The 72089-nt window shown below is 35.5% G+C and overlaps 3 protein-coding genes across 11 annotated transcripts in view; 2 read left to right on the top strand and 1 right to left on the bottom strand.

The window, feature by feature from the left end:
• The first annotated feature begins 20037 nt into the window (after window positions 1-20037).
• Window positions 20038-27819, top strand: LOC115975501 (110 kDa U5 small nuclear ribonucleoprotein component CLO-like). The gene is made up of 11 exons (XM_031096289.1): window positions 20038-20263; window positions 22014-22790; window positions 23448-23516; window positions 23623-24822; window positions 24946-25044; window positions 25141-25299; window positions 25553-25638; window positions 25722-25920; window positions 26289-26399; window positions 26569-26775; window positions 27341-27819. The coding sequence occupies exons 2-11, from the start codon at window positions 22050-22052 to the stop codon at window positions 27437-27439; spliced, it is 2970 nt and encodes a 989-aa protein (XP_030952149.1). The 5' UTR covers window positions 20038-20263; window positions 22014-22049; the 3' UTR covers window positions 27440-27819.
• A 15807-nt stretch (window positions 27820-43626) lies between these two features.
• LOC115975502 (30S ribosomal protein S1, chloroplastic) lies at window positions 43627-50608 on the bottom strand. Of its 2 annotated transcripts, XM_031096290.1 has the most exons (8): window positions 49573-50608; window positions 49209-49283; window positions 49050-49121; window positions 47406-47486; window positions 47173-47270; window positions 46039-46164; window positions 44371-44419; window positions 43627-44265 (listed from the first exon to the last, which is right to left on the bottom strand). In XM_031096290.1, exons 1-8 carry the CDS (start codon window positions 50491-50493, stop codon window positions 44089-44091), a joined length of 1599 nt encoding a protein of 532 aa, XP_030952150.1. In that variant the 5' UTR covers window positions 50494-50608; the 3' UTR covers window positions 43627-44088. The 2 variants fall into 2 exon arrangements, with proteins under 2 accessions (XP_030952150.1, XP_030952151.1); XM_031096291.1 differs by lacking the exon at window positions 44371-44419 and having other exon boundaries at window positions 44107-44265.
• Window positions 50609-58739: 8131 nt separating this feature from the next.
• Window positions 58740-72089, top strand: part of LOC115975503 (type IV inositol polyphosphate 5-phosphatase 3) — a 23776-nt gene continuing 10426 nt past the window's right edge. The window contains exons 1-7 of one of the 8 annotated variants that reach the window (XM_031096292.1): window positions 58740-58998; window positions 67633-67667; window positions 67790-67991; window positions 68267-68338; window positions 69389-69464; window positions 69578-69682; window positions 69999-70851. In XM_031096292.1, the coding sequence (XP_030952152.1) occupies window positions 67635-67667; window positions 67790-67991; window positions 68267-68338; window positions 69389-69464; window positions 69578-69682; window positions 69999-70851 (1341 nt within the window). In that variant the 5' untranslated portion in view covers window positions 58740-58998; window positions 67633-67634. Of the gene's footprint in view, window positions 58999-65906; window positions 65941-66628; window positions 66647-67505; window positions 67668-67789; window positions 67992-68266; window positions 68339-69388; window positions 69465-69577; window positions 69683-69998; window positions 70852-72089 lie in introns of those variants that run through there. The other 7 variants (XM_031096294.1, XM_031096295.1, XM_031096297.1 and 4 more) reach the window with 7 other exon arrangements.

Consider the following 72089-nt stretch of genomic DNA (forward strand, 5'->3'; position numbering starts at 1 on the left):
CTTTTGGTTGGTCTTCTAGTTATTGTACTATTGCTTTGCTTGGCTCCTTCAAGTCAAAATAGTTAATAATTGGACTCGGATATACATTAAAGGCCCAAGTGATTGTCGTGGGCTTCATTCATCACTCATTTAATGATAGCACAACTAGCCAACGGGGCTTGGCTAAGTGGGTAAGGTTCGGACGCTTTGTGCAACACACCTAGATTCGAGTCTTATTGCCTGCAGGAGTCCATTGGTGGTTCAAGTCCTGTTGCCCGCAGGAGTCCGTTGGTGGGCATCCTTGGTGGGGTTGACCCCCCACATGGTCTGGTGAGAACGGCTGGAGCTTATGTCAGACCGGCGCCCTGCCTAGAGGTGTAATATTACCATAAAGGCCCCCTTTTTTTTTTACCCAAAAAAAAAAAAAAAAAAAGATAGTACAACTTTTTTCCCAAAAAAAAAAATATTTAGGGGGGTTTTGCAAGGTAAGTTCAAACACACTTTTGAGCATTTTAAACAACATTTCACACTTTTTCACCCACATGTATATCAAAAATACTCAAACTCCTCTACCAAACACCCCCTTAATGAAAAATGTTATCACTAAAAACTATTTTACAATATTTTTATAAATGATTATTATGGCCAATTTTTAATGGTTCTCATTTGGGACTTTCAGTAATATCACTTTTTTACCTACCAATAACCATTCATCACATCAACAATTTGTTAAAAAAAAAAAAAAAAATTAAAGTTTGTAACTTTATCATTTTCCAATTTAATGTATAAAGCAATCCTACGTGCATAATAATTTCACAACAAATACTAGACAGTAAGCTGTTATTCGCTATAATATGTGTTCACTACTAATATCATTTTTTTACTCACTAATAACAAGTTGCTGCATAGAATTTGTTGTGAAAATTTTGTAAACATAACATTACTCTAAGATATATATATTTTTCTTCCTGGGATACGACTATGGGTCTTATAATAAATTGATGTATAACCAATTATAGAAATCATTCAAAGCTCGTAATAAAATTTGTAAACCATTTATTGAAGGGCACCAATTATATTCAATACTATATCAGTTTGAAGTTTTTTTTTTTTTTTTTTATAATAAAATTCGTAGTACTTTGGCCTTTTTTTTCTTTTTCTTTTTCTTTTTCTTCCCAAGACTATTATGAATAAATTACCAACTTTTATGAAACCTTTTGAAGAAATTCATCCATAATTTAATTTCTAGTACAAGTTTCTTTTCGGTGTACTCAACATTTGAATCCACATCTATTATTTGATAACAATAAATTTTATCAGTTAAACTAGTTAGAAGCAATAATTAGATTCTTTTGTGATCATATGAAAAAAAAAAAAAAATATATATATATATATATATATATATAAGAGAAGAAGAGAAGAAATTACCAATTAGTTTAGAAGTTCACATTTTACACACACTTTGTCACAACTAGCCTATGTGACAGATTGTGAGTAGTGGAGAAAAAATAACGGTCTATGTAATAGTGACATACAACTAATTACAATTTGTCACGCATGATAGTTGTGACAAAATGTGTAGTACTATCATTATAGATATCAGAAGATCCATCCTGTTTTTCCGAACACTCTAATGGACACTAAGTGCACGGTGCTTGTTCATGTTACAAGTGGCCACTTAAGCCTCCAAAGCTTCGGCCTTGGTGGGGCATCTTTTATGTTAAGTTATACGCAACATAGGTGATTTTTTATCATCACCTTTACTATAAAATTGTAAATCATAAATGTAGCCCAAACGTCATAAAATTTTCAATTCCAACTTCTCATCCAACAATGAAGTTATTGCAAATAAAAATCAGATGTACCTCTTAAGTATTTTCAATTAGCTGCTACATACAGGATCATATAAGAAATGTATTCAAAGAAGATTAATTCCTTAAGGTTGACGTATTTCATTAACTCATATATGCATTGATATCCAAAAATAAATCTTTCTTAGATGGGTGAAAGATAAATATATTCTTCGATGTTAACCAGCAATGTGCTTGGTAACGTAACCTGCTCGCATAATATCTTCAAGGATACCATACACAAATTGTTTTGGTAGTGTTATGAATTTGATAAATTTGGGTTAATTATATGGCATGACACAACCTATTTAAAATGAGCATTTTAAAACGGGTTCTAGTTAACTTAATTGACAAAATTTCCTATCCTCGAATAAATAATCTTATGTTCAAATTTTGTCTGTATTCAGTATGTGATAGTGGTTGAGAGTAGAGAGGCTGGCTAGTCCACTGTCAAAGGAGCAAACACTCGTATAAAAGGGGTCCAAAGTTGACGTTAATGCGCCACTCTACATGTCTGCTAACAGCGTGTATAAATAATTATCTGAATCTCAGTTTCAGTGGGTTTGAGGAGCTCACCTAGTCTTCAGGGGTCCAAATTTGTATATTGTATAATAAGAATGATCAATAAAATATTCAGATACTTTGCATGTCCTCATTATAGTCAGGCCATAAGATAAGATAGAGCTTAAGCTTAAGCCTACCAACATTGACATGGGTCTGCACTTTGCAGTGCAATAGGGAGCAAGAATTAATATTATTATTAGGCGCAAGCTTGTGTGAACAATCAAAGCCCACAACATGGAACATAAAGCGGCTCTAATACCTTGTTTATAGTTCACAATGATGATGACTGTTCTTTTGTTATTTGTAATAAGATTACACTTTCTGCGTTAGGTATTAAAAAAAAATACAAGAATCTCTCTAATCAAGACGATAAAAGTCTTCTTTTGTGGATTAATAAATTTTTTTAATTATCCGTAAGTTCAAAATACACTACACTAAAAATCAATTAATGTCTTAACTTGATGATAAAAAGTAATTATAATTAAGTGACCGAATACCATAAGTTAACACGGAGTGGATATATACCCTAGAAATTTATTTTTTTCCTAAAATTTCCCGTGGATCCTATGCCAGTTGAATGAAAAAGTAATTAAAAACATTAAATTATTGAAAAGAAATTTACCTCTTATGCAGCTATGCTACCAAGTAGAACCTAGCTATGTATTATCATTCCTTTGTGGTCAGTAAAATGGGGTTTTCCACCACATGGACTGACTTGAGGGTACCTTTCTTGGAATATTATTATGGCCTTTAGATTATGTTCATGGAGCCCCAAACCCTATTTTGTTACAACGTGCCAACTTGACTTGGATTCTCTATCATTCACAGCAATCTTAAACTAAAGAAAAAGACACTTTGAAGCAATAATATAAGGAAACATGAAGATGACAAAAGAGCGATGCCATTTGGCATTTGCCCTTTGGAGATGAGGTGCTTAATGACATTATTAAATCTCTGATAGCAGATGAGTGTGTACGTAGGATTATAGAACTCAATGAAATTTCTTTCAGGAGAGATACAGATTCCAAATTAGCAGACATCTTACTGGAATCCCGCTCTTCAGTCAAGAGGATAGAAGACTTTTTTGCAAGAGTTAGTATGACATTTTTTGTTGCATGACACAATTTTTTCTCTTTTTTTTTTTCCCACATTTTATTAATATCCATGATCGTAAACAATACACAAGTTTAGGTATCCATTTTCACAAGCTTGCTTTTATACCCTGGAGTGGATGTGGATGGTAACCAAAGCCCTAAGGCATCTTGTTTTTTTTTAATACATTATTCAACTAATCATTTATAACAGGTTGTCTAGAGAGGACAAAAATAAAAGATGCCTAGAAATAAGAGTTTTTATCCTGTTCATAAAAACCATGCCTGCAGTGCTAAGGTAGAGAATTCTTATAGAACTTCCTATGAACTTTTTTTTCTTGAGAAAGAGATCTTTCTATGAACTTGGTCGTATCCATTTATATTGCTTGTATTCTTCTTATATTCACAGAAAGAAAGAGAAAGATAAAACTCGAGGGTAGCAGTCTCTCCAAAGGGAATGGGCCGGGCTGGAATGTTGATTTTTTTGTTTGGAGGGGCCAAATTTTAGTGCTAATATATTAGTCAAAACTTAAGACAAACTATCACACATGCATGAACACACATACATATAAATCTTATGTTTTGATACTAGAGTATGTCATAATTTACAAATATATTGTATACAAAACTATCAACTATATATGACATAAGTATATTTGCTAGATAATTTTTTTGAGAATTTATCATCTTTTAAACTCCAATGAGTATACAAAAGTTATTTAGTTTGATATTAAATATGTACAAAAATTAAATTTGAGAAAACAAAATATAATCATTGGATTAACTTAAATACATACATCATCACTCTCAAAGTATGTGTCCTACACTCACAAGTCCCACACATTGATATATAATCCGCGCACATATATGATGCATGATAAAATTATTGTCTCCGAACTCCGAGGGAAAGACTGATAAAGGAAAACTAACTTTAGGAGAAATTGAATTTCTAGTGATTAGTGAAAATGAGATTTACAATATCTTGATTAACTAAAAAAGAATTTAGTCTTTGTTTTACATATACAAACACCACTGGAGTTTACTAACTGCAATTAGGTGCCAAACTCTAACAAACTATCTACTACTCTATTAGTCAATCTTGTGACATGTGTACAATGTTGTTACACAGTGCTAACAAATTCTGTTATGCGAAATGGTGTGTTTTGTATTAATCATCTCCAGAATTTTCTATTTGTTGTGAATGAGACATCATTTGATTAAGTGGCAATGACGCCATTTTGTGCTTGAGGTGAATATCTTTGGAAACAACATCATTTCTCCATTCTTCTTGACTTTTTGATGGATTACTCTATAGGTAGGGGCATGCACGGGTCGGGTTAAGGGGTTTTTTCAACCCAACCCACAATGGTAGGTTAAAAATATCTTAACCCAACCCAACTCACGTTGATCGGGTTGGACCCATGGATTGAACATGTTTTTTTTAATTACTATTATTAGTATTAAATTGAGAATTAGAACACCACTACAAATAAGAGAAAATTTATAACCAAATAATCCTAAGCATAACACCAAACCAACACAAACTATATGAGGAGAACTTAGGGTTTGGGTTTTATTAAGGAAGGAGGGTAAAAAAGTAAATAACAAAATTGTATAATATATTTTTTAAAATTTAAATATATATTAAATATAGGTGGGTCTGGTTGGATTAGACGGGTTTGTAAATCTAATTATGACCCGAACTCAACCCAACCCACTGTAAAAACAATTTTCATAACCCAACCCAATCCAACCTACCAACTCCTAAAAACCAACCCAACTTGGTGGGTTGGGTTGGATCGAGTCGGTTTTGGCAAGTTGGCGTGTTTGTTGCGCACTCCTATCTACAGGCTCTGTCTTTGCATCCCCCCTCAATCAAATGGGGGGTTTTAGCCATGTGTTTGGAAATCAAAATTTGAAATTGAGGAGATGGTAAGCCTTTTGTGAGAACATTAGCTAGTTGTTCTTTAGATAAAATGAATTTAACCAATGGATCCTTTTAAAGAACCCTCTCACGAATGAAATGATAATCAACTTCAATATGTTTGGTTCTAGCATGGAATACATGATTGGAAACAATAGCTAGAATTGATACATTGTCACACTAGAAAGTAGGAGTAGTGGGCAGGAAGACACTTGGGTCTTTGAGAAGCATTCTTATCCAACAAACCTCTATTGTAGTAGTGGTAAAGGCTCAATATTCAGCCTCAATACAGGAACAAGACAATGTAGCTTGCTTCTTAGAAGACTAGGTAATGGGGCAATTTCCAAAGTAAATCAGAAAGCTAATGATTTATTTTTAATCCAAGGGATCCGCAACCCAATCAGCATCTGTATAGGTTGAAAGAGTAATGGGATTAGGTGTGAAAGCAATGCTTTGATACAAAGCACTCTTAAGATATCTTAAAATCCTTTTAGCAACTTGTAGGTGATTATGAGTTGGAGAGCTCACTAACATGTTTGTTGTACAACAAATGACACATTAGGTCTAGTGAAGGTTAAGCATTGGAAGGCACCAACCATTCTTCTATAAGAAAGAGGGTCAAAAAGTAATGGGCTATGATAGGGGCTTTGTAAGGTTTGCAATCTAGCATCTTGAATTTGGTAGAAGATCCAATGCATACTTAGTTTGGTCACATAAAGACTAGTAGAAAATATGTCAATATGAACGCCAAGAAAATAATGAAAATAGTCTAAGGCTGTGTTTGGTTCAGTGTAAAATATTTTCCGGGTGTAAAATATTTTCAGGTGAAAATATTTTCGGGAAATGAAAATATTTTCAAGTGTTTGGTTGCATTTCAAAAAATGTTTTGAAAAATATTTTATGGTGTTTGGTTATATACTTGAAAATACTATAGCAAACACATTTTCTACTTGTTGTTCACATTTTCTCAGCTTCCAAACAAATATATAATATCATTTCTCAATAGATAAACGCAAGAAACAAAACCCAACCAAAAAAAATTCATCAAATCCGGTCAAATTGAGAGAGGAAGGAAGAGAGAGGGAGGTGATTGGGTTCATCATGGGTAGATCGGTGACTGGGTTCGACATGGGTAGAGAGAAAAAGGGTAGATCGGTGACTGGGTTACTCATGGGTAGATTGGATCGGTGACTGGCGATCGAGAACGAGAATGATGGCAAGAACGGCGGTGCCGATGAGCTTTGGTGGTGACAATCGGTTTTGGGTGGATCGGTCTTGGGTGGTGACGATCTCGGCAGTGCTAGGGTGCGACGATCTCACCGATGTTGGGGTGCGACGATCTCGCCGGTGGTGCGATCGACGCTTCAGCTTCTATTGCGTTGTATTCTTGCTGTTTCTCTCTACTCTCTCTTCTTTCTCTCTCTCTCTCTTTGCGTGTCTGAGTCCGGAAATGGTTTGAAGTGAAAATTGAAACATAAAATGATTTCCGGGTCAAAGCCTTTATTTTTACGGTCAAATGAAATGCATTTCTAGAAATTCTATTTTCCATGCGCAACCAAACACACGGTTTTACGGAAAATGATTTCCTAAAATGGTTTGAAGCCAAAACAAACGGACCCTAAGTCTTTAATATCAAAGAAAAAGATAAGCTATTGGATCATGTGAGTAATTAATGAAGGGAGAATCATTGCCCGTGATGATTATGTCATCAACATGAAAAAGGAAAATTTAACTTTTGGAGAAACTAAATTTCTATTGATTAGAGAAAATGAGATTTACAAATCTTGATTAAGTAAAAAAAAGAATTTACTTATTGTTTTACATGTATAGCACCATAGTTTACTAATTGTAATTAGGCACAAAACTCTAACAAACTAACAACTAATTGATTGGTTAAATAATCTTGTGACACGTGTACAATGTTGTTGCACAACGTTAACAAATTTTGTTATACAAAATGGTGCATTTTGTGTTAATGAAGAACGACATCCTCTATATCAACCATCTCCAAACTTTTTCTATTTGAGGTTAATGAGACATTGTTTGGTTAAGTGGAAACAACATTGTTTTTGTGCTTGAGGTGAATATCTCTAGAAATGACTTTGTTTCTCCTTTCTTCTTGACCATTGCTTTGTTGGATTGCTCTATAAGACCTAGCTTTACAAAGACCATCCCTAGGCCCCAGCCTTAACTAAGCAACATCTTTAATTTTTTTGGAACAAACTATTTAGGACTGACTCTGCCAATTTTAGAGTTTGGATACATATAATATTTTGGCATAAATGTACTTTTAATCCCTATATTTTGACTTTTGTCCATTTTGGTCCCTACATTTTAATTTTACCACTTTTAGTCCCTAAATTAATTAACGCGTGTTATTTTCATCTTTTCCATCAGTCAACCGACGGAAATAGCTAAGGTGGCTACCGGAGGAATTAAAATATTATAAAAAATGCCACATCAGCATCTAATTTTTATTTATTAATAATTTATCAATTTTAACTAAATAAAAAAAGAAAAAACAGAATTAAAAACAATAAAATACATAAATTTAGATCTAATTCATTTTGAACAAGAACACACAAAAACATAATCACAGATTTAAACATCAACACAAGAACATAAGAGCACAAATCCAGAACCAAACACAAACTCAAATTTAAAAACACAAAGAACACAATAACAAACATAAAGGAAATCAAAAAATTTCCATTAAGGAATTTCAGCAACAAATTAGTAAAGCCTTACCTCAGTAGTGATCTATACAAAGAAATTAGAACTTGAAAATGAAATCTCAAATCTAAAAAGACGGAGAAAAGCTTTAACACGGAGACCAGCTCAATGTAAACACTCATAGATAAATACTAATACACACATAGATCTCTACATCCATCATCAGCCCACAACCTAGAAAATCAATTACCGAAAAAATCAAACCCAGAACAAATACCCAAACCCAGAAAATAAAACCCGAAAATCAAATACCCAAACCCAAAAAATGAAACCAGAAAAAAAAAAAAAAAATCAAATCCAGGAAACAGTAAACTTTTCTTGAAATAGTAGAGGAAAGAAAGGTAGGGAGAACCCCTCAGCAGCAGCAGCAGAGGGCTTTGTCATCGACGATGACGACGATGATTACGGGGGTTTGTTGTTCATCTTCTTCTTCGTCGTTGTCTTCAACCTCCTCATCTTTGTCGAAGTTAGATTGTTCGGTGGTTCCGAGTTCGAACAAGCCAAGCATTAAAGATAACAACATCTCTCTCTCTTTGTCTCACAATGTTGAATATGTTGGAGTTGTGGGATTTATGATAGCTGATTTGAGTTTAGCTCTATTATGGATTGGTTGGGCTTGCTGTTGTTGTGAGCCGAATTGGCTGGGTTTTTTTTTGGGTTTGTGTGTTTGTTTGATTTAATGAGCCAAGTTGGCCAAGTTGGTTGATTTTGTTGTTGATTGATTGAAATAAACTGGGTTTTGTTTGAGTTTTTGGATTTTTGGGTTTTTGAGTGTTTGAGATTTCTGGGTTTTCTTTGATTTTATGATTTTGGCTATGAATCTTTGGGGAAGAATGAGAAAAATTGATGGGTTTTTAGCATGGGTCTTTGGGGAAGAAGGATTTTTAGCCATGGATCTTTGTTCCAACATTCATCTGATCACCGTTCGATCATTCCATCCAATCATTTCCACTATGATTCTCTCTAATTTTCTTCAAATTTCAATGAGTAATCTCTCAAAGAAGCTGGTTTGAGTTTCAATAGGTTTATCTTTTTAATAAAATCTCAACTGGTTTCAGTTTCAATGGGTTTGAAGGAAGTTGATTTGAGTGTAAATCTAAAGTTTCAAGTCATTTAGTTGATTCAATGGGTATATGTTGATTTTTTCCCTTTTGGATTGTGATTTTTTTGTGTTTGGATTTTTTTTTCTTTTATTGGTAATAGGTTTGAATTTAGTTTGAATGAATTTTGATTTGGTCTTTGTTCTCTTCTCAAATTTTATTGCATTATTGATTTGATTTTAAGTGGGAAAGGAAATTGATTCAATGGGTTTAATTTTGAATTCGTGTTCTTGGGTTTGATTTTCTAGGTTTGTGTTCTTGTGTTCTTTGTGTTTTTGTGTTGATGTTTAAATTTGTGATCATGTTCTTGTGTGTTCTTGTTCAAAATGAATTAGATCTAAATTGATGTATTTTATTGTTTTTAATTCTGTTTTTTCTTTTTTTATTTAGTTAAAATTGACAAATTATTTTTAAAAAAAAATTAGATGCTGATGTGGCATTTTTTAATAATATTTTAATTCCTCCGGCAACCACCTCAGCTATTTCCATCGGTTGACTGACAGAAAGGACGGAAATAACACACGTTAATTGGTTTAGGGACTAAAAGTGGTAAAATTAAAACGTAGGGACCAAAATGGAAATAAGTCAAAATATAGGGACTAAAAGTACATTTACGCCTAATATTTTTTATTAGAAATTTGACTCCATTCTAGGGTCACTCTAAATTGGTTAACATATTCTAGCATGGCTTGACACGTGAAGTACTTTCTATTTATCCAAATTGTTTAAACTCCATTGATACCAATGTACAAACAAAATACTAGCAAAACACCCACCCTTATTAAACAAATTCACATGATCCATAAGGAGGCGTGGCACCAAAGGTAGGGTGCATAGCCAACCTGCTATCTTACCAAAACCAATCCAACTTGATGGACTAGGTTAGGTTTTTGAGGCTTGGTGAGTTAAGTCAAATTGCTCATTTTATTTTATTTTTACATTTGGGTTGGGTTGGGTTTAGGTTAGCATGTTCACCAGCCCAACGTTGTTTCACAATTACAACTCACGCATATGCACAATTTGAATTCAAACCCAACTTCACAATACTTGAAATCAAAACCACTGTGACAAACCCAAACCCATACACTACTAAACAGACCTCTCTTCACCACTATGTCCACAACAGTCCACCTTGATCCACTAGCTTCACAACCTCCATGAGGACCTTCACACACTACTATTCTATGAATACCATGGTCTTTATTCATAGATGCTTTCTAGGTTCTAATTGAAAAGGGAGAGAGTGATAATTTGGGGTTTGGGTCTAGATAGAGAGAGAGAGATGTAGTTCAGAGAAAAGGAAAGGCTTAAGTTTCAAAGCCATCACCGATGGTGGTTGAACCTAAGAAAATCAGCGATGGCATTCCGTTTTAGGGTTTGGCTAGAGAAAAAATTGGTAAGAGAGATAGCGAGCTAGAGAGGGTGAGATAAGAAAAGAAGGGGGAGTGAAGGCGGAGTCATTGTCGATGATGATCTAAGGCAGAGTTCAAAGCTTTGGCCATGGTCGTTTGTAGGGAGATAGAGATCGTTAGAGGGAGAGTGTGTTAGAACACTATAAACACATAATTGCTCAAGTTTGAAAATCAAACAATTGAAAGTGTTTCAAAAATGTAAATTTGTAGTAATTGAATAGTGAATACAATTCTATGTTTTTGACTCGAACATAAAATTTGTAGTAATCCTCTAATTATATCTTCTTTGTAATCTTGACTCGAACACGAAATTTTCTTCATTTTGGTCGAAAGATGAATTGAACGATCTTCACAATGAATTTCTAGCTTTGAGCTTGTTAGAGATTTGTTGTTCTTCAAGTTCATTGAATGTTCTTTGAAGATTCTTTGAATTTGAAGGATTTTGGGTTGAATTTCTTCGGGGCTTTAGAGACTTAATCCGTTGAACTTCAATGATTTACGGCTTTTTGAAGTTTATGGAGACTGTACGTACAAGTTAGATTATCAATACAATGTAAGAGAATGAATGAAAAATCTAACTGTAAATTTAGGTGAAAAAGCTTAACAATAAAAATGGAAACTTTAAAACTTTAATGTCTAGAGAAATGCAAATATGAAACAAAGAAAGTAAGAAAGGCACGGGAAAATACGTGAAAAACCCTTTGAGAGGGATAAAAAATCACGGGTGAGTAAAGGGGAGAATGTCCTGCACCCTTAGAGCTCTTTACCATGTGAAAGTAAAGGTTTTCATACAATGGTAACGTTCTTTCCAAAGAAAGCTTTTGTTTCTACCTCACTTTCCTACCCAAGCTTCTGTCTCTTTCTCTCTATCTTCCTAGGTTCTTGCCCTAATTGTTCAGCAACATGTTCCTCTTATAGTACGAGGAATGTTGTTAGGTACCTAAGGACAGGTGTCAAACCATGATTCCTCCATTTGAATCCTAATACAGCTATTGTACTATGTTAAGGCTGGAAAAGAGAGAAAACATGTCAATGTCAGGGTAGTGGGATGAGAGGCGGCTCTGCTACGACGTGGGGAGCAAGTCATGGACAAGGAAAGGGACATTAGGGTGGCCAGGAGTGATGCACATGTCCTCGGCAGTGGTCCAGCACAAGCTTAACCAATAAAGGGTGTTCTATAGCATCTAACCATAGGGGGTCGCTATCTCCCTTTTACGCTAGTGTTGGGTGTCCAGGTCAGATGCAAATCTCACTATTCCCCAAAATGATCACACCGTTGGCACGGGCCAAAGATCCTATTTTCAGCCAACGTTCCCCTTCCTTTCCTCACAGCTAGCCCACGTGTAGGGTCTGGATCCAGTCACGTCAGCATTCACACATGCCTTGGATGGTGTTATGTACATAGACTTTTGAGCTTGATTCCAATAAAACTTCAAGTATTGGAAGAAAGATTTAAAAGATTTTCTTTAAATGTTCTTTGTGCGTTCTAGGGGCATAATTTCTCCAAAGTTTTGACATCTTGAAAAGTTGGTGGAGAATGAGAATGAGATGTCCACTATTTATAATGGTTTTAGAGGATAAGTCCCACTTCGAATTGATCTCCTTGAAGATAAGTAGTAGACTCCAGTTGGCCTAAATTGTGCTTATAGTTAATTATCTCTATTTATCTATTTTGATAAAGATAATAATCAACAAAGAGTCCTACAATAATTTGTTACATGTAGTTGTAGATAATTATCTCTATTTTATTTACTTATTTTAATAAAGATGATTTTCCATTAATTATAATTAGGAAATTTATCTTTATTTTGTGAGTCAAATGACATGTGGCAAATTTTAATTTGCTAATGTGATATCATCTTGGATGACACATGTTATCATTTGATTTAATTAATTTAATGACACATAAATTTGGAATTTGCCACTAAATTTTGACATGGCATATTATAATTAGCTTAACTAATTTTTTGCCTCCTACACACCTGCATCCGGCCTAGTAGCATTTTTTTGTCAAATTTTGTGCAAAAATGCTATTTAACTAACTCATTTGTATATACTCTTACAGCAAACTCAATATTATATTTTTAAAATATTAGTTTTCCATTATTTATTGTTTTCTCTCTCTCACTTATTTTTTTCTCCCTCTCATAGACGCCTTCCTCCCTCTCTCTCTCTCTCTCTCTCAAACTAGAATCACCCAACCCACAAATCATCACAAACCAACCAAGTCGTCAATCTAACGATCACCACAAACCACCACAACAAATCACCTAGATTAAAGAACCACTATTAGCTTCACCATTTCGCATGAACCAGATCAAAGCTCCACCACCTCCATAAACCAAATCACTAATTAGAGCTTTACCACCTACACTCTCCAGATCAAAGTACCTCACACCAACACTAGACCACCATGCAATTTGATCAATTCTTTTGTGAGAGAGAGAGAGAGAGAGATGTGAATGAAGAAAAACAACTTTTTTAATAGTTTAGGGATGAAAAACAAACTTTTGGTAAAGTTTAAGAACATAAACAAACATTTTCAATAGTTTAGAGATAAAAAATTAACTTTTTAAAGTTTAGGGATAAAAAAAAACTTTTAATAAAGTTTAGGGATCAAAATTGTATTTTACTTTTATATATATATATATATATATATATTAACATTGGCGATCAATAATACCACACCACAAGTAGTGTAGTATTGTTCATTGTTAAAATTTTGGGGTAGTTTGAATCTGATGCATATGGTTTTTTAGGGTCTTTAGTTATATTTTTAGCATTAGGCTAATGTTTCACAATTTTAGATAGTAAAAAAATAAAAATCTTAGGTTATGTTTGGTAATAGTTTTTATTTTCTATTTTTAAAAACTTTTTTTTAGGAATATAAAGAAAAAAACAATTTTCTTGTATTTTTGAAATCAAAAACACGTTTGGTTAGTTAAAATTAAAAAATATTTTTTTTTGAAGAAAAAAATAAAAATAAAACTAAAATATATTGTTATTAGGATTTTAATTCTAATGCTAACTCATTAAATGAGACGGATTCATTAAATCAAATGCGTGTTTTCTTTGACTTTTGAAAACTAGACAATGAAAACACAGTCTTTTGCATGTTTTCAATTTTCTTCACAAATTGAGTTTTGAGAACAGTTTTTGCTTTCTGTTCATTTTGAATTGCCAAACAAATTTTTTAGTTTTAAAAATAAAAAATTGTTTTTAAAAACAGAAAATAAAGAGAAAAACCACTAAAACGACACCGTTTTGGTGTGTTTAAACAAAACAACGCTAACCGAAACAACTGGAAGACATTGAAATTGAATATTTGAATGAATAGTTTGCATTTTTGCCTAAATAGTAAATATAGATAGTTGAAGTAATAGTTTTACACTTTTGCCCTTACCCTAAAGCGTCCTCTCTCATTTCTCTTACTACTCACTCCTCACTGCCTACGGTCACTCCCAGAAACCCTAAAGCCTCGCCGGTGTCCACGCTTCGACGGTGGCTTTTGTTTCCGTCCAATCTCAGGTTTCTCTCTCTCTCTCTCTCATATTAGATGGGTTGTTTTCTTTAGTTCTGAAGATAGTTCTAATTTGACACTACTACCATTTATGACTTATATTGTCTAGCTTCTCAGTTTTGACATTGTGTGGATTTTAGTATTTTTTGAATTCATGGGTCTTGGGATTTTTTATTGAAGAATTTGTTTGAACCATAGCCAGGGGCGGCCCTAGACATTTTGGGGCCTAAGGCGAGAATTAGAAATATATGTGTATGTGTATGTGTATTTATGTATATGTATGTGTATGAGTGTGTATGTGTATGTGTATGTGTATGTTTATGTGTATGTATGTGTATGTTTATGTTTATGTTTATGTGTATGTATGTTTATGTTTATGTTCATTTATATTTATGTATGTTTATATATGTGTGTATGTTTATGTATGTGTATGTGTATGAGTGTGTATGTGTGTGTGTATGAACGTGTGTATGTTTATGTATGTGTTTATGTTTATATATATTTATATTTATAAACATAAATATAAACATAAACACATATTTACATAAACATATATGAACACAAACACAAACACAAACAAACATACATAAAAACAAACAAACATAAACACATATACACATAAACACGCATAAACAAACATAAACAAAAACAAACAAATATAAACACACATACACATAAACACACACACATAAACATAAACATACATAGACATAAACCCTAAAGCCTAAACATACTTTAGTGTCCTCTCTCATTTCTCTTACTACTCACTCCTCACTGCCTACGGTCACTCCCAGAAACCCTAAAGCCTCGCCGGTGTCCACGCTTCGACGGTGGCTTTTGTTTCCGTCCAATCTCAGGTTTCTCTCTCTCTCTCTCTCTCATATTAGATGGGTTGTTTTCTTTAGTTCTGAAGATAGTTCTAATTTGACACTACTACCATTTATGACTTATATTGTCTAGCTTCTCAGTTTTGACATTGTGTGGATTTTAGTATTTTTTGAATTCATGGGTCTTGGGATTTTTTATTGAAGAATTTGTTTGAACCATAGCCAGGGGCGGCCCTAGACATTTTGGGGCCTAAGGCGAGAATTAGAAATATATGTGTATGTGTATGTGTATTTATGTATATGTATGTGTATGAGTGTGTATGTGTATGTGTATGTGTATGTTTATGTGTATGTATGTGTACGTTTATGTTTATGTTTATGTGTATGTATGTTTATGTTTATGTTCATTTATATTTATGTATGTTTATATATGTGTGTATGTTTATGTATGTGTATGTGTATGAGTGTGTGTATGAACGTGTGTATGTTTATGTATGTGTTTATGTTTATATATATTTATATTTATAAACATAAATATAAACATAAACACATATTTACATAAACATATATGAACACAAACACAAACACAAACAAACATACATAAAAACAAACAAACATAAACACATATACACATAAACACGCATAAACAAACATAAACAAAAACAAACAAATATAAACACACATACACATAAACACACACACATAAACATAAACATACATAGACATAAACCCTAAAGCCTAAACATACTTTAGTGTCCTCTCTCATTTCTCTTACTACTCACTCCTCACTGCCTACGGTCACTCCCAGAAACCCTAAAGCCTCGCCGGTGTCCACGCTTCGACGGTGGCTTTTGTTTCCGTCCAATCTCAGGTTTCTCTCTCTCTCTCTCTCTCATATTAGATGGGTTGTTTTCTTTAGTTCTGAAGATAGTTCTAATTTGACACTACTACCATTTATGACTTATATTGTCTAGCTTCTCAGTTTTGACATTGTGTGGATTTTAGTATTTTTTGAATTCATGGGTCTTGGGATTTTTTATTGAAGAATTTGTTTGAACCATAGCCAGGGGCGGCCCTAGACATTTTGGGGCCTAAGGCGAGAATTAGAAATATATGTGTATGTGTATGTGTATTTATGTATATGTATGTGTATGAGTGTGTATGTGTATGTGTATGTGTATGTTTATGTGTATGTATGTGTACGTTTATGTTTATGTTTATGTGTATGTATGTTTATGTTTATGTTCATTTATATTTATGTATGTTTATATATGTGTGTATGTTTATGTATGTGTATGTGTATGAGTGTGTGTATGAACGTGTGTATGTTTATGTATGTGTTTATGTTTATATATATTTATATTTATAAACATAAATATAAACATAAACACATATTTACATAAACATATATGAACACAAACACAAACACAAACAAACATACATAAAAACAAACAAACATAAACACATATACACATAAACACGCATAAACAAACATAAACAAAAACAAACAAATATAAACACACATACACATAAACACACACACATAAACATAAACATACATAGACATAAACCCTAAAGCCTAAACATACTTTAGTGTCCTCTCTCATTTCTCTTACTACTCACTCCTCACTGCCTACGGTCACTCCCAGAAACCCTAAAGCCTCGCCGGTGTCCACGCTTCGACGGTGGCTTTTGTTTCCGTCCAATCTCAGGTTTCTCTCTCTCTCTCTCTCATATTAGATGGGTTGTTTTCTTTAGTTCTGAAGATAGTTCTAATTTGACACTACTACCATTTATGACTTATATTGTCTAGCTTCTCAGTTTTGACATTGTGTGGATTTTAGTATTTTTTGAATTCATGGGTCTTGGGATTTTTTATTGAAGAATTTGTTTGAACCATAGTCAGGGGCGGCCCTAGACATTTTGGGGCCTAAGGCGAGAATTAGAAATATATGTGTATGTGTATGTGTATTTATGTATATGTATGTGTATGAGTGTGTATGTGTATGTGTATGTGTATGTGTATGTGTATGTTTATGTTTATGTTTATGTGTATGTGTGTTTATGTTTATGTTCATTTATATTTATGTATGTTTATATGTGTGTGTATGTTTATGTATGTGTATGTGTATGAGTGTGTATGTGTGTGTGTATGAACGTGTGTATGTTTATGTATGTGTTTATGTTTATATATATTTATATTTATAAACATAAATATAAACATAAACACATATTTACATAAACATATATGAACACAAATACAAACACAAACAAACATACATAAAAACAAACAAACATAAACACATATACACATAAACACGCATAAACAAACATAAACAAAAACAAACAAATATAAACACACATACACATAAACACACACACATAAACATAAACATACATAGACATAAACACACATACAGACTGAAAAAAATTAAACATTCATATAGACTAGAAAAAATTGCAAATTAACACCAATCCTCAAACAATTTTGTTAGTTACTTTAGTGTGCTAAATTGAGCCTTTATGTGTGTTTATGTTTATATATAAGTTTATATGTGTGTATGTTTACGTTTATTTGAGTTTATACGTGTTTTTGTGTATGTGTGTTTATGTTTATGTATATGTATATTTATGTGTATGTGTGTATATGTTTATGTGTATTTGTATGTGTATATATATATGTGTATGTGTATGTTTATGTATGTGTGTGTATGTGTATGTGTTTATGCGTACTTATATTTATGTATGTTTATGTGTATGTGTATGTGTTTATGCGTGCTTATGTATATGAATGTGTATGTGTATATGTATTTGTAGATTTTTTTATCTTTTTCAGATTCAGGTGCAATACCCTGATACAATTATAATTAATGGCTAAGATTAAAAGTTGAAAAAACAACTTTCAATCTCAACCATTAAATAAAATATATTAAAGAAGAGTTAAAAAGTTTTTTTTAAAAAAAAGTAAAAAATGTATAAAAAAATACCTGCGACAGTGCACCTGATCTCAGTTCGTCTTTCTTCTCTCACTATTTTTCTTTTCTTCTTTTTTATGCGGTGCTTTGAGTTTATACGTGTTTTTGTGTATGTGTGTTTATGTTTATGTATATGTATATTTATGTGTATGTGTGTATATGTTTATGTGTATTTGTATGTGTATATATATGTGTATGTGTATGTTTATGTATGTGTGTGTATGTGTGCTTATGTATGTGTATGCGTATGTGTTTATACGTGCTTATATTTATGTATGTTTATGTGTATGTGTATGTGTTTATGCGTGCTTATGTATGTGTATGTGTATGTGTATATATATTTGTAGATTTTTTTATCTTTTTCAGATTCAGGTGCAATACCCTGATGCAATTATAATTAATGGCTAAGATTAAAAGTTGAAAAAACAACTTTCAATCTCAACCATTAAATAAAATATATTAAAGAAGAGTTAAAAAGTTTTTAAAAAAAAAGAGTAAAAAATGTATAAAAAAATACCTGCGACAGTGCACCTGATCTCAGTTCGTCTTTCTTCTCTCACTATTTTTCTTTTCTTCTTTTTTATGCGGTGCTTTGTTATTCTTCCTTTTATTTTTCTTTACACGTCGCCTAGGCTGACAGGAGAGGAGCGAGCGAAAGCCACGTCAAGAAAGGAAATCGAAGATTGTGCTGTCGAGCCAAAAACTATGAAAATCTCTTCTTCTCAACTCAGACGATCCATTTAGGTGAAATTGTGGCTCAGGAGACTTCACCAGATTATGGTGTGTGATTTTTGTTTATTTATTTATTTGTTTGATTAATTTGGATTTAAAATTAGTTCAATAAGATGATTTTTCTTCTAAAATATAATAACAAAACCAATATATGTTTTTTTAATGGTAGGTTCACTTTCAGTGTTTTCATTTTGTGATTTTGGTTGTTTTGTGGATTTTGTGTTTTGATTTCGGTGGGTGTGATTTGATTTGTGATTTGGTAGGCTTCTGGGTTTTTGTTGCAATTTGATTTTGGCTGGGTTTTGGCCGTGGTGGTGGTCATGATTTGATTTTGGCTGGGTTTCAGTAGTGATGCATGATTAGAGGTGATGAGCTTAAAAAACTCCGGCCATGGAGGTTTAGAAGGAGAGCTTAGTGATCAGCCATGGAGCACGGTGTGACGTGGGTTGAGGCAGAGAGAGGATGAGAGGGAAATAGGGGTGGCCCTAGACATTTTGGGTCCTAAGGTGAGAACTAAAAATTGGGCCTTTTTTTATACTTATATGTTAATTAAATTAATGTTTATTTAATATTTTTATATTATATTTTTCATAATTATTTTCATTTTCTTCTAAATTATTTTGAAGTTCATTATCAAGATTTGTTGTATTGCAAAATTGAACATCATCTTCTTCTAAATTATTTTGGTGAATTTTTTGCTCATTTGTGATATTTTCATCTAAATTTTGTGTTATATTTTGTTTATTATTAATAACAAATTTATCCATTGATCCTTTTTGAGACTCAATTAATTTTTCTTCTTTTTTTAAGTTTTTCATATCCAAATATATATTTTCTAGTAAACATTTCTAATCAAACAATATATTTATAAAGACTAAAATAAAAAAAAAAATAACTTTCAAGTGTAGAGCAAATGAGAAATAGAACTTGATTTATATAAAAAGTATTGTTGTAGTTTCACTGAACAATAACAAGTTTTTAGCAATCTCAACCTATATAAATTGAAAAAAAAAAAATTAAGCACAAGCATAACAAAAATTTAAGCACAGCCATAACACTGACACAAGACTTTTTAATAAGGCCCACCCACTAAAAAAAAAATAATAATAAAAAAAAAAAAAAAAAACAAACAAACAAAAAACAATCCTATCTATAACTAAAAAAAAAAAATGCAGACTTTAAAAAAAAAAAAAAAAAAAAAAAAAAAAAAAAAAAAAAAAAAAAAAAAAAAAAACCTTGAAGGCCCAAACTTAACGCCCAGTGCAGGGAGGGTCCAGGCAGCCACAATGATAAACTGATAAGTGATAAACAAAGTTACAAAACCAGCCAGGGAGGGCCCAAACAAACAAAGTTATCTTAAGTTCTTAACAAATAAAATGGCCCAAATATTTATAATTTTATACCTGATTCCTGAACCTCAGAACCTGATACGGTGAGGTGAGGTGAGCAGTTGAGACTTGAGAGAGGCGGAGAGCAGAGAATCAGAGAGAGGCTGAGGCGGTTCAGCTGGAGACTGGAGACTAGAGAGAGGCGGAGAGCAGAGACTAGAGAGAAAGGTAAAATTTTTAGGGTTTTGAGTGGATTTATTTGTTTTGATTTGTGATTGTTTTGTGGTTAATCTCTTAGATCGGATTTGTAGTTTATCTGGTTGATTTTTGGTCAATGATTTTGTTTAGAACCAATGTTTAATAGGATTTACCAAATTTTTTGTTTTTTTTTGGTTAAAAGGATGTGCCAGATTATTTTTGTAATTCATTTGGAACTAAATATATATATATATATTTTTTATTTTTTTTTTTCCTCTACTACCCGGTTGGTTCTTTTCTAAAATTTTGGGGCCCCCTTCCACTTGGGGGCCTTAGGCAATTGCCTAACTCGCCTAAGGGAAGGGCCGGCCCTGACCATAGCTGCAGTGTTTTTATGCACTTACTTAGTGACCCAGGTATTGGATTTTTTTTTTTTTTTTTTTTTTTTTTTTGTTGGGTTTCAGTGCTCAATTGGTCCATTATTACTAGATGATGAACACCCTAATTTACAACAAAAAAAAAAAAAAAATTGTGTTGTTTTTCATTAATCATAGCCTTTCATGGGTATCTTAAGTTGCATCATTAATTAAAACTCTACAAATAGTGACACAATGTTAAGTTATAATTTAATCAAAACCTTTAATTTTCAAGTTTTCTATGTATTCCCATTTACAATCTAAACTCTAGGTTTCTTTTATCAGAATCTACCCTTAATTTTGGCCAAGTAATATGATAATTGTTTCATGGGTTATCTACTTTACTTCCTTAATGTTTTATGTTTTTGTCATATAAGTAAATGTTGTTCTATGACACCTAATAATTTATTTTTGTTTTAGAGATTTATTTTTTTCTCTCTAGGTGGTTAGACTACAATTCTGAATAAATATAGGGAAAATGGTCAGTAGATTACTTTCATGACATGGAGGAAAAATATCTTAGTCATTATCAATTTTTGGGTGTCTTTTACATATTATATTTCCAGTGCCGCTGCATTAGTTTGCTTACTTGTTTAGTTTTGATATTTTTATTGAAAAATAACTTATAATTGTTTTATATTTTTTTGAAATACTGTGGCTTATCAATTTGTGCTAGTAGAGATACATCGATAGACTCTCATTTGAAAATGCAAATTATAGACCCTATATTTGGCTTGTAGCATTAGTTTGATAAAATACTCTTTAATGTAATTCTGTTACTAATAAATTTTTTTTTCATCATTCTAAATGATAAAGTCAAAGTTAAATTTTAATCAAAGCAGAAAGGTGATAGAATCACAGTGTTCGTTTGCATAGAATATTTTTTTTATGGTGTTTTTTTACGTGCCTTGCACTTACCTCAAAACTAGTAATGTTAAAAAATGCATTCTATACTTTTTCAAATCAAAAGAAATTCATTCAGCATAGTTACATTTCTGTAGAAGTTTCAAACTTCATACCAAACACAATTTTCTAGAGAAATGCATTCTACCAAACTACATTCTGCTGAAATGCATTCTACTAGAATGCATTCTCCCAGAAGTTGTTCCAAACACTACCTTACATCTATTCCACCCATCAACCATTTAGTTGAATTGGTGATTACATTCCCTGATCCGAGATTTTGTGTGGATTAAAATGAAAATAAATGAATAAATATCTGAGTGCAAGATTTTGTAGATAAAAACCCACTTTATGTTTCTACCAATTTGAGTAAACTAATAGCGAAGGTCAGTGATAATTGAATTTCAGTATACTGAACTTTGTTGTTTGAAAGGAGCTCTAATTGCTAATGCTATATTCAGATTTGAAAAAAAAAAGGGAAGAATAAAAAGAAAAACATGGATGATAGCTTATATGACGAGTTTGGGAACTATATTGGACCTGAAATCGAGTCCGACAGAGAGAGTGACAGAGAGGATGAAGACGAAGATCTTACAGAAAGGCCTATTGAAGAGGAGGCATCGGATGGTGAGGATGCAGCTGCTGCTTCAAATGGTTGGATGACAGCCTCCAATGATATTGATATGGATAACCAGATTGTCCTTGCTGAGGACAAAAAGTACTACCCAACTGCCGAAGAGGTTTATGGCGAAGATGTTGAAACGTTGGTGATGGATGAAGATGAGCAACCATTGGAGCAACCAATAGTCAAACCTGTTAGGAATATCAAGTTTGAGGTTGGTGTGAAGGATTCTTCAATGTATGTCCCAACACAATTTCTTGTTGGTCTCATGTCGAATCCCACTCTGGTTCGAAATGTTGCCCTTGTTGGGCACCTTCAGCATGGCAAAACTGTCTTCATGGATATGTTGATTGAGCAAACCCACCATATGTCCACATTCGATGCAAACAGTGAGAAGCATTTGAGGTACACAGATACGAGGATTGATGAACAAGAGAGAAGGATATCAATTAAGGCAGTTCCAATGTCCCTTGTTCTTGAAGATAGCAATTCAAAATCGTATGTGTGTAACATCATGGACACCCCTGGGCATGTTAATTTTTCTGATGAAATGACTGCTGCTCTCAGACTTGCCGATGGTGCTGTATTGATTGTGGATGCTGCTGAAGGAGTAATGGTAAGTAATTTTCTTCTTCTATCTGAAAGGTCCATCGTTTTTAGTTTTCTTCTACTAACCGTTCTAGGCTTTGGTATAGTCTGTACCTTCATGGATCAATTTATGAATTTTTTTTTTTGGCTTTGAAACAAAATTTTAAGAATCAACTTGATATCCGTCAAAGACTGAAGATAAGTATAAGCATGAAGTTTGAAACCTTAGATGTTGGGTCACCTTCATGGGCATCTGCCTAGACAGGAGATTAGGAAAGTTGGTTTTGTAAGCTGTGGCTTATTGGAGGGACAACCCAAAATGCTGTGTTTAGTTCGACCATCTTTTGATCCATTTATATCTGTTGGCTTTTGGTATTGATTTGTTGAAATGATATAGCCACTCTTAATTTCTGTCTCGTCTGTAGTATAACATGTGTGAACATGATATGACTGTTTATATTGATATTTATAATAGGGTTATGTTAACGGATGCCCTTAGGGCAATTGTTAATAAACCATATTAGAAAAGTTTTGATACTACTGTCATGTGAAATATAAAAAGTTGAAAACAAAAAAATTAATTGCTTTATCATTTTCCCATAAAATGTTTCTAAAAATAGTTTCTAAACCAATGCCCTTAAGGCATTCACTAACATTTCCCTTTATAATATTATATGATATACAGGTAAATACAGAGAGGGCTATACGCCATGCAGTCCAAGATCGCCTACCTATTGTAGTTGTAATTAATAAGGTAACTCTCACTCTGAGTGCATATCTTTGGTCTATTAATTATTTTATAATTGAGCAGTGAACTTCTATTACTCCCTTGAATTCTTATATAAAATTTTTTGTTTTAGGTTGACAGGCTGATAACAGAACTTAAGCTGCCCCCAAAGGATGCGTACCATAAGCTAAGGCATACTCTGGAAGTCATTAATAGCAACATAGTTGCTGCCACTAATAACACTGGCAATGTCCCAGTTATAGATCCAGCTGCTGGAAATGTTTGTTTTGCAAGTGGTACAGCAGGATGGTCCTTCACTTTGCAATCATTTGCAAAACTGTATGTCAAACTCCATGGGATCCCATTTGATGCTGATAAGTTTGCGTCTCGACTTTGGGGAGATATGTATTATCATCCAGATGCCAGGGTTTTTAGAAAGAAACCCCCTGCCAGTGGAGGGGAAAGATCGTTTGTCCAGTTTGTGCTCGAACCCCTTTACAAAATATACAGCCAAGTGATTGGTGAACATAAAAAGAGTGTGGAAGCTACCCTTATAGAACTTGGTGTGACTCTTCCTAATGTGGCTTATAAACTGAATGTCAGGCCTTTGCTGAGGCTGGCTTGTAGCTCAGTTTTTGGTAATTCCTCAGGCTTTACTGATATGCTGGTTCAGCATATTCCTTCCCCCAAAGCTTCTGCAACAAGGAAGGTTGATCATATTTATACTGGACCAAAAGATTCCATGATCTATAAGGCCATGAAGAATTGTGATCCTGAAGGCCCCTTAATGGTTAATGTGACCAAGCTGTATCCCAAGTCGGACTGTAGTGTCTTTGATGCATTTGGTAGGGTTTATAGTGGAAGGATTAGGACAGGGCAGACTGTACGAGTATTGGGAGAAGGATATTCCCCAGATGATGAGGAGGACATGACCGTAAAAGAAGTGACAAAATTATGGGTTTATCAAGCTCGAGATAGGACACCCATAGCTGAGGCTCCTGCTGGTTCTTGGGTTCTCATTGAAGGTGTGGATGCTTCCATTATGAAAACTGCCACGCTTTGTGATGAGGATGTTGCACGCTATGATGACATCTACATATTCCGGCCTCTCCAGTTCAACACTCTTCCAGTGGTGAAAACAGCTACTGAGCCTTTGAATCCAAGTGAGTTGCCTAAAATGGTTGAGGGTCTTAGGAAGATCAGCAAGAGCTATCCTCTAGCCATTACCAAAGTTGAGGAGTCTGGAGAGCACACTATTTTAGGTACAGGAGAGTTGTACTTGGATTCAATCATGAAGGACCTTAGAGAGCTCTATTCTGAAGTAGAAGTCAAGGTAGTTATTTTCTCACGCTTCTTTCTTTAGCTTCTATACCATCAATTCTTCTGTTCTGATGTTTTGAGTGTAGTTTCTGCTGATAGGCAAATCTTTGCTTCTTGTGCTTAACATGAAATCTAGGTAGCAGATCCTGTTGTTTCATTCTGTGAAACTGTGGTGGAGTCTTCATCAATGAAATGTTTTGCTGAAACACCAAACAAAAAGAACAAAATAACCATGGTAGGAAATCCATTTTGGTTGATTTTGTTGCTATTGAGAATCATATGTTATTCTGTTCATGCAATATGATCACTTATACCTCTTCTCATTTTCTAGATCGCAGAGCCTTTGGAGAGAGGACTACCAGAGGACATTGAGAATGGTGCTGTAAGCATTGATTGGAATCGGAAGACAATTGGTGAATTCTTTGAGAAGAGTTATGGGTGGGATGTGCTTGCGTCACGGTCCATATGGGCATTTGGCCCTGATAAGCAGGTATAGTGTGCATGAGGATGTGTGCATTTGCCTGCTCTTTATGTAATTAAGAAGAAAGTATATACAATTTTGTTGCTCTCTTATTAGTCTTGGCTTCCATTTTGATGCTCCTTTTTATATCTTAAACTCGGCAATGTTCACAATATTTTTATTTTTTTTAGTTTATGATTATTTTTATAAGATATTCAAGACTTGTATTTCATGCCATACTTGACTTTCTATGCTCTTGTTTGGCAAAATGCCACATATGCAGGGGCCTAACATTCTACTAGATGACACGCTCTCAGGTGAAGTTGACAAAAACTTGCTGAATGCTGTCAAGGATTCCATTGTTCAGGGGTAAATTAAATGATGTCTTCTTTTTTTTTTTTTTTCGTGGTCTCCTTTACCTCAACATTAATGATTTTATGTATTTTGGACAGATTTCAATGGGGTGCTCGAGAAGGACCCCTCTGTGATGAACCCATCAGGAATGTTAAGTTCAAAATAGTTGATGCCAGGATTGCACCTGAGCCGCTGCATCGGGGATCTGGTCAAATCATTCCTACCGCTCGGCGTGTGGCCTATTCAGCTTTCCTTATGGCAACCCCAAGGCTTATGGAACCAATGTATTATGTGGAGGTAAATGCTTGCTACTAATATCACATCAAGATGAGATTGCATTTTTTAGGAAGATATCCAATTGGTTGTTTCTTTGCATGCAACCAAGGAACAAAAATTGTGATTAATGTGATGAGTGTGCAAATGAAAGTTGAGCAGAATTATCTTCTTTCAGTTCCCATCTATAGAGCTTAATGAAAAATTTTCAATGATACTAAACTAAAACATGTGTAAACTTTTCAAGTATATGTATAAGTTTAAGCAAATGCTTTTCGTTCATGAAGTTGTATTATGATGGAGATTTCGAGAAACAACTATAATTTGAGTTATGACTTATGTCAAGACATGAACTTTGAGCTACAACTAAATTTTTGATGCTTTTTTTTCAGATACAAACACCAATCGATTGTGTCTCTGCAATCTATACGGTCTTATCTCGCAGGCGTGGACATGTAACAGCTGATGTTCCTCAACCAGGGACCCCAGCTTATATTGTTAAGGTTTTGTGACTAAACTTTGTCCACATAAAGATCCTCTAGGAAATACTTGTATGACCAATGGAATTTTTTTGGGACCGTTGGTTTGTGTGGTGCATTGTTGATTTCAATTTGAATACACATGTATGCTTGAACTTTTATGTTCCTAATTTTAGCCCTATTGGATTTTCAGGCATTTTTACCCGTCATAGAATCATTCGGTTTTGAGACAGACTTGAGATACCATACTCAAGGACAAGCATTTTGCCTCTCAGTGTTTGATCATTGGGCTATTGTTCCTGGGGACCCTCTTGACAAGAGTATTGTTCTGCGGCCACTTGAACCGGCTCCAATTCAGCATCTTGCTCGTGAATTTATGGTGAAGACAAGGCGTAGAAAGGTAAGCTGTTCTCCCTCCCACCCTCTCTCTCTCTCTCATTCAGACACATACAACAAAGAGCAGAGCCGAAGTCTCTCTCTCACTCTCTCAGTCACTGACTCCTTTAAACTCTTTAAAAACTCAGTAGTGCTTTGAAGTGAATTGTGCTTGCTTTAATATGTTCTAGAGTGACTATTTGAAAACTGCTCTAAAAAATCTTTTCCTTCTATAATTTTACTTTCTAGATTCATGGGTGTGCTTTGAAGTTGTGGCTTCAAGACCCCGTGACTGTAACTTACCAAGCCATATGTATAGACACACACACAAAAAGGCTTGGCTGTAATATTGTTTTTAAGTAGTGCAGCAGTGATTGATATGCAGTGTGTGCTGTCATTTATCATTTATCTTTCCACCCATGATTTTTCTCCATTTACAACACAATCTGAGAAAGATTTCAAGGTGGATGCTGCAAAGTCATGCAAATTTATCTGTGGATATTTTATCAATCATGCAGTTTCAACAGTATTGTAGAACTAGAAAATTGCATCTAAGCTGTAATAATGTTTGAGTTTGTCTTGAATTTCAGGGAATGAGTGAGGATGTGAGCATTAACAAGTTCTTTGATGAGGCCATGATGGTTGAGCTGGCTCAGCAATCAGCTGATCTTCATCAGCAAATGATGTGATAAGAGTCAGTAAAAGACTTTAGTGCTTGTGTGCCCACAGCTGGGAGGCGGTTCTAGCATCTTTAATATTGCTATTCTTACAGAGATATCGAGCTACCATTGATTGTACGAATTATGTTATTAGGTAGTTCCTTTTTTGAATGAATACTAGGTAGTTGCTTGTTGCTAGAGTTTTGGACTACTAGCAGCAGTTAGCTAGTTGTATCCTTTTAGTACTGTAAGTACATGGACATTCACTGTAGGTGTTCCTCTGAGATATGTCAAAAGTGTACCAGTATGGTGAGTAAATATGCAGATACCTATTTTAATAGAAAAGTGGGAAAATGTTTTCATTTTTTATCTGAGAGAAAAAGAAAGAAAGAAAAGAAGGTGCACTTTGTGAAGGACAGTTTTATTGACAATGCAAATAAACCACTTATTTCAAGTGGACTTGATATTACAAAAAATGGTGAAGACAGCTGATAGGACTTGGTTTTGCCAAAATGTTGAATTGAAAAAAAATGCAATGGATATGAAAATGTGTCACTCTCGTATGGTATCAGTAACTTATTAGGATCAGACTTCCTCTTTTATGTGCCATAGGATAAACCAATGATAGGGAAAGAAATTAATGCTCGTGAGTCATGCAGCCATTTGAAATGTGGCATGCTCCTGCATAAAGTATGAACGTAGTTTGTGTTTCTATAATTGCTTTTAGATGGCGTGGGCGTCGTGATTAGATTTTATTAAGGCGATAAATAGTTACAAATGCTCTAGTAATGGCTTGGAAATTTTGGTTGCAAACAAACTCGCCCGAGGGGCGGAGGTGGTAATGTGGTATGTTGTGTAACTGTTGCATCTATGATCTAACAGTCCTCCCTTACATTGGGAGAGTAGCAATGTTTTAAATTCTGTTTCGCTCCGGTGCTTATTCTGGTGCATTTACCCCCCTTTCTGTTTTGTTCTAAATTCCAGTTTGTTTCGGATTATTTCGGTGTTCCGGAAAAATTTTGGTTGTTCCGGTCTCTCAATTCCTGCCTATTCCGGACTATGTTGAATGTTTTTTAAACATTGAAGCCCAAATTTATCATTTGGTTCATTTTATTCTCATATCATATTTTAAATTTTGTGTTGGTTAATTAGATATAACTAGTCGCAAACCCACGCTACGTGTGGGAATATACAACTATTTTGTAATGTGGTATAATATATGATTTATTCTCTAAAACATACTGGCGATATTATTTCTAAAATTATTTTTCATCTCTCTATCTCTACATATATCATTCTATTATTTTGAGTTTTTTCTTTTTCTTTTTGAAAAAAACTTAGGTGCATTTGATTGATATTATTCCAATATATATATATATATATATATATATTGAGATAAAAGATAGAAAAACTATTCTTTTTTCAAGTGATGTATATTATTCAAACTTTTGTATAGTGTGTTATGGTTTTTTTTTCTATGACTAAAATTTTTAAGTTCAAAATTAATTATTTGAATTTCTCATTCTCTTAAGAATATTATCATGATAACCAAATCTCATCACAAATTTACAATTGATATTACTCAAATAATTTATAGAGACATTCAAATACATAATCACTTCACTTCTAAAATATCTAAAAAGTAACTAAACAAAAACTATAAGAGGGATAGAGAGTGCATGTGATAAATAACTCAAAAAACACACCACCAAAGAATTAATAATAGAGAGAGAGAGAGAGAGAGAGAGAGAGAGAGAGAGAGAGAATTATCCAAATAACAAAATTATATAAAAGAAGAAGAGTAAAAGAATATTCAAAAGAAAATATATAGTTGTAAACACCAAATTATCCAAGTCATGCTATGTAATAGAATATTATTCTATATATATATATATATATATAGATGAAATATGAAGTTATAAATATATAAATTTTATATATATATATATATATGTGTGTGTGTGTGTGTGTGTATCTAGTGCGTAATCTCGAAACGGTGCATCGAAACACACCAGTACCAAAATATTCCGTTCCAATTGTCAATCCAGAACGCTCTTCGAAACGGAATTCAAAACCTTGCTTAAGAGGCATTTAGTTTGCGTAATATTTTATTACAGTATAATGTTAGATTCTTGTAATTTTAGATCAATGGAATCACATTACAACAATATAACATTACTATGCTTGGTTTATTAGTTACATTTCCATCTTTGTTTGATTGGTTCCTAATATCCCAAAAATAATAAAGAATTTTTTTCAATGAATTTTAAAAAATATCTGTGGGGCCCGGCCCAAAATAATGGGCTAGTTAAACTACGGGTCCGTCCGAGAAGCATCCTGTCCGAGGAGAAGTCACAGCCAAAACCTTATTCAAGCCCAATTGCGATAAAAGAAACCTGTCCGAGGAGTAACTCCTCCTCGGACATTACGTAGTCCGGACGAAGAGCTCGCCCCAATCATTGCAGTTCATCCTCCAAGCATATAAAAAAGAATAAAACCCAAAATATCTCATGGAAAGCTGCCACCACCACATTAAATGTGTCACAACCACCCTCTTGGCCGCATTAATGAGGAAAAGACCCCTGAACAGTACTACCTTGGCCACTGCAACTCACAAGGGAGTGATAAGGGTATCTGATAGGACAGGTGCTCAAGTGGGGGCTTAGATGATCAACAAGTGTAAGGTTCAGATAAGAATAAGAGAGCTATATAATGTAGTGGAGTCCCTCAAAGAAGGGGACGGAAAAATGTATTCGGCACTCAGGAAATAGAATCTTCTGTTAGATATCCATTCTTGTGTTTTTGTTCCTGCAATAATATTGTCCATGCATCAGACCGACTAAGCTCACTGAGGCTAAGTTCTTTGACCCATCCTCTACAAATATTTATTGTGTGTTGCGCCTTGGGCTAAGGCCTGATCAATAGGGTTTGGACCAAGAAAATCGTGTAACTACAATTGGCGCCGTCTGTGAGAAGAACTAGGGCATCAGCTAGCACAACGGTCGAGCATGGCAGAACTAGGTCCACACCAGGAGAATCCTCACCAGGCTAACTCCCAACAGACACAACCCGCCGAGTCCTAGAGGCAAAATAACCCTGCCAACCCAGGCGGCAGGGGGAATCGTGAGGGGAGTGTGCATACTATCCGGACGAGCCAGAGTCACACTCAGATAGGTAGTCACGTGTCCCAGAGGCAAAATAGTCATCAGGCCATGCAGCGAGAGATAGATGACCTGAAAAGGAAGTTACGACGTGTGCAGCAAAAACGATCTCCCTCTGACTCAGACAAGTCTTCTAATGCGGAGGACGCGAGTTACCGACGGAGGTCAAGGACCCCCCCAAGTGAAACCTTTTCCTACGAAAGGGAACCACGCCCTGTACGGAAGTATGAGAGCCCATCCAGCAAGGGTTCGGGGAACGATGCTATGAAGAAGGTGCTGGACTAGGTTTCAAGGTCACCCTTCACGTATAGAATTGAAGGGGCTAAGCTGCCTCGACGCTTCAACCAACTGGCGTTCGCCATCTATAACGGCCGAGCAGACCCGGTAAAGCATGTGAGTCAGTTTAACCAAAAAATGGCAATCTACTCACAAAATGAAGCCCTAATGTGCAAAATCTTCCCATCCAGCTTGGGATCAATGGCGATGAGGTGGTTCAACAGCCTGAAGACAAACTCCATAGGCTCCTACAAGCAGCTCACTCAGGCTTTCTGCTCCTGTTTTATCATAAACACCAGAGTCCCTCGACCCCTCAGTTCGCTATTGTCCTTATCCATGCACGAAGGAGAAACCCTGAAAGCATACTTGGATAGATATTGGGAGGTGTATAACGACTTAAATGACAACCGTGATGATGTTGCTATCAGCACGTTCAAAAGCGGTCTCCCCACTGAGCATGGCTTAAGAAAATCCCTCACTGGTAAACCAGTTACCGACGTTCATCAGTTGATGGATAGGATCGACAAGTACAAAAGGGTGAAGGAAGATCAGCTGCAAGGAAGGGGAAAGGAGAAGGTCATCCCCCCCAAAGTAAATGATTTTAGGTCGGAACGGTATAACCCTAACCAGCCGAGGAGAGATTTTTCGTGACAGGCTGGACAGAGCAACCCGCAGACAGTGAACGCCGTATTCAAGGAGCCAGTACAACAGGTGCTGGAGAAAGTAAGGAACGAGCCCTATTTTAGATGGCCAGGAAAGATGGCTGGAGACCCTTCCAAGCGTAACCAGAACCTGTATTGCCACTATCATCAGGACCATGGGCATACCACCAAGGATTGCAGGAATCTATGGAATCACCTAGATCAGTTGGTCCGAGAAGGGAAGTTACGTCACCTTCTGCACCCCTCGAGCGGCCATCCCGGTCAAGCAATAGAAGAGTCTCGAAAGGATGTGTCCTTAAGACCCACCGCCGGAACGATACATGTCATCCTCGCCGCACCAGGAAGAACTGGGCCACCCATCCCCAGGGTACTGGCTGTTGATCGGCTCCCTTCCGAGGACAGGCAAAGGGAACCAAAAAGGTCAAAAAAGCGAAGCTCTTTGATACTGGGATTCTCGGACGAGGATAAGAGAGGAACTATTCAACCTCACGACGATGCCTTGGTGGTTACGTTAAGAATTGGAGGCTTTGATGTGAAAAGGGTGTTAGTAGACTCGGGAAGTGCGGTAGAGATAATGTACCCCGATCTACACAAGGGGCTGAACCTGAAACCGGAAGATTTGACAGCCTATGACTCCCCCCTTCTCAGCTTCGAAGGGAGGATTGTTACGCCAAAATGGCAGATCCGACTACCCATACAGACTGGGTCGGAGGTAGTGGAGGTAAATTTTATCGTGGTCGACGTTTAGTCACCCTACACCGCAATAATTGCCAGGCCATGGATCCACGCCCTAGAAGCCGTATCCTCCACACTTCACCAAAAAGTAAAATACCCATCCAGAGGACAAGTAGAAGAGATCCGAGGAGATCAGGCCGTGGCCAGGCAGTGTATGGTGGCCGCCATCTCACATCGGCCCCGTGCCGAGTCCTCGGCCCCTGAGAGCTTATAGCAACCAGCCACCTCGGCAAAGCAAGGCGATGGGCTAGCCGAGGAGATAAGGTGCGAAAGTTTAGATAAGATCACTGTCAACAACGACCCGGAGAAGTTTTTTCAGGTCGGCTCTGAGTTGCCTTTTCAAGAAAAAGAGGAACTGGTCAGATTTCTCAGAGGGAATGTCGATGTGTTTGCATGAGATGCCTACGACGCCCCGGGAGTTGATCCTAGCCTTATTTGTCACCACCTGAACGTCAACCCCTCTTCCACTCCGAAGAAGCAGCCACCCCGACGCCCTTCAAAGGAACATGCTAGTGCCGTAAGAGACGAAGTGGCAAAATTGAAAAAAGCAGGGGCTATTAAAGAGGTCTTTTACCCCGAATGGTTGGCAAACACGGTGGTGGTAAGGAAGAAGACAGGGAAGTGGAGAGTCTGCGTGGACTTCACGGACCTGAACAAGGCGTGCCCAAAGGACCCATTCCCCCTTCCCCGAATCGACAGATTGGTGGATGCAACCGTGGGTCACCCTCGAATGAGCTTCCTGGACGCCTTCCAGGGCTATCATCAGATCCCCCTTGCGCTAGAAGACCAAGAGAAGACGGCTTTCATGACGCCCATCGGAAATTATCACTATAAGGTGATGCCGTTTGGGCTGAAGAACGCAGGCTCAACCTACCAAAGGATGATGACCCGGATGTTCGAGCCACAGCTGGGCAAGATCATTGAGGTTTACATAGACGATATGGTTGTGAAGAGTAAAAGGGTGTCCGAGCACGTGAAAGACCTTGAAAAAATCTTCGCTATCTTAAGGGAACACCAGTTGCGGCTGAATGCTTCCAAATGTTCATTCGGGGTCGGGTCTGGGAAATTTTTAGGGTACATGGTAACCCACAGGGGAATAGAAGTAAGCCCCGATCAAATCAAAGCAATTAACAGCCTACAGGCTCCGGAATCCGAAGGAAGTGCAGAAGCTCACTGGTGTGATTGCAGCATTAAACCGGTTCATATCGCGATCAGTGGATCGATGTCGACCTTTTTACCTCCTGATAAACAAGTGGAAAGGGTTTGAATGGTCGGAGGATTGTGTTAGGGCTTTCCAGCAGCTTAAGGAATACCTGTCTCGACCACCCATCATGTCCAGCCCTGAGGCAGACGAGGTGCTGTTTGCGTACGTCACTGTAGCTCCCCATGCTGTAAGCCTGGTACTGATACGGGATGATAATGGGGTGCAGCGACCGGTTTACTACGTGAGCAAATCATTACATGAGGCCGAGGTGCGATACCTACCTTTGGAAAAGGCAATTCTGGCGATAGTACATGCCACCCGGAAGCTCCCTCATTACTTTCAGGCGCATATAGTCATCGTTCTAACTCAGCTCCCCCTTCGAGCAGTGCTTCGAAGCGTTGACTACACAGGAAGGATCGCCATGTGGAGTGCGCTTTTGGGGGCCTTCGATATTAAATATATGCCCAGATCCTCTATCAAAGGTCAGGTCCTTGTAGACTTGGTAGCGGAGTTTGCTGAACCCTCCGTAGAAACAATAACCGAGCAAAAAGACATGGATGGAAAGTCGGTTGGCACAATTTCAGCAGGAGGAACCTTGCATTGGAAGGTCTATGTGGATGGCGCAGCCAACCAGAGAGGATCCGGAGTCGGAATAGTTTTAGTATCGCTAGACGGTGCTGCCATTGAAAAATCACTGAGGCTCGGGTTCTCGGCTACGAACAATGAAGCTGAATACGAAGCCTTACTTCAAGGGATGACGATGGTTCAAAGATTGGGCGGAAGAGTAATAGAAGCATTCTCGGACTCCAAGTTGGTCGTCAGACAAGTGATGGGTGAGCTGGAAGCCAGAGATGCTAGGATGCAAGAGTATCTAGGACAAGTCAAACGCCTACAGACGAGTTTTGAGTCCTTCAATCTGACGCACATTTCCAGGAGTGTAAACACCCATGTAGACTCACTGGCCACTCTCGCCACGTCCTCGGCGCATAATCTGCCGTGAATGATCCTTGTTGAAGATCTAGTCCAAGCAAGTCCCATTAGAAGAAATCCGGCCCAAGTCCATCAGATCAGAAAGAGTCCCAGCTGGATGGACCCCATAAAGAACTTCCTCCAAAACGACATCTTACCGGAGGAAAAACTAGAGGCCGAGAAGATACGTAGAAATGCCCCTCGGTTCTGGCTATCAGAGGACCACAAACTATATCGGCGCTCCTACTCTGGACCGTACCTACTCTGCGTACATCCAGAAGAATCCGAGTCTTTACTTGAAGAATTACACGAGGGAATTTATGGAAGTCACACCGGAGGAAGGTCGCTGGCGCACAGGGCACTCACCCAAGGATACTGGTGGCCGAACATGCAAAGAGAGGCCCAGGAATACGCTAAGAAGTGTGATCAGTGCCAAAGATTTGCCCCAAATATCCACCAACCCGGAGGGGTTCTCAACCCCCTCTCTAGCCCATGGCCGTTCGCGCAATGGGGTCTTGATATTGTCGGACCTTTCCCCAAAGCTGCGGGGAACAAGCGATACATAATAGTCGGAACCGATTACTTCACTAAATGGGTGGAGGCTGAACCTTTGGCCAACATTAGGGACGTGGATGCCCAAAAATTCATCTGGAAGAACATTATCACCCGCTTCGGAACTCCACGTACACTCATTTCCGACAATGGTCTTCAATTCGACAGTAAGAGCTTTAGGGAGTATTGCAGCGAGTTTGGGATCATTAACCGATATTCCACCCCCGCCTACCCCCAAGGAAATGGGCAAGTCGAGGTCGTGAACAAGGTCATAGTGAACGGACTGAAGAAAAGGCTGGATGAGGCAAAGGGGAGATGGGTAGAAGAGCTCCCGCACGTCTTATGGACCTATCGGACAACGCCGCGACGCTCAACCGATGAGACCCCCTTTTCGATGACTTATGGGGCTGAGGCCGTGCTCCCAATCGAGAACAACTTTCCGACACTGAGGTCTAACTCGTTTACCCCAAACGGTAACGACGAGTTATTGGGAAGAAGTCTAGACCTAGCCGAGGAAAGAAGGGAAAAAGCAACGATCCATATGGCCTATTATCACCAGAAGCTGAGACAAGGGTATGATGCCAATGTTAAACTGCGACCTCTAGGTCCGGGTGATCTCGTGATGAGGAAGATTCTAGGCAGCGCAAAAAACCCCTCTTGGGGCAAGCTGGGGCCCAGTTGGGAAGGACCATACCGTGTCACATCCGTGACCGGGATAGGCGCCTACTATCTAGAAGATTTGGATGAAAAAACTGTACCTCGACTATGGAATGTAAATAACCTCAGAAGATATTATTATTAATGAAAATGGCTTAGCCCATGTTTTGTTTCGTGATTATCCTCTGCCTACTGGTCTATTTACGACTATTCATAGTTTTAAACAGAACCTAAGTTCTGCATGGTTCCTCGGAACACAGACTTAGGGGAAATTATTACTCATGACAATTTATACAAGTTTTAAACAGAATCTAAGTCCTGAATGGCTCCTCGAACCACAGACTTAGGGGAAATTATTACTTATGGCAACTATTCATAGTTTTAAACAGAACCTAAGTCCTGCATGGCTCCTCGGACCACAGACTTAGGGGAAATTATTACTCATGACAATTTATACAAGTTTTAAACAGAACCTAAGTCCTGAATGGCTCCTCGGACCACAGACTTAGGGGAAATTATTACTCATGACAATTTATACAAGTTTTAAACAGAACCTAAATCCTGCATGGCTCCTCGGATCACAGACTTAGGGGAAATTATTACTCATGACAATTTATACAAGTTTTAAACAGAACCTAAGTCCTGCATGGCTCCTCGGACCACAGACTTAGGGGAAATTATTACTCATGACAATTTATATAAGTTTTAAACAGAACCTAAGTCCTGAATGGCTCCTCGGACCGTAGACTTAGGGGAAATTATTACTTATGGCAATTATTCATAGTTTTAAACAGAACCTAAGTCCTGCATGGCTCCTCGAACCACAGACTTAGGGGAAATTATTACTTATGACAGATTGAGAAATTATTACTCGAGGGAAATCATTTTAAGGCGTGCGCGCAGTCTAGCACCATTGCAACCCTCATTCAACTTCGCTGCCCAGCATCCTTTTTATCTCGACCGTTTACATTTATTTATGTCGTTGCAAACGTTAAAAAAAAAGGGAGCGGTACTAGCATACATCCATAGAAAGCAAAGCAAACATTCTATATTAATATTCCGAGGCCAATACAAAGAGAGGTTCTTACAAAAGAGCGCAAAAACAGGACGACTCTCAAAAAAAAAAAAAAAAAAAAAAAAAAAAAAAAGGAAGGGAATACAAAAATTAAAAGCCTAAAAGCTAAGCCTTAGCAGGAGGATCTTCTTTTTGCTCGGGCTGAGGAGGAGGAACCTCGATGGCAAGGTCCGTGGCAGGATCCTTCGCCTTATCAGGCACAGGGACGGCATCAGGCACCGCCAGATCCTGCTCAGAAGCCGCTTGGGCGCCATCAGGATTCTCTCGAATCTCCTGAGGATAGAAAATGTTCTCGGACAGTCTCAGCGCCGAATCCGCAGGAATTCCTGCAGCATCAAGGGCATGAGCCCATGAGATGCTGCAGTAGTCCCTGCACACCTCAGGGATCTCCTCGGATAGCCTGGCCTCCGTTTCTTGGATCCCGAGCTGGCGAGAAGCACTCTTTTCAGCCTCTGCAGCCTCTCGGATCAGTTGAGCCTCCTCTTTGACCCGCCGCAGCTCATCCTCGACTTTTTGCAGGGCAATCTTGAGATCCAGCACTGCCTGCTTCTCGGTGGCAAGGTTGATCTGGGTCGAGTACAGCTCTTTGCGCTGATCCTCCGCCTGGGTCTCAGCACTTTTCAAACCGGCCTCTACACTCTTGCGTCGTTTCTCCGACTCCTTGAACTTCTCCGTGAGTTCAAGGTGATCGTGCTTGAGGGACCCCAAGGCTTTCTCCATCTCTGTCCGAGACTGGGTCTCAGCTTCAGCCCGACTGCGATTATCACGACAAAACTCCTCCGCCACAAATACCTGCTAAGTAATCTGCGAACGAAACAAGATTGGTTTAAAATTTGATGGGGTTAAATAAATTAATAAGACAGTAAAAGGGTCACTTACCATCGCGAGATCCCTTTTAAGGGATAGGAAAATCTCGGGCTGAGAAAACCGCCTGTACGCCTCCATATCCCGAGGAAGGAGTAGGGGTTGCTCTAAGGCATCAGCTACGTACCCTGCTCGGCCCCGGTTATACTCTCGGATTGACGCATTGTAGGGAATGGCAACCCCATCTAGCTCCAACTTGGGGCTCCATGTACGCGGAGTGGTGCGCACATCAGCACGGTTCTCCTCATCCCGGCTTTCCGCGAAGTCACCCCTTCTGCTCCTTGGCGCCCGGGTGGTCTTTTGCTGCTTGGTCGGCTGGGCAACCACCTCACCCTCCTCAGGAGTGTCAACCGGCCTTTTCTTCTTCAGGTCCGGATTAACCTTAAGGCCTAGGTCCGGATTAACCTTAAAGCCTAGGTCCGAGGGAATCTAAGAGACCACAGGGGGAAGGGTCTGGGCCTGTGATTGAGTTGGTCCTTTTGATGATTGACCTTTTGATGATTGACCTTTCCCTCGGGAGGCCATCAACTCCCGTAAAGTTTTTCCCTTCCTGGCCATGGGTTCTATCTATTCGTCCGAGGGGTCGTCCGAGCAGGTTATGATTATAGGAGCACCAACTGCAGAGTGTTGGTCCTACTCTCCTTCAGGATCAAAAAGCTCAACCAAGGGGGCTTGCTGAACCTCCTCCTCGAAATAAAACTCGTTTTTCTCTTCTTCAAGGGAAAAACGAGATGATTCGGCTTCCCCTTCAACCGGAACAGCAACGCCAGGCTCGTCTGGCGGAGGTAGTTGCTCTGCTAGATAGGGATCTCGAACGCCGGGTAGTACGACTAGTGGAAGATCACGTTGAGCTAGGAACCCGGTCTTAGACACGTCAATCCTAGCCAACCTCGGACTGCCAGCCCTTATGGCGTGACCGATAGCTTGGAAAGAGCGGCTTAGAGGTTGATAGCCCAGAACCAGATGAGCCGCACGTAACTGTCCGTCCTCAGTAACGTAAATTTCCGACCTTAGAAGGTAGTTCAACGCCGGCACATTCACGAGGTTTAACCGAGGAGCGACATGAACTTTTTCTGCAAACGTCCAAGAAAAGTGGGATTAGTTCATGAAATTTTCCAATTGTAAAGAAAGCGAGAAAAATAACCCCCCAATACTAAACCCTTTCCCGAAAAGGATTGGCCCTAAAAACGCCGCACCTGGGATTCTTGCCCGAGTTAGAAAATGAATACCATCGAACCACTCCCCCGAAGCAATAAGGAAATCGTTCTTCACGGTCTTATTGGATATTGGGAGACAAGAGATCAACCTAACGACCTCGGATCGGGATTTAAGATAATACCCTCCGTTCTCGATGTGGTGACACTCGTACAGATAAACCACATCGTGCCAGGTAAGGCCTAAATTCATCCGCTCGTCTAGGACATCTACACAGCCTAGTATCTTAAATATGTTTGGGGCACACTGATGCGGCGTCAACCTATGGTTGAACAGGTATTCCCTTGTAATCCTACGCATGGGAAGTGTCATCCCTCCCTCTATGAAAGCAATCATGGGGATAACAACTTCTCCCTCGCCTCTATCTGTCAATACTCCTTCAAGAGGACAGTACTGCAGCCCCACCCCCGGGGGAATGCGGTATTTTGCCCTAAAGGCCTCCATAGCGGCCGGAATTTTTACTAGTTTTTCAAATCTACCCATCTGAGCTGAACTGGAGGAATGAAAATAAAGACCGAGGAGAAAAGTAAAGTCCGAGGAGGGAATCGAAACGGCGAAATGAACGAAATTTACTGATACCTTCACAAAACGCTCAATGGGATGCCTGGAAATCTCTCTTGGAGGAGACGTTTCACGAAAAACGGCTATGGAAGCTTAGCGGACGCAAGTATTTGTAGATCTCTGGAGTTCAATGGAGGTCTCTGGAATCCTCTGGGGTTTATGAGATGCAGATAAAAAGAAAACTGAACCCCTCTGACATCTTATATAGCCGGGAGGAGAGAGAAAAGATCGCTCCTGCCTAAAAATTCGAGAAAAAATGATAGCCGTTCGATCCACGCCTCACCGTTGGATGAAGGGGACAGAAAGCCTCCGGAAGTAAATGGCCGCGCCTCGTAAATTGTAGCGCGTCCAAAGTAACTGCCGCGCGCCCCAAGCCCTCCTTACTTCCATCCTCTCATTAACATCAAAACCCCGCTTTTCTCCTCGGAAGGAGATAAAAACCGGAGTTTTGAGGGGCTATTGTGGGGCCCGACCCAAAATAATGGGCTAGTTAAACTACAGGTCCGTCCGAGAAGCATCCTATCCGAGGAGAAGTCACAGCCAAAACCTTATTCAAGCCCAATTGCGGTAAAAGAAACCTGTCCGAGGAGTAACTCCTCCTCGGACATTACGTAGTCCGAACGAAGAGCTCGCCCCAATCATTACAGTTCATCCTCCAAGCATATAAAAAAGAATAAAACCCAAAATATCTCATGGAAAGCTGCCACCACCACATTAAATGTGTCACAACCACCCTCTTGGCCGCATTAATGAGGAAAAGACCCCTGAACAGTACTACCTTGGCCACTGCAACTCACAAGGGAGTGATAAGGGTGTCTGATAGGACAGGTGCTCAAGTGGGGGCTTAGATGATCAACAAATGTAAGGTTCAGATAAGAATGAGAGAGCTATATAATGTAGTGGAGTCCCTCAAAGAGGGGGACGGAAAAATGTATTCGGCACTCAGGAAATAAAATCTTCTGTTAGATATCCATTCTTGTGTTTTTGTTCCTGCAATAATATTGTCCTTGTATCAGACCGACTAAGCTCACTGAGGCTAAGTTCTTTGACCCATCCTCTACAAATATTTATTGTGTGTTGCGCCTTGGGCCAAGGCCTGATCAATAGGGTTTGGACCAAGAAAATCGTGTAACTACAATATCCATTTGAGATAACTAAATAAAATTTTACTTTGGAACTTTAAAAAAAGCCATAAAATAATTGAGCACAATTTTCTTTCGCTTTCCTCTACTTTCTCACCAATCAAACAACACAAAACCAATATTAAAAAAAATAATAATAATAATAATTATTATTATTTTTCACACCTTCTCACCAACCAAACAACTACAGTCGATAACCACAAAATAATTAAACAAAATTATATTTTACTTTCCCAAACTTTCTCAACTATTAAACAACTTATCCACCAAAACAATTTCTAAATTTGAACGATTTGTGATCTATGACTTCCCCCATATCTGATGATATCCTCTCCAAATGATATCCTCTCCAACGGCAAGCTTGTTCCACTTCAACTCGACTAGTTTTGGTTCAAGATTCGAAGGATCAACCTCTAATGGTGGTTCTATTGATTGCCAATGATGAAGAAGAAGAACAACTTGAACTCGTATAGTGACAAGAGAGAAAAGTAGATAGAGGGGCTTGCTGCCAAGGAATGGTGGCAATGATGATGGCATATAGCGGCTATGGATTTAGAGAGAGAGAAAGGTTAGGGTATGAACTTTGAATTTGATGAGAGATAGGGGCTAGGGTTTGAAAATATATTAGGACAATTTTGTAAATAAAGTTTTTTACCATGGACAATTTTGTCAATTGAATAAATTACTATATACCCACCAATAAGTGATTTAAGATTTTCCCTATTTAATAAGGTAATGTGAAATATTTTGTAATCTTAGATAATCGTAATCCTAAGCACAACAAAATCAACCAAACACTGTAATGTTCACATTACAATAATGTGACCGTAAGTCCATAATTAATTCACATCATAGTGAACGAAACCCCCCCCCCCTTAGATTTATCCCATGTGAGAGAGATTATATGCAATATAGTTACATAATCCCCGCGCGCGCGCGCGCGGGGGGTGGGGGGGGGGAACTAATCATACATGCATACGTATGTGGATCACACATGTTAGTTTTTTACTAATTGTTAAAATAGTTTAATCTATGCCAAACTTTATTATTAAAGTTTTAAAATTGGGGAAAAAAAAATTAGGGACAATTAATTGTGTAATACTTTAAGTTCTTCAATTAAATTCAATCATGTACTTGTAGCATGCTCTGTATTTTGGCTTCATATCAATAAAGTCCATATAGACACACAAATGGGAAAGATATTATTATTTGCAATATATTGGTTAATGTAACCATCAATTCTCACTCTCAATTATAAGTGAATTTATGAAAACTGTTATAAACTCTCATTTTCATTTATCTCCTAAGTAAAAATAAAATTAGTTAAAACTTAAAAACAGAAAAACAAAAAATCTTTAACAACTCATATATCTTTGACATAAAAGACTAAAAGGTAGCTCCACCCCCAAAAATGAAAATAAAAATAAAAATAGTTTTCCTCAAATTAGTTTGGAAGAAAATTCCTTTAACCCATTACATAACACTTCACATGACCTAATTAATGAGTCATGTGACTTATTTAATAATTGCACGAAGTGTTCTTTTCTTTTTTTCGGTAGAACAAAAGCATAGGAGGGTGACAACCCTCCAACCCATTATTATGGTGGTGCATAAAATGATCCACGTATATTAAATTGCATAAATCATTAAATAAGAAAACATGAAGATGACAAGAGCGGTGCCATTTGGCATTTTCCCTGTGGAGATGAGGTGCTTAATGATATTATTAAATGTCTGATAGCAGATTAGGATGAGTGTGTCGGATTATAGGGTTGGTAAAGAACTCAATGAAATTTCTCTAAGGAGATACAGATTCCAACCTAGCAGACATCTTACTGGAATCCTGCTAATAGTGTGACAATTTTTTGTTGCATGACATAATTTTCTCTCATTGTTCCACGGATTACAATCCAGTGGTAAACAATACACAAGTTTAGGTCATCCATTTTCAAAACCATGTTTCTATACCCCCGGATGGTAACCAAAGTCATGTATCTATTTTAATTTTTTTCCTCGGAACGCTAGAGGAGAGACAAAAACTATGCCTAGAAGTGAGAATTGCTGTATCCTGTTCATAAAAGCCATGCCTGCAGTGCCAAGGTAGAGAATTCTGTAAAGATCTTCCTATGAACTTTGGTTGCATCTATTTATATTGCTCACTTCTATTCATAGAGAAAGAGAGAAGTAAAAGTTTATGGCAGCTGTCCCTCCAGAGGAAAATGTACCTCATGCATTTGATACATCATCACTCTCATAGTACATTTGTCTCATATGCTTGTGGACCCGACACACTATGAGAGGAATGATACATATATCCGACACATGATATAATTATTGCCTCTGGAGGGTAAGACCAACCCCAGCCAAGCTACGTCTTTTAATTTTTTTGGAGCAAACTGTATAGGACTAACTGACAGTTTTAGAAAATGGATGGATGTAATATTTCTGACTACAAAACAGTTACTCTATAACCCTTTTTTTTTTTCTTTTTTTTTTTCCCTGTTAGTATCAGTAAGGAGTTCTTCTAGGATCACAATTTTTGTCACAATTTTGACGTGACAGATTATGAGTGGTTGTTTATCACTTTCACATGGACTTACTGTTTTTTCTCCACCACTCATAGTTAGCCACATCAGGGCTGTGACAAAAGTTGTCCATAGATTTTCTCTATCAGTAATTTGAGAGAAGTGTCAATTGAGGTATAACTCAATGGCAACAATTCCCTTATAACTTAACAGTGCAACCAGATTTCTAACCAAATAAAACAAAACAAATCACTTTTGGCTTTAATTGAGAATAACACTGATGTCAGAAATCATATTCATACCCCTAGTACTGCTCTGAGTTGAAGGTGGAGCCTATTGCTACAGAAGAGAGGCTACACTTTGCCAACTATGGGCTTATTGCTTAGAAGATAATGCAAAAGATGACACTAAACTACTGTCTTTGCCAACTCCATTGTGTTGAATGACAAAGAAACCGTTGTTTCGATATGCTAAAAATATATGGCAATGGACTTGACTAAAATTTCTATTGAACAGCAAATAATACCAAATAAAAAATTCAATTCATCATAGACTCAACCCAATTAGTTAAGGTCAAAATGAAATTTTTTTATATGACAAACAGTAAGTAGCAGCCTAGTTCCAGTCAAACAATGGCCTTGAAATAAATCATACATTGTTTTGGTACACAACAGAGAACAATGCTTTCTATATACAGCAACAAACTGAATCAGAAGAAAATTAATCTAATCATTTCCATAGGAAAACAAAAACAACAACAAGGACAAGGTTTGCAACTACAACTGAGAATATTTTGACTCATCATATTACACATTTGTATGGAATAATAAAGTGGAAAACTATGTCAACAGCGAGAACAACATATGCTCATGTCTCCATAGATTTTCAATGGCTTGTGATCTAATTGCAATACATGCTGAATAACTTGATTTTTGTGAATTCGAGAGTATAATGGCCTTGTTGAGACTTGAGAGTTATTTACTTTTTTTCATCATGGGGTGTGTGTGGGTTAGGGGAGGATAGCAAGGTCTGAGCCCTCCCTTTTTTCTAATTTGATGGTGTCACAGGGCAACCTTAAGGGTCACGCTGGTTCATATTCTCTTTCAAATTTGAACCACTTCCAATTTGCATACATTCTTACCTCATTCTCAAAGGGTAAAGCATTGGTTGGAGGGAGTTCCGACTTATGAGGGGCTAAACCAGAAGGTAGCTTTTCCTTGTACTTCCTTGCCATTGCATCAGCCTCAGCAAATACTTTCTGCCAAATGGAATGAATTTTTTCTGTTAAGGAAATTGGATGGAAGCAACACACAGACCATATAATAAATCTCAATTCTGAGAAAAATATTAACAATATAAGCACCTCTTTGTTTGAAATAAATAGGCCAGGCTCACTTTCAAGGTCGGCAATACTGCAAGACACACAGGCAAAATTATCACTAGCACCTACTTAGTGCCACTGTTTGGCATTGGCACAAATTTCCTAACCAAAAAAGGTTCTAACATGGAAAAAGTAAAACTAATAAAGGCAGTATTTTGCTCATTAGAATTTGATGATTGTGGAGGCTAAAACTTCAAGGATTAAATGTTCATCAGGTAATGGACCCACATCAAACTCACCATTGAATTAATATAACATCCCAAATAAGTAGTATTATAACCACAACTCAATATCTTTATATCACAATTATTTGCATTAATATAACACCACAAATAAGTACACCATCATATTGCATTATTAGATGAGTTAAGGTCCTTATGGAAAGATTGAATGTTCACTTGAATGCCTCATGATAAAATATAATTCAATTCTGTTTCAAAATTGCATAAGAGAAACAAATTCATCCTATAGAAAGATTAGAAAACATAAAATGATGATTATAGATCGGTCCTCCGGATCTTATGAAATGACCGCCAAATCTTACAATAACATTTAGTGAATAAATGCAGGCACCCATTTTTTTGCAATTGATCCCAATGAGAATTTGGCCTAGGAATTCTCTTAGCGATTGTGTTTTGGGGATGATAATTCTCTTCCTCTTTTACACCCCCACCCACCCCAAAAAGGTCCTCAATTTGAGATACATCTCAATAACAACTCTCTTGTAAGATCATCTTCTAATAGTTACGGAAGTTACAGATTTACTAAATAAAACACAATCGCTAAGTATATATATTTCAATATTTGTAGAGATGGACTTAATGCAATGACAGAGCTACTCATCACTTTACCTATGCAAATTTACGTGGGTACTAAAAGTTAAGACATACTTTTGTCAACTGTTAAATACATGTTGCTATTACAAACATGAAGATGGAACTATTGCAAATCTTTAAGGAATTCAACCTTCAAATCAACAGCTTCTCCATTATAGCCTACTCTTTTGGAGGCCAGAAAAGATTCAAACATATACGATCCTAGAAAAGAAATATAATCAATTAAGTTTACTTGTATTTAACAACGAAATCCACATGCTCAGGCCCTGTTTTATGTGCTCAAACTTTCATAAATAAATTGTCTGTTATTTCCAACTTATGGAGCACAAACACAGGAATTGGAATGTATTAGAAGTAACTAAGTTTGTGAAAATTGAAAATAAGATTATAAGGGCAGAAAAAGAGGAGACCGCCCGCGCGGGGGGGGGGGGGGGGAACCATAATTGATAGTTAGGTAGACAAGGAAAGATTCTCTACTAGTGACATCAATCCATTGAAAATAAGGAATGTCTAACTCTTCATTCTATTTGCATACCAAACAAACCACAAACAACAATTTCAGCCCATCTGCTTGTTCATGTAACTATATTTTTCTTCTTCCAAATTAATTATGGTATTCATGAATGTCTTAAGTCTTAGTTACCAAGATCTAATTCAGACACAAATTATAGCACCAAAAAATTTAATAATGAAAAGTTTGAGATTGCTAGTAAAAAAGTAAATAACTATGTTTTTACTCATAAAGCAAGAGCTTTTGGTGCATCAAACATGCATGGATTGCACTCAGAAACCTAGAAATCCAGTCCTCAATCACCTGAGAGATATTTTGCCAGGAAACATTGACTTCACAACCAGAACTTTAACCTTCTCATCAACCACAAGTAAGTCGCTGACAGAAGTAATTCGGGCACGGGTGATGTTTGAGATATGCAGCAACCCACTGTGAGACAAAAAAAAAAATAGGACAATCATCCACCATTTATAAACTAAATAAAATAAAAATTGCAAATTTAATTTATGAATTACATCCATGAACATGGAAGGAAAAATGACGCAAAAAATAGATCATAGCTAAAGCCCCTTCAACGCATATGGTGCTCATTGCAATTTGCTAAGCCAATGTGGGTTCACTAATGGATCCCTCCAAAGGTCCTACATAATAAAGGAGAATTTTCCATAGGGTATAATTAATCATATATGTTTAAAACATCCTTAAATTAGAAGGAAACTGAAAAGTTAATATTAGGGGACTAAAATAAAATATAGCTACTGACTGTTCCCTATAATTGCATTCATTTGTTAATCAGGAAATAGACAAAAGATGAGTTGTTTGGAGGAGTTTGGTCATGAATTTTATCTGCTTTATACTTGTTAAAGTAATATGGTTTAGTTTCAACTGAACCTACCATTATTAATACTTTTTTGGAACCAAAAACCTGTAAATTCTGTCACTTCCAGAAATTCCTACAACACTTTCTTCTTATTTAAGCCATAACATAAGCCTTCATTTTATGTTCCCCTCCATAAAAATCTATAAACTGAAGCACCAGGTCATCCATTTTGACCACCCCTAATCTCCATTATGGTAGCTGTCATTCATAAGACTCACTGTTGAAGCTTTGTGTCAGAAAGAACAGCAACACATATGCATGAAAGTTTGGCCACTAAAGAAAGCTCACCAGAAATCTCATAAAATTATTATTATTTTTTTTTTTAACCCTTTTGTCCTGTTCTTTATTGTACCGGAATCAGCAACCTTCACCAACCACATAATATCTTTTCTTTTTCTTTTTTTTTCTTTTTTTTATCTCCTTGTCTGGCTACTCCAATCCCAACTCACTCACATATTCAGAATTTTCTTTTTTCAAAAATAGAAAAATCAAGAAAATACGCATATCCAACTTACTTCCAGGACAAGTTTTCAAAGCAAATTCTAATTGTTCCTCACCTTCTGTTACTTTCGCCAATCCTTATTTGAGCTCCATACGGGAAGATTTTTTTAACAGTCCCTTCTAAAAGTGTTCCCTCTCTAAGGTTTAACATTTCCTGCAAAATTATGTGAAAAGATAGCAGGTCTTTTAAAGAAAAGTAAAAGAGAGAACCAAACAAGAAATACAGAAAATATAATTGCAAGAAACAAATTGAGCAAAAGAAACACCAAATGACATAAGAAAAACTAACCCAAGCTTCCCTCTCACTCAATATTAAGTCATTTTTAGCCTCATCAATTCTAGTAATCTGCACATATACCCGACGTCCAACCTACACCAGCAACAAACAAATTATGTCTAAGAAGCACAAAAGGTTTGCATTGAACCTAAGTGAATGTATATAAACAAACAGAGAATAGAAAGGTTAGAAAGTCCCAGACTGCATTATCAGTAAAGTAAAAGTATTAAGTATGTAATGCTTTTGCTCTTCCCAACTGGACCCCAACCCTTGCATTAAGGCCTAGAATAAATATGGTAGCCAGGCAGTTACCCAGATGGCCCATTTTACTTTGCCATATAAGTTTATATATCTTACTTTACATGCAAGTAAGTTTCTATATCTAGTAGTTTGCCCAACTGCACCACTAGCTCTAAATTAGGGCCTAGAATAAATATAGTAGGGCAGTAGTTGACCATATGGCCCAGTTTCACAACTCCATTTGATTTATTCATATTATTAGTAACAGTAGTAATAATAAAAAAGGTCATAGCAAATGCTAGAAGTGGGATCTTGAAAAGGTAGTTGGTAGACAGCCTTAAACCCAATAAGTAAAGATTGCATGATGACTGTGAACAAGAAAAATAACTATGGGCATTAAAGCAATTCAAGTATATACTCTTTTTTATAAATAAATTAAAAAAAAAAAAACTTGTAGTTTTTTCAAAAATTAAAAAAGTGCCACCAACTTTTGTAACCCTATCCCCCACCCCACCCCCCCCCCCCCCAAAAAAAAAAAAAAAAAGGTGAATGTCAAGGTCACTAGAAGCCAGGGTCTTTCTTTCCTTTTTCTTTTTCCTTTTTTTTTTTGGGTAAGCTTTTTCAAATGGAGAACCTAAAAAGGAAAAACACATGCATTATATGAAGGTTGAGTTGCAGAACCAGATTGATGTTTTATGATTCAATGAAATAAAAAATTTGGATTAAACATGATATATTTATATATTAAGAAACTGAATGTAACTGGAAGAATGTTTCTACAACTCTGCGTGCATGTTAGTGTGTATTACAAATTTATAATAAAAAGTAGAATCAAAGGCCCCTTAGGATTTCATAACCAAGGTAGACCAATGATTTAAGATCCAATGGAAGCTTTCCACAATTGTAAAACTTTCCATTTCCATATTCAATGATGTCAAATTGCATATATTGATTAATTGTTTAAAACCATCAGTCATGAAAGGTTAAAGCAGTCAAGAAGGAGGCCAACAATGCATATCAAGCACATACAAACACATGTAGGCTCAAAATTTAAACAAAAACAAAAAAACACTAGCTTCATGATCAGAACAAGTACTTTTGATTCAAACAATGTCCACCAAGATAGCTTTTAAGGATCTCCCCCAACTCTTAAAGGATGTAGTCAAGTCAGTCCCCAATTGGGCCATTAATGGTCAGTGAAAATATATAAATATATGAAGATTTCCACAAAATTAATTAATATTTCTATCCATAATCTGCATATTAGCTGAAATCATGTATTTGACACATCTATCCAGCCATTCTTTTAATTTGTTCTAATTATGCATGATAGCCTTTTTTTTTTTTTGTTGATAGAACACATGATAGCCTTTTAATTTGTCCCAATCATGCACAAAGGGGGGGAAAACTACTCACATTTTCTTTCAACTCAGTGAAGTTGTTCACTCTATTCAATAACTCAGCTTTGGGAAGAAAAGCTCGCAATCCCTGCAAAGTAAATTTTAAAAAATGATAACAACTGGAAAAATGCATAAGAACATACACACAAATTAGACATACAAGGGACAAACAAACCTCAATTCTTGTAAGAAGGCCTCCAGTATTCCACTCTGTTATTCTAACCTCAATGGGTTCATTGAGTTGTTTTATCTGCTCAACAGAAAGCAAAAGATGTGTTCACATCATCAAATAGAATCATCCACTAAAAAAAAAAAGGCTAAGTAGTAGCTTAATATTGGCAGTAATAAAGTTAGGAAAATGAAAATCGTAGTGTAATTGTATAATATATCTTGATTCATTTTAAAGATCATAAAAAATGTACTCCTATATAATTTTTTTTAAAAGAACATTTTCTCAACATCGCTACACAACATTTTATATATTCTGCACAAAAGTTTCCAAATCTGCTAAACAGAAAAGAAAAGAGCAAGAAATGAACCTGCCTCACTCGATGCCAGGCAAGCCGCCGGAACAGCCGTCTAGTAGAAAGCAATGGCCTACCACTAAGTGTTCTCCCAAGAACCTCTGCAAACAAAACAGTTCCAATCTCAACAACAGGCCTTCCAAGCACCTGTCTCCCACTCAATGCCTCATCGTTCTTCACAATTCCCATCTTCCCCTTAACCATAACCTCTTTGGCATCCTTATCCATATCACATAACAAGTTTTCCATTTCCTTGTCATACAAGGGAAGCACCTCCTTTGTCAACATTGTACCCAACAAGTCTGCCCCCACATTCACATCAAGCTTATTCTCATTACCCGAAACCACCACCCCCACCACAAAATCACCAGGTTTGGGCTCATAGTACTCAACAGCAACCTTCTTACCTTCCTCATTCCTACCATCCTCGTCATTTTTTTCCTCTAATACTAACACACCTCCCTCATCTACTTCTTTCATTTCTTCCTCAGAATCTCCCCCCTTGAAGAACTTCAAAAAAGGCGCTAAAGCCTCATCTTTATCAGGTTTTTCAGACTCCTTGTCTGATTCTGAGTCAAAATAATTATCTATAGGAAATGGGGAAGGCTTATTTAGCAATTCAAGCTCTTCGTCATCTTTAGTAGAATTATTTGGAGGCTTTTGGGGCAACTGGGTACTCGAAAAACCATCAAAAACCTCATTCCTAGAGCAAAAGGCAACATGGGTACCTCCACAAATTGGGAAATTATTCTTAGAAAATATCAGAGACCCAACAGTGGAAAATGTTTGAAATTTGGAGGGTTTTGGAGCTGGGCATTTAGTGGGGTTGCTTGGAAATACTTTGTTGTGGATAGTGAATGTGAAATTGTTAACAGGTAAAGAATAGTTGGGAGAAGAAAGAGACTTACAGGGTTGAAGAAGAAAAAGAAGTGGCATCTTCTTATCTTATCATCAGCTCTGTTTCTAACTTCGAAAGGCCTTGGCTACTTTCTACTTGCTCCTGCAGATTGCAGACTCAATGTTTTCTTTAGTATGTTACTATTTGTTTTGTCCAACGTTTTCTGGCTCTCGGTTCAGAAATCAGGATATGTGTGAATATCCAAATCAGGCTCTGTACTATTGGGCTCTTCGGAATGGACCACTTTCTTTTAAACTGGGCTTGCTTAGATGGATTGGGCTGTGTATAGAGCTGTCAACTATGGATATATCAAAGGATAAAAAAAATGAAAAGGTTTGCTTGACAGTTCTTACTCGCCCACTAGGCATGAAAAGGTTTGCTTGACAGTTCTTACTCGCCCACTAGGCCACTAACAACAAATATAAGACTTTCCCTATCACCATCAACTCCACGTCTCCACCACTGTGAATAAAATTCGAGAAATTATGCGGTACATCTAGCAGACTACACAAAAGAGGATATTGTGCATCGGGTATACATAATCACCCACTTATATAGGAAAAACCATCATATGATATCATTTTATGAGACATCTCTTCCCCCACATGTATGGATCTTAAACATGTGGACCACATGCTAGATCATGTGAAGGTAGGTGTAGAACACTAAGTATACTTAATAATTTCACTATTGAATAACGTAATTTTTATTTTTTTATAAAACTATGATAGATTTGAAGAGTTGAACTTATAGCAATCACCTTATGATAATTGTTCTTTTATTATTACAACAACACACCAATTGATTTTTTGTGGTGGTAATCATAGTAATAACAATGTTAATGGGAGGAGAGAGAAGTGTGTTGGGGATTTCAAACTCAAGGAGTAATAATGAAAGAACAAAATGAATACAACAAACAAACTGAAATTATAATTGACTTGGAGGCACAATTGAATGTTATCTTTAGACAATATTTGTCCTCATATCAAAGTTGCTAAAAAATTCTACAAATTTTCCCTAGGATACAACCAAGTTTATTGGGTTCTACAAATAGCAATTTTGGAGAATACGCATAGATTTCTTGTGTTTCTAAATGATTTGTGTTTCTAAACAATTTGAGAGAGAATAAGAAGTTAGTTACCAAGTGAATATGAACCACCATTTATACCCAAAATAGCTATTACCCTTCAATAGGTACCAATGGAGAGTTATAACGTTTCATAAAAACATCCACAAGGTATAAATCATTTTCAAAAATTTAGAACAATTATCAGAAAAATCTGCAGAAAAACTATTATTTCGTGCTTCAATCGACTAAAAGGAATCGAATAGGAATTGTGAGTTCTTTCGATCAATCGAATAGGAATCAAACCAAGCATATTTTCAAGAACCAATTTCCTCATCACTTCAATCGATTGAACAGATTTTCGACTGATCAAAAAAACCTGAATTTGAATTTTCACTTCATCATTTTATAGAAATGATATACTCTCCAAAATTATATCATTACTACAACCTATCCTTGTATATACCTATATATGCAACAAAGTGGTGGTGACAATGATTATGATGTGGAGGGAGAAGAAAGGCAATGGTTGTATTAGTGTGGAAAGGAATGAAGGTGAGAGCCTAAGAGGAGGTAGTAATGGTAGTGATATGAAGGAATGAGAGGTAATGAGGGAGGTTATAATGGTGGAGGTAATGGTGATGGTGGCAATGTGGAGGGAGGGATCATAGATTCATAGATGGTAATGACAACATGGAGAAGGATAAAGAAAGAAGGTGCAGTGGTGTAAAAGAGTTAAAGAGGAGGCGGGGAAAGAAGGTGGAGTAGGGGGCAAAACCCTGGTCCAAAAAAATAGTTTACATTTTCAAATACATTGTGAAAGTGCAAACAATTTGGCTAAAAGACACTTTATGCCCTCTAAGCTTAAGATCATTTCTAAATTGACCTCTCAATTTTTAAAAATTACAATTTATGTCATTGACTATTACATTGATATCAATTTTTGTTCAAAATATTATTTTTGGGTGAGGTAACGATTTTCTACCATTTTCAAATGGTTTTATATCAACTTTTTGATAAGAGGCAAGATGTTTTTATTTTTATTTTTATTTTTATTTAGAGATATATTTAATGCAATTTTTGTATCGATAGAGGTGAGAGTTTGAGAGTTCTGTTTTTGAGAAAAAGAGAATGAGTGAAATAGGTAGCGGAAAAAAAGAAATAGAAAAAGAAAAAAGAAATATTATTTTAATAAGAGGTGAGAATAAAAAATATTATTTAAGTTTAGCTTTGAGCTACAGTGCACAGCCATAAATGGCTGTGCACTTAACTGATTAAGTAAAATTTTTACCTATACTACCACCAATGTTGTACACTTTTTGTATATGGTGGTGCTAAAAATAAAAATTTAGCTTTTTAATACCACCAGTACTAATGCTCTTAGACTGTTATAATTGTGAACCCATTGGCATTGGTTAAGATGTGTGTAGAATATTCTCTCGTGGTGATACATGGGCCTAAATGGGAAATTAACCCTGATTTTCAAATATTATAATTAGTAAACCATGTTTTCAAACTATATTTTTTACTAGCATCTCGATGCTAAGATGCTCAATTTTGGACTATAAATCAAGTCTTTGAGGGTCGGTTTTCATGTTCTGATCGGGTCTGAGTTGGCACTTTTTCCACGTGGCGTCCACCTGTAAATTGGTCTCTAAGACTCGATTTACATCTGCAACATTTACAGTACATATATTTTCAAGTGTCTGGAAACCTAGACCCAGTTCTTCTCCCACTCTCTTTTCTCAAACTTCCAAAGTCCCAAAAAACTTAAGAACAAAATCCAAAATAAAAATTGATCGAATCGAAAACCCAAACCCAAAAATCAAAAAATACACTCTGAAAATCAAACTGACCCAGGCCAGCGTGACCCAGGCCGTGTGGCTTGGGTCAACAAGCTCGGACCATGGGCCGCGTTGGCCGAGGTTGTTATGGACCGATTCGGTTATGTTGCTGAGGAAGTTGTGAAAAGCTGGGGTGGCAATTGGTGGTGGTGGCGGTGGTGTTTGAGATTGGGAGAATTTGGGGGATGTGGTGGAGGACATGGTTGTTGACTTTGTGTTTGTTTGTTGGACCTAAGAATTTGGGAATTGGAAAATAGAGAAAGAGAAAACAATATATAAATCGAGTCTTAGAGACTTGATTTTTAAGTGGTCGTCACGTGGAAAAAATGCTACATCAGATGTGATCAAATAAAAACTGATCCAAAATAAAAACTAATCGAATCGAAAACCCAAACCCAAAAATCAAAAAATACACTCTGAAAATCAAACTGACCCAGGCCAGCGTGACCCAGGCCGTGTGGCTTGGGTCAACAAGCTCGGACCATGGGCCGCGTTGGCCGAGGTTGTTATGGACCGATTCGGTTATGTTGCTGAGGAAGTTGTGAAAAGCTGGGGTGGCAATTGGTGGTGGTGGCGGTGGTGTTTGAGATTGGGAGAATTTGGGGGATGTGGTGGAGGACATGGTTGTTGACTTTGTGTTTGTTTGTTGGACCTAAGAATTTGGGAATTGGAAAATAGAGAAAGAGAAAACAATATATAAATCGAGTCTTAGAGACTTGATTTTTAAGTGGTCGTCACGTGGAAAAAATGCTACATCAGATGTGATCAAATAAAAAGTCACGTGGAAAAAATGCTACATCAGACGTGATCAACCCATAAAAATCGAGTCTTTGAGACTCGATTTATAGGCTCTAAATCGAGCCTCTTAGACTTAAGATGCTAGTAAAAAACATAGTTTGAAAACGTGGCCTACTAATTATAATGTTTGAAAATCAGGGTTAATTTCCCATTTTGGCCTGATACATGCTTCAACTAAACCATATATATATATATATATATATATATATATATATTAAATATCTAGGAGTGTTTGTGGTGTGGAGCAGTACAGTTTTGGACAATTTTTATCATCGTACTTTGTGTTGTGGTTTAGCCAAAACCAAAACTATATCACAGCTTATTTTTGCAATCACATGTGTAGTGCGGTACGATGCGGTTTAGAGTTTAGCCAAAACCATAACCGCACCACATCTCAATTTTGCAATCACATGTGTGGTGCGGTATATAAGATGCAGTTTAATAACCTTAGTTTTTCTTTATTTTAGGCTGACTTTCCTAATCAACACTTGCTAGGGTTATTAAATTATTAATAATATATTTAATATTAAACAAAATATAATATATAAAGAAAGTGCAGTGCAATGCGGTTTATGCGATTTTTTTATTATAAAACTACAAACTACACTACATCATGCGGTGTGGTGCACTGTTATTTGCGATACAGTGCGGTTATGTCATTTTGCGAGCGATTTTAGTGTGCTTTTTACGGTTTGTGTGGTTTGGTGAACACTCTAGTAATATCTATTGCTTACTAACTTTACTATTATAAATTATTTACATATTATATGTTATAATTATTTAGATGAATTAATTAGATGATAAGTGTCATATTATATTATTTTTTGTGAGCCCTTTTTGTTTTAATTTTTTGTAGCCGATTGAGCTTATTTAGTAAATGTGAATTATTGAATTTCTTTATTACATTTTAAACCGAGGAATCACGGTGAGTTTGGCACTGTACTTTTAGATAGCTTATTTATTGAAAGGTGAGGAAAAAATCAATTTAACTTATTTTTTAAAAGTTGAGGCAAAAAGTGGAAATATGCAACCCAAAAAAAAAAAAAAAAAAATTGCTGCCATGATTCAGGTTTCCTTTCATATGTTGTATAACATCCTGACGTTTATTGCGAAAAAGAAACTGATCCTTTATCATTCATAAAATTTTCAATTGTATTTGGTTATATTTGGAGGGAAAAAAAAAAAAAAAAAAACAAGTTAGAACAAGCAAACAAACATATACTTTTTTTAATTTTTTATTATAGTTCTTTTGATAAGTAAACAAACGTATACATATGCCAGGTATCAAAACAATATTATATATGATTATTATTTATATATGGTTGGATTATAATAGCATAAAACAGAAGCATTCCAGCAGACATGATGCAAGAAATTAAGGAATAAATATACATACAACCGCACAAGAGATCAGTTGACTCTTGCGCATGCATGCCTTACGTATATACTTAACAAAATACTATATTGTTTGGAAATAAAAACAAAAACAAAAACATCATTAGATATATATCACCCAGTTGCATGAACAACATATATATATATATATATATATATATAGTTTTAAGTCCAACATGTATTGATTGATCATTAAACAAAGCAAAATATTATTATTGGATGGTCATGGTGCTATTTTGTCCACTAGGAAGCTCAGGCCGGCCGGTGCATGTGATGAGTTGTCATAAAAACGATATATATATATATATAAAAGCATATATAATTAATTAATTCAAGACATATGAGCCAAACAAAGTATACCTTTCACAGTACGTCATCTGCTACTGATCATAATAATAGTTTACAATTTTTTACAAGGTTATGTGGCAATAACTAGACGTATGATATTAACTTATTAATCCTTATTTATGTTTAGATTCCCCTTCAATTTTAGGGTCCTTATAAAATATAGAGAATTCAAAGGTGTGGAACTGTCTTAGGAGTATTGACTTCATAGTGTATTTTTTTTTTTTTTTTTGAATAGATAAGATAAAATACCAGCATATGGCGTTCACTCGATTATGAATATTTTGTCTTCAGGTCAAGACACCGATCGGTTGTCACTTGCTAGTGTAGGAAGAGTTCAAACCCTAAATCTCTAATTTGATGACACAAAAGACTTTATAAATTGAGCTAATAATTAAAACCCACAAATTTCATAGTTTTGTAATGCTTAGTCTTACATTACATCATTTTTTTTTTTTAAGATATGCTAAAATTTTAATTTTAACTTATGGCATTGATTATTTTTTATCATTAGGTCAAAACACCAACTCTGAATTTCAATTCAGATGACAAAAAATTTTACCAGTTCAATTAATTGGAACCCCGATTGTATTGTTTGTATGTGTGCAAATGGTATAGATACATTATGGTACCCCACGTTTAGATTTCTATATATATAAGCTTATGGTGCAGCATTGGTCGGTCATACGTCTGCGACAAGAACAACCTGCAATTGAGCATATCCTTTGCCTCTGGACGTACCAATTAATCATTTGCAAAATGATCAGAAACCTACCTTATATAACGTTATAAACTATTTTTGTACTAGACAACGAGGTCACATTGTCTCTCATACACACACACATATATATGGCCATTGGTCATAAGTCATAACACGTTGCACTCTTAACATCCGTTGGTGAAGACTGAAGATGTAGAGAAGAATACGTGTGAACAAATGCTGAGTTCTCAAATAAAATTTTACCTTCTCTGATCCGTTTGATTCGGTCGAAGCTTGTTCAATGAATTGAGAACCACTATTTTGTTTAATTAGAGGCTCATCGAAGGGCTAAATAAGATTTGGTGTCTGTGTGAACCCAGGCTAAGATTCACTAATTTCGAGTTCTGCCTCTTTTTTTTTTTGGGTGAACCTATCATCTCTAACATAACATTAGTGCGTGTCTCCTTCATTAATTACCTTCTAAAGTCCAAAACTTTCCCTCATCCAAAATCATTTGTGACATTTTCCATTTGGAACTCTCTAAACGTAATTGAATTTGACTCTCCTCTCAATGGCAACAATTGTCGATACTTTGATTACTTTCAAAAGATTCAACCTCGCATGTTCAAAACAAGAAGCAAATCTACTTATAGGGATCTAATAACCTTATTTCTTTCTAGTGAAAGAGAATGATCTTGCTCTACAACATCATAGATTGTCAAAGACAAAAAAAAAACAAAAAATCAACCATGAATGTTTTTTTTTCCCCAAAATCGCCATGAAGATATATGGTTTGGTAAATGCATGTCTGCCCTGCACTTAATGGTTTATTTATTCACACAAAAATGAAAAAAGAAAAAAAAGTGATGCATTTGATTAAGTCCTATGAGGCACCTTTTAGATTAATAGGTCTCGTGAGCCATCCATTAGATTAAGTCCCACGAGACATCCATCTGATTAAGTCCTATGAGGCACCTTTTAGATTAAGAAAAAAAGTATACCTGTTCAATCGTATAACTTCAACCGATACCTTGAATGTTATCGTTATTGTTCTAAACAATGATATACCTTTTCAATTTTCTTACTCCCACATAACCTTAACTTTTCCTTTTACTAACTTTTCATATATATATATATATATATATATTATTCTATATTGAAATAGTATCATAGTATCTTGCATTCTCTAATATAATATTAGGTAGAATCATGTTAAGAGCATTGGCACAACCCCAAGCTGTAAATTTATAGCATCAAAACCATAAAAATGTGTATTATCTGAAACTCCAATTGTAAAAAAAAAAAATACAACTGTACTATAGTATCATCTTATAAATAAGACCATCTTTTAAATAAGATGGTACTTTAGCAAAATGATATTTTTTTTAAAATAATATTTTATTAGGTTTTGGATTTAATTTAGGTATTGGGTTATATTATTTTATTGCGTAGATATATTATTTTAATGTGTTGTATGGTAAAATAAAAAGATGAAATATTAAATATATTATGAAATAGTATGGTATAATATATAAATACAGTAACTTATAAAATGATAAAATGGGATATTTTTTTTATTTTTTATTTTTGGTTAAACAGGTACTGGATTAAACAGAAAAGCAACTACAAAAAGGCCACAGAGGCCAAAGTGTTGGCAACATGCCTATAATAATACAGATCATTCCTATCAGCTTCAAGCAATATATTTAAGTCATCAGAGGGAGAGGTATCAAACACAACAAAATTCTCTAACAAGGAACAACCCCTCTTAGCCAAAAAATTGGCGCATAGAATGAGATATTTTTTAGAAATCAAATCTAATACTCTAAAAAAAACCCATTGGCCCAAAAAAAAAAAAAAAAGTGAAGTAGTAAAAGTCTTATTTGTAGTTCACAACTATATGTTTAGTCCTTATTTCTCGAAATATGTTTGAAAGCGACATAAACTGATTCGGAGACCACGTGTAAGGACGAAGGAGTACTACTACTACCATTGTTGTTTTTTTTTTTTTTTTTTTTTTGATGAACCAACTACCATTGTTGTTGGATCAAAGATTCAAATGAGATGTAGAATAAAAAATTAATTAAAAAAAAAAAGGGTAGAAAGGAACATTGATTTTTCTTGGCACTTTATAACACAGCCGAAGCAGTACCTTTCTTTAGTGACACACACTGCCCCAATAGCCACATTTTCGCAGAGAGAGCTAATCTTTGTAAAAGGAAAGGACACGGGCCTTCTCCTTCTTCTGGGTTCTGTACCAAAATAGATCTTAATTACCTGAACTGAAAAACAAATAGTTGCATTGATTGAGGCAGAGGCAGAGGCAGAGAAGAGAATCCAAGGATAGCTTCTTGGTTAAGCGGTTCACAACCACTAATTAGGCCAAAGCTCAAAGGTATGACTCCTCACTCATCCACTTAATCTTTTTATATTTATCAACGTTGCCATTTTTCCCTTCTCAGTTTCTTCTTCTGTTTCTCTCTCTCTTATGCTTTTTTTTTTTTTTTTTGGTTGTGGTTATCTTTATTTTCTTACTTATATAGTCATTTCTGCTAATGAAAAATGAAAGTATATGAGATATGAAAGTTATGTATTTGGTTTTATTGATTGGTGTTTGTCGAGTGTTCTTTTTTCTTTTCCATGAGAAGTTGAATTTAGTTGTCAAGTGTTTTTTAAAAATGAAGATCACCTAATTGATTATCTTTCCTTATTTTATAGAAAACTATCACTAGATTTTATTTTATTTTTTGATTCTTTTTTAATCCTGGGCAAAACCCAAAAAAGATGAAGATCTCTCAATTAATCAACAAATTCTTAATTTGATCTGTAGCCAAGAATGCCCAGAAGTGTATTTTACAAGACTCTCCTCCTTATTTTATTTTTAATCATTTCCATTTTCTACTTGGTGCTTTTTCTTTACAGAACCCTAGCTAGCTACAATGACTTAAGAAGTTAGAAGTTCCTCATTAAAAATTAAAAATACAAAAAATGTTAGAAGTTAGAACTCATAAATCTGTAGAATCATCATGTAGCTTTCCACCTTGAGGAATGGATTAGATCAAAATTAATAATACTCCCCTAATCCCCTTTGGTATCGCATCATTGAAACCAAGCCAATATTGGCTTATATGATCTTTGTTTTGTTTTTTTTTTTTTTTACTGGAAATTAGATGGACGTGCCACGTGTCCAAACAAGCTGGACCATACAATAATTAACTAATAGGTAACGTAGTAGGTAAAAAATAAAAAATGATGGGATGTGGCCATTGGTTATCTATTTGTGTTATTTATAATCAACTTTTTCAACAAGATTTAATCATGCATAATAGAAGAGCATGCTATGCCTACATGAAAGTCAATCTTATAAGTTATAACTAAACGAATAGTATTTAACCCAAAAAAAAAAACTAAACCAATAGTTAGTGCGTGACACGTGAAACATTTTGGTTTAATAGGCACTAGTTAAAAAACATTTTAAGTATGGGAAATGCTAACGAATGTGTTTGGATAATGATTGATAATCCATTTAAATAAATTTTTTATGGGACAATAAAAAAATAATTAATGTTTTGACAATTTTTTTTATTTTTCATAAAAGTGATGTCAAAATTTTCTTAAAATAGATTGTAAACCATTACCCATAGCATACCCTTCAAGTATTTATCTACTTTTTCAGGAAAGCTAGGAAAGTTATTAAGCAAAAGTATTATAATAATGCTTTCAAAGTGTGAGGCAAAAAAAAAAAAAAAACTTTTTTTTTTTTGGGTAGAAGAATATAGGTTAGTTCTTAGGATAGAAATTTAGAATGAATTCAACTTTATTGATCTATATTTTACTCTCTCCCTCTCTTTCTCCTTTTTTTTTTTTTTTCCTAATCCTCTTAAAAAAGCAATGTTGAGGATTATTTTATTTTATTTTGTTAAAGAAGAAGAAATGGGGTCAAATCCACCGCATAAAAAAAAAAAAAAAAAAACCTGAATAGAGAGTGGTGATGACTCATCCTTTCTCTCTCCATTTTTGGATTTATCCTTACTACTTACTATCTTACACATGCCTTAATTAACATCTTTTTATATAATGTTTAACTTTTAATTAGACTCTCATATTTCGAAAAATAAGCTTTTGAAGTCTGACATTTTTTTTTTTGATTCTTAAAAAAAAAAATCTGACATTTTTATACGTCATTACTTTAATATATATATATATATATATAATTTGATTTTAATATACATTTAAACCCTTAGAAGTTGTTTGGGTCGATAGAGTAGCAAATAAGGCAACTTACTCTTCGGCCCCATGGTCTTTAGAAAATTCCTTTTCAAGTACCTTTTGATTTTGGGCAGGCCCCCTTCTTTTGTTTTGTCGTCGAGGAAGCTGAGCTAGTTAGGTAGGCTAGGCTTGCTCCTCCTTTTTTATCTACTTTCTGGTTTTCTAATAATATTTTCACCTTTATTTAAAAATTAAAAAAAATTAAGCACGCATTTCACATGGAAGAAATCACATCTTACAAAGTTTTTACTTCTTTCCTAAAAAAGAACTATATCTTAGAAAGTTTGAGTCCAAAAGGGGCGCACCTTCATGTGTATAGACACTTCAAACGACTGAGGGATGTATCAGTATCAACTATCAAGTATCAACCTAGGGTGAAAGACAGGACCCCCTTAAATTCATACCTTGTGCTGCATCATAAAAATCAAATTCTTATGTAATTCGTCCATTTCTGTTGTGGTGCGCACATTAGTTTTAATTTAAATGACAAAATTTTGAATAAAAATCACCAAATTATAAATAAATAAACAACAACAAAAAAATACATATGAAGAAAGCTTACAGATGGGTCAATTTGAATTCACAACTTTTTTAAAAATTAGAAGTTTATTTGTTTTGAGAAATCATTTTTAAACTGTTTCTTAAAAATTACATAAATGTACAACTAAGTTTAATTGTGTTGCTAATTTGTTAGCTGTGTATGCTGTGTTTCTGATTTTTTTTATTTGGTTGGAGGACCTGCTAGCTCAGGTTTTGAATGGTGTGCTTTTTGATGTACCATGTAATTTTTTTTTTATTAATAATATATCTCTACTCTTATTAAAAAATATATTATTTTCTTTTTATTTCAAAGGAAATTTTTTTTATTTCTTTTAAGGAAGTTTTTTTTTTACGACATCATAAAATTATAACAGATTTGAGGTGGTATTGAATTTATACGATGTGTCACAAGGTAACTCAACCCTATTCCTGTCTTTGTCATAGGGAACAATGCTTGGGTCCCAAGTGTCAATCAATTACACGTTGCTTAACAGTAATTTTTGCCTCTCAGGCTCGGTGATCGCAATCCCTAGAACTCTAGAAGGTCCCATGTCAAATTGTCAATGACCCCCACGGGGCCATGACTCAACTTTTTCTCTTTTTTCTTTTCTCTCTTTAGGGTGAACCACACTAACAATTTTTTTTAGTGTCAGTTTGGTATTTTATAGTTTTTGCCTATTTGGTAACTTACTTAGTAAAAAAAATATAATTTTTTAATAATTTTTGTGTTAAATGTGTGATGAGCTAAAAATTAGCTTTAAAAAAAATTTAAAAGTTAACTTAATAGCAAATTAAAAGAGATAAGACAAAAAGTAAAAAATCAAAAATATTTTTTTATATACCCAAATGGATACTTATTAAGGTTTTGTTGGCAGAGGCATAGAAAAATAACAAAAATTAATAAAAATATAAAATTTAAATTAACAGAGATCATAGGTGGACTCAATTAAATAAATTGCATGTATTATAAAATTCTACATATACAAGAATTATTTTTATTTGACAAGACAATGGAATTTTCGTTTTGTGGAATCATTTTATGGTAAAAGACAGAATGGTCACAGGCTCACAGCAAGGATGTGACAAAAGTACCATCAGAAAGGAGGCTAGTCACATGGATTGTGATTATTATTTATTGATGAGTACTACTACTACACCTTGCACGTTTTCCTAATAATCACCCAAGTTGCATAACATAAAAGGATGCGCAAAGCACAATGGAGAAATATTTTACCCTTTAATTTCATCCTCTCGAGTGGTCACCACGTAGCTAATTAGTAATTTCCACTTACCACTGCACCTTTGGGTTGATTTGATACCTCTCTAGAGGGAGGGAGGGAGGGAGGGAGGGAGGGAGGGGAGTCTTGGGTTTAGAGTTATAGAAAGAGAAAAAAATCACATAGTTTTTTTTTTTTGATAGGGAAAAAAATCACATAGTTAATTAATAATTTTCATACTAAAAAATCATTTTCAAGTCGTAAATCATGTTGTATATATATATTAATTAGAGCCAATCCTCACTTATATAGAATAGGATATATAGTTCTCTTTGTCTTTTGCTTTTGTGTAATAATCTTTTTTTTTGGTAAAAGAAAAATAGATAAGAGGGGATGACTAAGGTGACTTCCTTACTTGAACATGATTATAGTAGCATCCTACTTACTTTCGGGTAAGACCCCATACTTTTGGTATGTGTAAAGAATTTACTTATTTTTTAAGCCAACTGTTTAGGACAAAGATAGAATATAAGAAATTAGCATAAACACAACTAATTATTTGAAGTTCAAACCCAAAACACTGCTAATTATTTGAAGCTCAAACCCAAAACTGAAGACTTGTTGGCGTATCTTACCAACATAAACTAAGCCAGCCGAATGTTAGTGTAATAATAATTTTATAATAATTTTATATGAGACAATATGTATGAATGTAGTGACTTCACGTGAGTGTCCTAGCTAGGACTACTCTATATATAGGGTAATCAGATTATGTAAATAAATAATAAAACAACCTTTTTGGAAAAAGGAAGAAGAAGAATAAGAAGAAGAAGAAGTAAATAGTAATAAACTAATGTTTAAATCAAAAGATCAAATAGATTGCTTTGAGACAAACAGAAAAACATTGGGAACAAAATAATAAAAGATGCTTTCAAATATGGCACTAAATTATGGTATCTTGTTAATTATTATTATTATTATTTTTTTGCAAATTGCAATTGTGTCGTATGCTAGCTGCTGTGGTCCATTTTGTTTTTTGCTTTTGAGTTGAGAGTTGAGAAGCTTTTACGTTGAACAATGAACATGCATGGCACGTGGCAAAAACTGTGCTTTTGTAGCTTACAATGAATTTAGAACCCTACTTCGAACAACATGCCACAATACATGTATGTGTAGCAAAACTGTTGTATTGTTTAGCACTTAGCTATTTCTATACGCCGAAAATGGCACAACATTTTTCTTCCTTTTGTCGTGTAGTGTGTTGGGGTATAATTATAAGTGTATTGGGTTATATGTGTATTGTCTAATAATTTATCAATGCTCGTATATATAATACATATCCAACAAATAAGATCGAACAAAAGCTTAATAATTAAAGAAAAGTGCTTAATTTAAAATTTAGATATAAGAATATAATACATTTCTGAAGGCAAATAACACAAGTTTGGCACTTCGGCTTAATTGTTAAGTCTCAAATGATAGTGTTCTAGCCAGTGGCCGGTTTTAATTAGTTCTCATAAGATCCATGAGACTTGTTTGTGGGATAGAGAATTATATTAACTCAAAGATTAATTTAAGTATTTTAAGAAGGATTTGGCTTCTGTCCATTTTTTAGTGAAGCAATGGACGTAATATGAACACAACACATATTCAAAATAGGCCATGTGTTGGTCTTGTGGTCTGTCTGCACTGGAATCCTGTACACAAATGTTTAAACCATTTAAAAATTAAAAAAAAAAAACCCTCAATGAATGATGAAATATGAAGCTGTTAATTTATCCTAAAGTCTGGAAGCACCCTCACCACATGATGCTATTGGCAAATCTAATGACTTGACCGGATAGATAGAGTGGGATCGATGTCTTTGTACGTAGTTTGTAGCGATGGTGGCAAATAAATTAGGAATTATTCACGCGGTGGAGAGTGGGGTCAAGGTGGTTGTGTATGATTTTTTTATTTATTTTTGCTGACAAATCTTTTAATTTTTCTGGGAAAAATATTTATTTTTCCATTCAGGTAAAAGAAGAAGATGATAAGGATATATATATATATATATATATTCTTCAGTGGATTAGAATTAGATTTTAACCAAAATATAGAATGGAATTGAATGGAAATGATTAATTATGTTTCCAATTTTTAATAAACAAAAGAAAAAGGTTAAATTGATGGAAAGAAACCAAATTGTCGATGCATGCTTAGTTGATTGCAATTCGATTTGGTCGGTGATTTTCCATTTTTGAAGAAATAATTAGAGATCTTCCAAAGGAGTCTGTCCCCTCTCACCTGAGCTGAGCTGGGTGGACATGAATTGATATCACATATGCATGGGTCATGGCTCGTGGGTCCTGCACATAATATTTGACTCTCATCTCATCTCATGTGGATCTAATAATTTCTCTCAATTTTCTTATATGCTATCATAACATTCCTCATGTGGATTTAATACTTTTCCACAATTAATTTTCTTGGATTTTTTAACATCATCATCATAATATTAAAATTCTTGGCTTGTTTGTTACTAGTATTTAGTGCAGGTGCAGTGCACCTAGCAAAGGGGGAAAACATTAGTGTAGGTGCAATGCAATAGGTTATATATATATGCAATAGGTGCAATGCAATAGGGGGAAAGAAAGAAATTGAAATCCAATTTTAATAATTTGTAATTTACCAACAAAAAAAAAAAAAAACCCTATTCTTATTGTCAAGAAATCAATATGGTTGGAATGCATCGTTTTTCTTTATCTTCGTGTTATATGCGTATGCCTTGATTAAGTAATTTTATAGTTAAAGTTCTCATAAAACTTTCAAGTAACTTTTTTATTATTAAAATTTGTATCCTCATTCATAAGAAAACAAGATGAGAACTACTATCTCATAAGATGAGAAATACTATTGATGATAGGTAACATACTAACATCTGATTGATTATTATAATATATCTTGAGAAAAAAAAATGATCTTGAACTGTTTTTAATGCAAAAACAATCTTGGATTTAGTTCCAGGATCAAGTTTCCAAGAGATGGAGAGATGTGTTTCTTAATTAGTTTCCTGTCTCAAAAAGTTCAAAACAAACCCATGGCATGATACTGGACAATTATAGAAAATATTTATCTAAAGTTTTGTAACGCAATAACATTCTCTAATTCTGTCTAGTCTCTACTTCGTAGGTGTATTTATTGAAAATGCAACTTATTTAGGTTCAAATCTCCTGTTTAAGGGGGAATAAATTATCCATGTTGGAGATCGACTCGAATAATACAGCAGAAGTTTGAATTTTCAAGTTGTCAGGAATATTCAGTAGTCATTGGTAAGCAATACCCATTAATGTGTACGCTTTCTTTTAGCTGTATGATTCTTTTATTTATTTGTCAAATTACAAATGGGGAAGTTGAGAGCATCTTTGATTGAAAATTCCATCCTACTTTGCTTTCTTGAAGAATTCTAACACATTTTTTAAGTTCCCACCCAAACCTAACAATCATTTTCTTCAAAATCGACCACACTATCACTATGGCAGCAAAGAATAATAGCCAAAACATCCACGCCATCTAAAACTGATAGTGATCGCAATCAGCAATTGATGAGCTTAGAGAATTTTTCTTTTGAGAAGAAATGAGATATTTATTATTTTTTTTTTTTGGGACAGAAAAAAGTTGAAGAGGTTTGTACTAAATAAGAAAGACAACAGAAAAAACAAAACTAACGACCTCCACTGTTTCATGAACCATGATTTTTATTTTCCACATGGTGTTATTGTCAAAATAAAGTGGTTGTGACAATAATATCGTCGGTCTAGCTTCAGCTTCAAGTGTCCAATGTCCAGTGTTATAAGTTAGTGACTAAATCAACATCATAGATCATGCAGGTGGACTTGGTTTTTGGGTTTAATGCATTGGATCGGATCAGATGGTGACATATGTTTAAAAGTGGACATGTGTCACTATTTCAACAGACCCAATGCCTTTGGACCCAAGCATGGCTCTATGAAGATGAAGATGAAGATGAAGATAAAGGTATTTGAATTGGATGAGACAGTAACCTTAAATATGAATATTAGACAAAAATTAAATAAAAATGAGAGAGAGTGAGAGGGAGACACTATGGGTCCCTTCCAGCCGACCTGCCACTGCCGTACAATGTCCACACTACCCCTTACTTGTTAGTAGTCGTTAATAGTAATAATAAATGATTGCTTCGGAGATACTGGTTAAGGTTAAATTTTTTATTATAAAAATCTTTCAATTTTTTGGATGTAATGACATAAGTTAGTTAAAAAAAGGATTTATTTATTTTCTTTGGTTGCTTCTCAATATAATGGAACTCAATAATTTTCTCCTTAACTATCTTTTAAGTGTAATGCTAACAAAAGCTATAATAATAACAAGTGCCTGCTGTTTTTTGAAATAATAATAATAACTTGTGGAGAATTTTATAATTCATCTAGTTTTTCCTGATATTTTAAAAGGAAATGTTGAGGCGGTGTGTTAAACCTCAAACCTTATTATTTTTAAGAAATGATACTCTATTCAAGATAATCAATTTCTTCATCTTTTAAATATCTCATTGATTGATGGAAAATTATTGAATATTCTCTCATCTCATATGAATTGTGAGTTCCACCATTAATTTAATTAATAGGACTTACAGTTATGTAAGAAGAAGAAGTATGCATTTGTGGTATTTCAAGAATACCCAATAATTTCCCCCACCTTGATGAAATGTTATTGGTTGAGGGTACAACGAGTCTAATATTGGTTTTGGACTTTACCTAATATTAAATAAATCAGTCCAACTATCAAAAGAAAAAAAAAAAAAAAAATAGTGCAAAGGTCAAAGCAGGGATAATAAACAAGTAGTCCATGACCACCCACTGCCGTTATTTTCTGGCAACGTTGGTGCTTATTTACTTCTTCTTATTTATTTCTATTTCTATTGAAAATTGCAAGCTTCACTTTGATAATTTTGTTGTGGCATTTTGTTTCCGCTATATCTTGAACAGATATGAAGCAAGGTTCAAAGCAACACCAACAAGAGGTAACTACTACTCTTTCTTGCTCTTGTTGACGTTGTATAAGTATAAGACACGTGCGTATATGTAGCTGTTTTTGGTATTTGGGTTTTGGATGACAAACAAAAAAGAGGTAAAAACATTGCAGAGAAGTAGGGCTGAACTGTATTGTTTGGATTGGTGCGTGCAGCTGTTCTGGCCTAGAGTTGTGATGCGTAAATGGCTTAACATCACCACCCAGGACTCTGATTTCAGTGCTGACGAAGATGAAGAGGAAGAAGAAGAAGAAGAAGAAAATGATGACCAAGGCCAACAACAACAACATGACACTAACAATTCCAACCCTCAGGGTCACTCTTTCTCTCTCTCTACTCTCTTTTTCTAGAGCTTTATTTTGAATTTTAAGAACCCATTAAGAGTTTTGGTTAATTGGTTCTGAATATGCAATGAGGACTACTGGAACTGGTTCTTATAATTCTTTTTTTTTACCTGAATTTATTGGAAATTTGGTTTGTAGATGAGTTTTGAGTGTCAACCAAAAGTAATTCTCTGTTCTGGGCTGCATTTTATAGTTTTGTGTAATGCATTTTATGTTTTGGCCTGACTATCAAGTGGGTGTTTGTAGCATTTGGTCAATTGGGAAGACGATTGAGGCCTAGGGGCAACAGAGGGTATGATGGTTGTGTTGATATTAATGGTAACCTTTCAAGTTCACAGTTTCATTTTTTCTAAATTGGCACAGCATGATCAAGATTGACTTCTTTAATAGAATTTTCAGTGGCTTCTTGAAATTGTGGCAAAACTTATTTCGGTGACGGAGGAAGAGATACCATTTGACTTTGCTCTTGACAACTTTTAATTCTTGAATTAAGATCATTCATCCCATTTTAAATTGTGTACAGTTGGATTTGATTAGAATTTCTTATCTTTTGGAATTTTAGAAATTTGATTTTTCAAGTGGAATTGGGTTGAAACAGTCAAAAATAGTGGCATTGGAAATTGGGTCTCCAATGCTGGCCAAATGGAATCTAGAGTGATTTGAAATTTAAAGAGAAGATTGCTTGATGTAATTAGTCAACTGTGCTTGCTGTATTGGTTTAGTTTAGTTCTTAAATATGAATAAGATGGTAGCTGTATTAAATTATGTTACTGAAATTAGGTGTATTACCATTTTTTCTAATCAACAAGTTGGAGAATGCTTCAAACTATGGCAGGCCTTTTCTGGATGAATCTTGAGATTGGCCATCATGGTCCTCTTCTTGCTCATTCTAGTAAATGCAAATATCTGGAGATATTAGATTGAGTTTTTATATTTGGGGAGAGGGTAGAGAATTTGGCCCCCACATGATAATGGAATCATCCTGTAGTATTAGATATAAGCCAGTTAAAAATTACTTTCATCTTCTTTTGGGGTAATGACTCCATTTTATGCAACAACCTGGTTGTTTCAGATGCATATAATTCATAAGTAAATTGTTTAATTTCTGCTATCTTCCAGTATATTTATATATAAATTATTTTTTTATTTTATTTATTTATTTTTGTTTAGGTTAGTGGCTTACTGTAAAAAAAATGTAGTATTATATATCATGTATATTTTCAGTTTTAATATTGTCTTCTCTGCCTTATTTAATTTTTATATTCTTGTTTGTGTTAATACAAATTTTAATATACTATATATTTTTTTGATAAGTATGTATTATACTACTTTATTATGTTGTACAACATATATTTTTTTGGACCTCAGATGCTTTTCCAAGTTTAAGAAGAAGAAGAAAATCAGAGACTTTTAGGGCACAGTATATAAACTCAAAGGAACTCAGGTATGGTACACTTAATCTAACAGTTAGTTATTGATTCGGGTAAGTGTACAAGTGATGGTCTATCAGTCTGAGTTAGCCAATTATTCTAATTTCTGGTCCTTTTTTTGTCCTAGAATATGTGTTGGGACTTGGAATGTTGGAGGGAAACTTCCACCTGACAACCTAGATATTGATGATTGGCTAGATATTGATGAGCCAGCTGATATCTATGTGATTGGGTGAGTGTATGTTTTCTTGAATTTCCCTTGGTTACTGATATTACATTGAAATACAATAAGTTGCCTATGTTATTTGATTTTAGTACATGTATAGTTTGTGTAAAGATAATTGGTGCTTCCGTATTTGCTCTAGACTGTGCTCGCCTGCTTTGTTAACTGTCATAGTTGTTGATATTGCATTTATCTCTAAAAAAATAAAGTGTTCTTCCTCTGTTTTAAATTTTTAATATATTGTAGCAGTCTCTATTCTCTTAATCTGTTGTTTATATTCGGGAGATTCTTTCATAGAAGCATGACTTATGCTTTATGGTTACAGTCTTCAGGAGATTGTGCCATTAAGTGCTGGGAATATCTTTGGTGCTGAAAGTAACCGTCCAGTTCCAAAGTGGGAAAACATTATTCGTGAAACACTGAATCGAATTCGACCTAGAAAATCCAAAATAAAAAGCTTCAGTGATCCACCTTCTCCATCAAGGTTCAAGCCATCTGATGATATCCCAGGTGTGGAAGAGGAGGTATTGTTTGAAAGTGATAGTGATGTAGGTGAGGAAGTTCATCCATTTGATGAAGATTCCAATGGTTTTGATGGATTCAAGGATAAACCAATCACCGAGAAAAGCATATGTTTGAATTCTGGAGTTTCAGACTGTACTGGAAGTGCCGGATTGCCAGGTGAACAAGAGTTGGAGAGGCAATTTTCTTCTCCAAAGAGGTTGGATAGGTTAAATTGTTTGCGGACAGAAGATTCAGTAGATGTGGAAGCATCAGTAGGCCAAAACACTGGCAAATTAACCAGAATGCTTAGTGGATCTGAAAGGATTGGTTTGAGCTGGCCAGATCCTCCACTAAACTTGCTATCTCAGCATGTGTTAGAGAGACCAAATTCCTTAAGACCGATCAGGTCCTTTAGGGGAACCAAGTCTTTCAGAACATATAGTTCTTTCAAGTCAACCACAAATGAAGTGCCATCACAGTTAGCTTTGCTTGCAGAAATTGACCTTGAGTCTCTTTTTAAGAGGAAACGAAGATCATCATTTGTAAGGATAGTAAGCAAGCAGATGGTTGGGATTTTCCTCACTATATGGGTTCGAAGGAGCTTGCGCAGACATATTCAGAACTTAAAGGTGTCTACTGTTGGTGTTGGTGTTATGGGCTACATTGGAAACAAGGTTTGCTTCTTTTCCTTGCATCTCTTTGCATTTTTGTGAATTCTTTTTGACTGTTCTGATTGTTTTATTTTCATTGTTAGAGTAATGGATTTTTTTTGGGATTACTAATTAGTTTCACTAAGAAAATACAAAAGGGATATAATCCTAGTACACATGATGCATACAAGAGAAACACCCCAAAAAAAAAAACTGTTTTTTTTTTAATAATTTATTTATTATTTGATAGTTAGAAACACCCAAAAACAAAATTAAATCTAAAGTTCAGAAGATCAAGGAAATCCAACATGTGCGAAAAGAGAATAAACAAGTAGTTCCTGTCCAATAGTAGAGAGACATCAAGAACAAATTTTGAGCCTCCTTACTGATCACTCACATAACTCGAAGATACACACATCCCTTCTCTCCAAAATTGCTAGATTATACACAAAAGGAATTGACTTTCAAATGTCATCATTGCATCTTCTTAAGAAAATTTTCTTTCTAACATGCCAATAGTTTAACCACTGCTCTTGGCATAACCCTCCTAACCCTGAATAAACAAAACACTAGATGCCAATAGTTTATCTCACCAATTTCACAGTATGAAGAAATAAATGATTTATTAACTCCCCACTCGATCTACACATACAGCACCAAAAGAAAAGAGTATTCCACACTTGCTCAAACTATCTGTTGTTAAGATCTACCCCAACATGTCAAAGGGTTTTACTTGCATTGCATGTAATGTTATTATTATTATTATTATTTTATTGTGGGCTTCATACATCAGTTCTGTGTGATTTGTATTCTTCCAAATTGCCATATTTTTAATGCTAGTATCATTATCACATCTTCATGGCCTAAGTTGGAGTATATCAAAAAAAAGGGATTGTGGTAATTAATAACAATAGGACAAAATTGATTTTTGGTCCCCAAAGTTTGCAAGTTGAGCACTTTCAGTCCCGAAAGTTTCAGATGCTCTATTGGTCCTTCTGTCTTGTTTTGGTAAATTTCATGTGTACATGGCTAATGGAGCAATGAGGTGACCTATTTTTAATGACAGGGCTTTGATTTACAAACACCCCCCCCCCCCCCAACAACAAAAAAAAAAAAAAAAAAAAAAACCAGCCAGTTTACCCTACCCAAACCTGTATTTTGAATGACATGGCATCGATTTTTTATATTCACTGAAAAGATGGCAGTGATTATCCAGATTGCATCTTCCTTAGAAGAGCAAATCTTGTATCACATCTTTACTT

This window comes from Quercus lobata, chromosome 2 (genome assembly GCF_001633185.2).
Source record: "Quercus lobata isolate SW786 chromosome 2, ValleyOak3.0 Primary Assembly, whole genome shotgun sequence".
Lineage (NCBI taxonomy): Eukaryota > Viridiplantae > Streptophyta > Magnoliopsida > Fagales > Fagaceae > Quercus > Quercus lobata.

What these genes read in the sequence shown, in the direction of transcription:
- LOC115975501 (XM_031096289.1), top strand. Translation starts at nt 22,050, where the DNA reads ATGGATGATAGCTTATATGACGAGTTTGGGAACTATATTGGACCTGAA. An exon ending in CATTTGGCCCTGATAAGCAG is followed by an intron (nt 25,300 to 25,552) that starts GTATAGTGTGCA and finishes CCACATATGCAG; the next exon opens with GGGCCTAACATTCTACTAGA. An exon ending in CCCCAGCTTATATTGTTAAG is followed by an intron (nt 26,400 to 26,568) that starts GTTTTGTGACTA and finishes TTGGATTTTCAG; the next exon opens with GCATTTTTACCCGTCATAGA.
- LOC115975502 (XM_031096290.1), bottom strand. Translation starts at nt 50,493, where the DNA reads ATGCCACTTCTTTTTCTTCTTCAACCCTGTAAGTCTCTTTCTTCTCCC. An exon ending in CCTGGCATCGAGTGAGGCAG is followed by an intron (nt 49,284 to 49,572) that starts GTTCATTTCTTG and finishes TCTGTTGAGCAG; the next exon opens with ATAAAACAACTCAATGAACC. An exon ending in TCACTGAGTTGAAAGAAAAT is followed by an intron (nt 47,487 to 49,049) that starts GTGAGTAGTTTT and finishes TTGCTGGTGTAG; the next exon opens with GTTGGACGTCGGGTATATGT.